Here is a 70,915-nt window from a genome sequence, read left to right as displayed (position 1 = left end):
GTAATTTGCTTGCTTCCATTTCTTTCATTTGTGACATGTTTCTTTGTCTCCGCATTTTGGCTGCTTCCCTATGTTTGTTTCTATGTATTAGGTAGAGCTGTATGTCTCCTGGAATTGGTAGAGTGGCCTTGTGTAGTAGGTGTCCTGTAGGGCATAGAGACTCAGCCTCCCTAGTCACCTGAGCTGGGCACTCTAGGTGCACCCCTGCATAAGCTATGTGTAAAGTCTTGTTGTAGTTGAGCCTTGATTGCTTTTGGCATCACTGGGACGAATTGACCTCCAGGCCAATTAGCTGTGAGGACCATCTTTGACTACAATGGAAGAGCTGCTGTGCAAGAGACACCCCAATGGAGCAGGACTTACTTCAGTGGGGCTTTGGTGCTCACTGAGTCTGCCTCTTGAGTGTGTGGCTTGTGGATGTGTAGAGTTATAATCTGGTGTGGTCTGAAGCTGTCCACCTGGTGCATTGGCTCTGGGGCCTCCCAAGAGGTGCAAAGTTGGACACTGCCTGAGGCCACCCAGCAGGAGCTACAGAGAGATCTGCAGATGGCTGCAGCTAATATTGAGCTTGGAAGTACCCAGGCAAGGCCAAGCTGTGAAGCAAGACAGGCTGGTGCTTGGGCCTCTTATAGATAGGCTTGGGGCATGCTGATGCCAGCTGCTGTTTATTTGAGAGATTTTAGGAAAGTCTGAAGCCTAAGCCAGGATAGGCCATTCATATGGAAAAGCTGCTGCAAACAGGTTGGGTGGGGCTGCAAATTAAATGGGGTGGGGGTCTCAGGGAATCATCAAGGGGGAGCAAACAGTGTGAGCCATGCTGATTATAAATTAAGATATGGCACCTGCCAGTCAGCTCTGTGATGGGGGAGGTCCCAACATTGAACAATGATTTCTGTGAGCACCGGTCTGGGAGAAAGCTGCCCCTGAGCTCTTGCTCCTATGCTAGATAATCCAGTTTCTCCCTGTATGTCACTGGATCTTCCCAAAGCCTCTGCCTGGTGCTAGCGCTCAGAGGAAGCAGGATCCTGTAAGTTCATGTGCCAGCCCTTTAAGAGGAACTGCCTGGGACTCCACCAGCCTCTGAGCCACTCAGCCACAATCCCCGCTGGTTTTTACAGCCCAAAGTTATGGGGACTTCTCTTTCCAGTTATGGAACCCTGGGCTAGGGGGTCTGGTGTGGGGCTGGGATGTTTTGCTTCTCACAGAAGGCCTCTTCAGCCAAGATGTCCTTCCCAATTAAAAAATATGCCACACGTCGGTGTCAGGCCAGCCTGTTCTGTGTCTCTGCACCTCCTACTAGTCTCAATGTACTTTCTTACTTCTCTGGTTGTAGGACTTCCATACGGCCAGATTTCAGGTGGTCCTGAATGATGGTTGTTCTGTATTTTAGTTGTAATATTGATGTGGTTGTGGGAGGCGATGTGTACTGGCGTTCATCTGTGTCGCCATCTTGGTTCTCCCAGGCAGAGAACATTTTAACTCACCACCACTGGGAATACTGGTAGCTCTGAGAAAGACTGATTGTTGTGGCAGGGAAAATAAAAAGTAAACTTTTGATAAATGCCAGGCTTTGTGTCCAGATTAAACACTAAATTGCCAACATCTATGTGCTCACCCACTTCCTAAGGGACTCATTATGTAACTTCTGGATCACCATCTGTAGTGGGAATGGGAATATACACTTTTCCAAATAGAGAAGGGCCTCTGTTCTGTGACGCCTGAATCCCAGGTGAAAGGAAACTGGCAAAAAACATAAAAAGGGAGAGGTAGATGAAAGAGCATATTACTGAATATGTGTCCTCTTTTCCAAGGTAGTACAGTACTTATGAGGCAACCTGAGCCACTATTAAAGCATTTTCGGCCTCCCTAAAACATTCTGGATATTCAGATAGTTTAAATGACAAATATGCCTGTATTTTGAATTAGATTATAACCTTGTGGTTTTTTTTTCTTCATTTTTTCATATCACCACCAAATATCTAAGATTTTAAGAGAGAGAGAGAGATTAAATCAATGGACAAGTAAAAAGTATGCCCTAGATTAGTATGCCTTACTCCAAAATCTCTTGCCTCTTCATCCTTTTAAGGGAACATTCTCTCATTAACTTATTCAACAAATCAGCTTGAGGTTTTTATGATCTCTTAGACGCTGTGGTAAGTACTGGGGAAACAGGTGTCTAAGATGAAGCCTGAGCCCTCAAGAAATGAGCATACCAGGGGCAGGAAAGGGCGCGTACAACACCAGGTCGTGATTAATGCTACAGAGAAAAATAAGGCAGACAAAGGTGACAGAGAGAGCCAGGTGAGCTATTTAGAAAGGGCAGTGCAAGAGAGCCTCTAAGACATGCCATCCTTGACATCGGTCTTGGCAATGAGTTCATGGATTTGACACCAAAACTAGAGGCCATGAATGCAAAAATAAGCAAGTGGGGCTACATTAAACAGAAAGGCTCTGTACAGCAAAGGAAACCACTGACACAATGAAAAGGCAACCTATGGAATGGTAGAAATATAAATATAAATAAATACACACACACACACACACACACACAATGGAATACTATTTGTTCACAAAAAGGAAATCCTGCCATTTGTGACAACATGGGTAGACCTTGAGGGCATTTTGCTAAATGAAATAAACTAGACAAAGATAAATACTATATGATCTCAGTTTTATGTAGAATCTATAATAATAAAAGGGTAATATGCTAATTAGACCAGACATCATTCCGGACGTCCTTCTGGATGAATCCGGGGCTGTAGGGAAGCCTGGGTCCCAGGTGCCAGAGGGAAGCCGGTGCCAGCAGCTTCCCCTCGTCAGGGGGAAGGAAGACCTACTCTTGCACAAATTTCGTGCATCGGGCCTCTAGTCTTAAAAGAAAAAACAACCCAAACCAAACAACAACAAAGGACCCAAACAAAACAAAACCAAAAAAACCCCACTGAACTGCCAGGGGTGAGGGGAGTGTAGAGGGTGGGCAAAATAGTTGAAGGCCCAAGCTTCCAGTTGTAAGTCCTGGGGATACTATTTACAAAGAAATAAATAAGAAGTAAAGATGTGCTATTTGAGCAGCAGAAACCTGATAGAACCTGGTGCAGATCTGGAGGAAGGACAGAACCTGGTGCAGATCGGGAGGGATGTTCCTGGCCTCAGGGACACACCTGGTGTAATCAGGAAGGTCGAGAAAGCACAGTGCTGAAGCGGAGTGATCAGAGAGCCGTGGCAGGGGCTGAGCTTGGTGGTGGAGGGGGGCCACCTGTAGGGCCTTAGTGGTCTTTGGTGAGGACCTTGGATTTTGTTTCATGTCTGATGGGAAAGTTTTGGAGAAATTTGAGGAGGGAGGAGATGTGGTCCTGTTTATGTTTGAGAAGATCACTTTGGTTGCTGTGTAGACACTAGACCAGGGGTGGGCAAACTTTTTGACTCGAGGGCCACAATGGGTTCTTAAACTGGCCGGAACAAAAGCATGGATGGAGTGTTTGTGTGAACTAATATAAATTCAAAGTAAACATCATTACATAAAAGGGTATGGTCTTTTTTTTTTTTTTTAGTTTTATTCATTTCAAACGGGCCGTAGTTTGCCCACGGCTGCACTAGACTGTGGAGAAGCAGGGACACCATGAAGTAGGTGTGCAGAGTCTAGACAAGAGAAGATGGTAGCTCCAATGGGACTGGAAGCTGTGATGATGGTAGATATGGCTCGATTTGGGATGGAAGCTGTGACGGTGGGAATGGCTGTATTTGGGATGGGAACTGTGACGATGGAGGGAATGGCTGGATTTGGTTTGGAAGCCGTGATGATGATGATGGGAATGGATAGATTTGGGATGGAAGCTATGACAATGAAGGGAATGGCTGGATTTGGAAGATACTTGATTATTGAGTCCATGATGCATTGTGAAGTGGCTTAAATGGTGGCCCCTAAAAAGGATATGTCTACATCCTCACCCTGGGAAGCCGTGCCCATGACCAGATTTGGAAAAGGGTCTTTGCAGATGGAGTTGGTTAAGGATCCGTAGATGAGATCATTCTAGATTGCCCGGGTGCATCCTAAATCCAGGGACGTGTCCCCTGAAGGAAGAGAAGACACAGACAGAGAGAAGAGGAGAAGGTTGTTAAGAGGGTGGGAGGAGGCAGACACTGGCGTTCTGCAGCCGAAGCCAAGGCCGGCGGGGCTCAGCCGGAGCTGGGAGAGACGAGGAAGGTTCTCCCCTTGGCCCACGTCTCAGTCTCAGACTCCTGGCCCCAAAGCTGTGAGGCCGTCCTGCTGTTTAGGTCTCTGAGTCTGTGGAAACCCAGCACAGGGCCTCAGGACACAGGCTGTCAGTCAGGTGGACTCGGCCTGTGAGCTGACTTGGAGCTCAGGGAGCGTGCAGGGCTAGGGACAGATCTTTGCTAACAGCCTGGGTGTAATTCCACTGCCAGCCTCCGCGGGATGGGTGCAGGCGGAGAGGAGGGAAGTGGTGCCCATGCCTGGAGCTCCAGTGTGGGTCAGGCAAGAAAAGCTTCTGCAGAAGGAGAAGCATGAGGAGCAGGACCACGGACCAGAGGACATCTCTGACGCTGAGGCAGGCGTCGGAGCGAGTAGCCAGCCTGGGTGACACTGTCCACGGTTGAGTGAGGGGGGCGGGGGGGGGGGGCTTGAGTGCTGTGCTTGCTGAGGCAGAGGTGTTTGTGGTCTCGCCAAGGCTGGTCTCAATGGCAGGCAGAAAAGCGTTTTCAGAGACTTGCCAAGGGCACCTAGCTAAGGGGGTTGCAGTGCTCAAAGAGACAAGCCATTAGCCATCCTAGTCCTTGATCTTGTCGGTTCCCTGGTTTTGTCATGCGGCTTCAAATGGCTACACAATAGAACAATGGAGTTGGGTCAAAAGCTCCTTACCACCCACTTCATTGAGAGAATAGCAACCTCCTAATTACCCCTGTCCTTTGTCAAATGCTTACTTTGTGCTAACCCCTGTGCTAAGTGATATAAAATGTGCTTATGTAATTTTATTATTCCACCAAGTTTGAGAAGTAGCTTTTATTCCCATTTTTCAAAAGAGAAAAAGAGTATAGTCAGAATCTCTATCATCAAACAACTCCTATGTAACGTCTGAGGTACTCTGCATGACGTTTGGTTAGGAAATGGTTACACTATCTTTCGTTGGAGAGAGAGAGAGAGAGAGAGAGAGAGAGAGAGAGAGAGAGTTAGTTCTTTTTTTTTTATTTTTTTTTAAATTAAATCTTTATTGTTCAGATTATTACATTTGTTCCTTCCCCCCCCCCCCATAACTCCCCTCCTCCCAGTTCCCGCCCCACCCTCCGCCCTCACTCCCCACCCACTGTCCTCATCCATAGGTGCACGATTTTTGTCCAGTCTCTTCCCACATCTCCCACACCCCTTTCCCCCCCAAGAATAGTCAGTCCATTCCCTTTCTATGTCCCTGATTCTATTATAATCACCAATTCATTCTGTTCATCAGATTATTTATTCACTTGATTCTTAGATTCACTTGTTGATAGATGCATATTTGTTGTTCATAATTTGTATCTTTACCTTTTTCTTCCTCTTCCTCTTCCTCTTCCTCTTCTTAAAGGATACCTTTCAGCATTTCATATAATCCTGGTTTGGTGGTGATGAACTCCTTTAGCTTTTCCTTATCTGTGAAGCTCTTTATCTGACCTTCAATTCTGAATGATAGCTTTGCTGGATAAAGTAATCTTGGTTGTAGGTTCTTGGTATTCATCACTTTGAATATTTCTTGCCACTCCCTTCTGGCCTGCAAAGTTTCTGTTGAGAAATCAGCTGACAGTCGTATGGGTATTCCCTTGTAGGTAACTGAGTTTCTTTCTCTTGCTGTTTTTAAGATTCTCTCTTTATCTTTTGCTCTTGGCATTTTAATTATGATGTGTCTTGGTGTGGTCCTCTTTGGATTCCTTTTGTTTGGGGTTCTCCGCGCTTCTTGGACCTGTAAGTCCATTTCTTTCACCAGGTGGGGGAAGTTTTCTGTCATTATTTCTTCAAATAGGTTTTCAATATCTTGCTCTCTCTCATCTTCTGGCACCCCTATAATTCTGATGTTGGTACGCTTGAAGCTGTCCCAGAGGCTCCTTACACTATCCTCGCATTTTTGGATTCTTTTTTTCAATTTGCTTTTCCGGTTGGATGTTTTTTGCTTCCTCGCATTTCAAATCATTGACTTGATTCTTGCGCTCCTCTGGTCTGCTGTCAGGCGTCTGTATAATATTCGTTATTTCAGTCCGTGTGTGCTTAATTTCTAGTTGGTTCCCCAATATAAGATCGAGGGTCTTATTAGTTTTCGTGTAGATCTCATTAAGTTTATCGGCAGCTTCTAAACAGTTCTTGAGAGACCTTAAAAGTATGGTTCTGAACTCTATTTCTTCCATTGACAATTTTGTCCTGTTTCTTTGTCTCCGCATTTTGTTATGCTTCCTTGGTGCACCCCCTAGTGGTCTTTGTTCGCAGTCTTATAGATAAATCTTGACTGTTGTAGCTAATTCCAGGGAGGGTTTGACCTCCAGGCCAAGTGGCTATGAGAATCAGCTGTGTCAGCAGTGAGAGAACTTCTGTCCTCTAGGGAGGTGCTAATCTAGCCTTTGCCTGAGGCTATCCGGCAAATGCCTCTGTGCAGGGCTTGGGCGGGGCGGGTCGCACAGGATCAACAGGGTGGGCCGGAGAGAGCAGTTATGGCGGCTCTCAGTCCTGTCCCAAGGGGCTCTGCCTCTCTGAGTCCCAGCACCCGCTGCAAAGCTCGGAGAGAAAGCTGCACTCGCTCTGACCGAAGCCAGACAGTCCCGCTTCTCCGTTTGAGTCTGGGTCCCTAAAGACTCGCCCGGATCTGGAGCTCAGAGTCTGCGACTCCCTCCGGATTGAAAACAACAACCGCGCCCTCCGCCGCCAGCCCGCTCGGCGCACTCCGCACCTCAGAATTTGACTTCAGCACTGCGCCTCCTCTGAGTGTCCGTGAGCGTTTCTCTTTGCTCCTAGTTGTAGGACTTCCACTCAGCCAGCGTTCCTGTGGTTCTGGGTGATGTCCCTTCCGTTTTTGGTTTCACTTTTGAAGTAGTTGTTCAAAGCAGCAAACTCTGGCGTTAACCTATGCCGCCATCTTGGTTCTTCGAGAGAGTTAGTTCTGACTTCTTCCCCCATTTCCATAGGATTTCCGTAACTCCAGAGCACGGGTGTGGACGGTCAAGGTGCACCTGAAATTTGTGCTGCCCTGCTTGGCAGATGGCGCACTGACAAGATGCCAACACCCATGAGGAGAAAACGTTTCGGAGTAATTATTACAGGCCAGACATTTCACATGCGTGGAAGTGACCAGTGCTCGCAGGGCCCCGGGGTGCGGAAGGGACTTTAGCCAAGGACCTGTACCTCATAGGCAAGGCTAAGAGCTGCATCCACGGTGGTCTAGTTCTAAAACCCATGCCCTTGACCACAAACTACTTAAGTGCCCTACACGTCGGGATACTTGTCAGCGGAGAGGGGCACTCTGCTGGACAGGAGGCAGGATGAGTCAGGCCTCACGCCACCTTCCTTGCGCTCTGTGCATGCTCTCCCACGCGGGCTCCATGTTTTAGAAAATGCCTTACCTTTTCCTGCCGTTAAGGTTGTGCTCACCATGGTTCCCTTTGTCCTAGAATTCTATTTACCCTTGAAAACCGAGTGCAAATGCTAACCCCTGCACGCAGGCTTGGACCTCTCAGCGCTGGCTGCCCTCCGACGTCCAGTGCCTCTTACAGGCATTATCCCTAAGTGCCTGCTGCTGGCATGTGTGTTCATGGTGTGTGTGTGTGTGTGTGTGTGTGTGTGTGTGTGTGTGTGTGTGTTTTCTTTAAGTCTCTTGTTGTGGTTTATAATAATACCCATTAGAGGCAAAGGCTACCGTCTCGATCTTTGAATGTTGTCAGTAAGGAGGTTTTCATTGAAACAATACTAGAGTTGTAGACTCTGTGATTTGAAAAGCGATTCTGACTCTTTCATGAGCTGCGAGGAGATGGAGCTGGGCACCTTTCTCATGGGGTAACCACAGGGCCAGCGACTCCCTTGTCATGCGCCCAGAATCCACAAGGATGATGCTAAACGCAGGTCCTGACGGGGGACCCGAGAGCGTGGCTTGCTCCCAAGCTCTGGACACAGACACAGCTTGAGCCATGAGGGATTTCATCCGAAGGCGATGCAGCAAATCACCTTGACAACGGGGTGTGGCATCTACCTGACCAGTGAGAAGTCCCTCCCTCTGCAGGCTGACCAAGCGCCTGGTGCTCCCGGGAGGGTGGCCTGTCCCTGAAGTGGAGAAAGAGCAGGTGTGGCTGATCACCCAGTGGGTGTCCCGTTGCTCCCGGGAGGACTTCGGTAGGGAAACACTTCTCCACGGACTAGCCCCTCCTGGGCCCACTCCATGCTCGTCTTTGGAATAAGAGGAGCATTTCAGCTGGACATTTGTTAAAACACTGGATTAAGGTTGCTAATAAAGTTTGATGAGTGAAAAGGGTTTGCGATGTTAAAGTTTACGCAGTGTTCTGTGATAGATACTAGATGTTGTGTGTTTCTCAGGTTTAACCTTGGAAAGGGCTTACATGAGGCTTTTAAAGTTTCCCCGAAGATTGTGCTGTCTCACTAGATCTTCCTGACCCGCCCTCCTCAGCACCGGCAGGCCTCCCTCCCGCGGTCTCCACGCTGGACGGACCCAGGCATGTGCTGCTCAGCGAGATGAAACGCTCCATCTGAACAACGAACGAAGCCCAGGCCACACTCAGCAGGAATGCTGCCTGTTGCTTCTACTGTAATTCTCTCTAACTTAAATGTTTTCCCCTGGGGGCCATCGAAACCAAAGACGTTCTGGGGACATGATTTTCCCTGGTTCTTAAATCTGAGAGCCTTCGCATGTATATTTTAATATATACGCATGTTTAAGACAGCACTGAAATACCACACAGGCATAGCGTTTAAAGACAGAGAGGATTGCGACATTTCTATCTCAGCCTGTAACCACGAGGGCCTTACTGTAAGATAAAACAGGATTAATGGCAGATGCCTGGATCTGAAGCGCTCTCTCTCTCTCTCTCTCTCTCTCTCTCAGAAAATAGCCTATAGCCTCATAACTAGGTCACTTGGAGCATAAGTAAGAGAACAAATTCTGTAAATTTTTGAAGGGGAAATAATGAAATAATGGTTCGTGAGCAATGGAGTTGGCTCTGGAGGTGCGAACTCAGTGAAGTCAGCCTATATAATAAAGAGGTAATATGCAAATGACCATCACTCCAACACACAAGATGGCCACCCCCATGTGACCACAAGATGGCTTGCAGGGGTAGGGCAGTTGGGGGGGGGGGACCACGCCTGCAGGGGAGGGCAGTTGGGAGGGGGACCAAGCCTGCAGGGGAGGGCAGTTGCGGGGGGACCAGGCCTGCAGGGAAGGCTAGTTGGGGGGGGGACCAGGCCTGCAGGGGAGGGCAGTTGGGGGGGACCAGGCCTGCAGGGGAGGGCAGTTGGGGGAGGGACCAGGCCTGCAGGGGAGGGCAGTTGGGGGAGGGACCAGGCCTGCAGGGGAGGGCAGTAGGGTGCAATTGGGCTGGCAGGGGAGCAGTTAGGTGTTGATCAGGCTGGCAGGGGAGTGGTTAGGAGGTGATCAGGCTGGCAGGTAGAAGCAATTAGGGGCAATCAGGCAGGCAGGCAGGTGAGCGGTTGGGAGCCAGCAGTCCTGGATTGTGAGAGGGATGTCCGACTGCTGGTTTAGGCCCGATTCCTGTCTAAACCGGCAGTCAGACATCCCCCGAGGGGTTCCAGATTGGAGAGGGTGCAGGCTGGGCTGAGGGACACCCCCCTCCCCAGTGCACAAATTTTATGCACCGGGCCTCTAGTCCTAAATAATAGCAGCTAACACTGTGGAGTATTTATTAAGTATCAGGCACTGCACAAAGACTTTATGCAAAATAATGCAAATCCTATGAGCAGGTACTGGTCATTCCCAGTTTGTGATGGGGAGAGAGAGACAGAGAGAAGCAACAACCTGCTCAGATGTCACAGCAAATAAACGACAGCCGAGATCTGAACCCAGATGATAGGACATCATACCCTTTATGACTGTGCATGAAAAGGTAGAGGATGCCTGACAGCCTCCTTCCAGAGCAGATATGAAGACAGAAAGAACAGTGCATATGAAGGCAACTCAAACACTGGATTCAAACCATTCAAGTACTGCAGGCAATACAGGGGTAGACATGCATAGAAGCTGAAAAGTCTCAGTGAACGCTGAAGATGAGAGCAAAGTTTGATCACTGCGTTACAAAATAATGCATATTTTTAAATCCTCATCCAAGGATTAAAGATGTTAGTTGATGAAAGAGAGAGAGAGAGAGAGAGAGAGAGAGAGAGAGAGAGAGAGAGACCAGTGGCATCCCGTACATGCCCCGACCTGAGATCGAACCCACAACCTGGGTATGTGCCCTGATTGGGAATCAAAGCCACAACCTTTTGGTGCTCAGGATGATGCTCCAATCAACTCAGCCACCCGGCCAGGGCTAGATATATTTTTAAAATTAAGCTGATGTACATAATTTTAATATAAGTGTGTGCATAAGTCCTGGAAGCTGATAAATCCACCAAGTTCACAGTGTACTTTTATATACTTACGTTCGACAATATTAGCTGGTTCATAAAATGAAGGAAACCATAAAACTTGGATAAAGACACTCTGCTGCAAATGGGAATAGGTCATTTTGGTGAGGATGGTTGGTCTGTTTGTGATTTAGGAGCAGGGCTATGGCATAACATGAACAAGAACATGTCCCCCGTTCCTGCCTTCCAGTCACTATCACCAGGAAGCGGACACTGAGTACCGAGCTAGAGGGGACGGTCTGCCTGTGGAGAGTAGAACCTAACGGGTGGGTGGGGCGATCTAAGTGGCAGGCAGCTCCGACGGCCTGGCTGCACACACCGCAGCCCCTTTGGGGTCAACTCGGCGACCATGACCGCCTGGAGCTACCCAGATAGCTCTGGTCACAGCTCTGGCCCTGACTGTTCCTTTCTTTCTTTTTAAAAATATATTTTTATTGATTCAGAGAGGAAAGGAGAGGGAGAGAGATAGAAACATCAATGATGAGAGAGAATCATTGATCGCCGCCTCCTGCAGGCCCCACACTGGGGATGGAGCCACAACCCGGGCCTGTGCCCCAACCAGGAATCGAACCTCAACCTCCTGGTTCACAGGCCGATGCTGAACCACTGAGCCATGCCGCCGGGCTCGGACTGTTTCTTTCACAGGCATATCTGCGGCTGTTTTATCAACACAGCCTCCACTTCCCAGGTGACCGTTGGAACACAGACCCGCCCTGCAAGTGGCTGGAAGGACAGGAGCAGAGGGAGCCAGGAGTTTCATGTGCAGGGCGGCCCCAGGCCAAAAGCTTGGGAAAAGTCCTAGGCATCCTGGGGGCTGTGTTGACTCGGCGTCTGATGACACCGGTGTTGCACCGTTAAACAGGATGGAAACTTCACGTCTCAGTGGGAGGGCGTCCATCGCTTATGACAGCAGCACCGAAGGTGATGGCGCTGCCCGGCCCCCTCTCCAGGCCACCCCCCCCCCCCCAGCTCTGCGGCAGGAGCTGGGGAGTCAGCCGCCCACGACCACCCTCGGCCATTTCTAAGACAGGGTGTCCACAGTGTCCTGACCCGCGAGACAGTCACCGACCATCTGAGCCCAGGCCTGTAGCCAGTCCACCCGGAGCTCTGGGGCCGATGTTACAGCTCCAGACCCTGGAGAACGTGCGCTTCCCTGTCTATTCCACATCGAAGCACCAGCCCCTGCAACGGTGTGGCCCCAGCAACCGATTTTCCGTGGTGGACCCGGCCAAGACCCATCGCTGGAAAAGCTGCCCCGCCCCGGCACTGCTGACCCAGGATCCGCCAGCAAACCGGCACCGCCGCCAGCAAACAGCAGGGGGCGCTGAGACGGGGTGTCTCACCCGCTCTGCGTTCTGGAAGCCCAGGAGCCTTGACTCACAGCCTGTCTCCCCATCTGAGATCAGGGGCGCATGGCATCCTCGGTTCCTAAAGGGTGCCCTGCCCGCCCGTCCCCCTCGGAGCGGCTCCTGCGACAACCTCCCCTCCCCATCACCCCACCCCCCGCCAGGAAGGAAGATCCTGGTCGCGTTTTACAAATGCGGATTTTTTGAGAAAAAGTACTTGGATGGTGTCTGTTTTCCAGATGAACACAGCGCCCAGTGTCCCCAGCGGGCATGGCAGAGCCAGGGACTCGGACCCGGGCATGCTGTGCCCGCCGGCTGCTGGCCCTGGGTCAGCGACTGTGGTGGGACCGACATCTCGTCACCACGTGATGCAGGAGGTCGTCCGCAGGTGCGGATGGATCACCGTTTCCTGCTGGACGGGAGGGGCCCGCTGGGGCCAGAGCCACTACAGAGCTCCTCCCGCCCCACTGGTGTGGCTCAGTGGTTGCCCGTGGACCTAGGAACCAGGAGGTCAAGGTTTGATTCTGGGCAGGGGGCTCCATCCCCAGCAGGAGGCGAGCAGGAGGCAGCTGATCCATGACTCTCTCATCATGGATGTTTCTCTCTCTCCCTCTCCCTTCCTCAGAAATCAGTAAAAGTGCATTAAAAAAGGAGCTCTTCCCCGCGCCGCCATACAAACCGCGGAGACCTTCCCTGCCTTTGTTCACCGCCCCACATTCGGTCACTATGCAGCAAGCAGCATGCAACCATTTCTTCAGGAAACGTCGCTTCTCCGATCACCGCATGCAGTTCTGGCTGCCGCCTGGCTCGCCCACCTCGGCCATGAGCACAGTGCCCCACGCTACCTGCGGGTGATGAGCCCCCTGGAGTGCCACCTGTGGGTAATGAGGCCCCTGCAGTGCCACCTGTGAAAGGGCGAGACCTCAACCTAGAGGCCCTGATGCCCAGCGCTCCCCGCGGTTGGTCCCTGCGTTCTCTGTGGCGGGCTCCCACCCGCCAGTCCCTGCCCGTCTTCTGGCACCGGCGCTGGGTTGGCCGCCCCCGGTCTAGTTTCCTGCCCGGGAAGGCCGAGGGCCGCGGAGAGGGGGCAGGCCTGGGGCTCTGGGGGAGCAGGGGCGGACCGAGCCCCCTCCAGCAGGGGAACGGCGCCCCGGGCTCCTGGGTGCTGGGGAGCGGCCTGCGGCCTTCGGGGAAGGACGCCTATCGAGGGGCGAGGAGGCGGGCTGTCGGAGCCAGGGTTGCGGTGTGGGGCCAGGGAGCTCGGGAGGGAGGGAACAGGACAGTTCGCCGGAAGACTGGTGTGCTGGGCTCCCACCAGTGCTTGGGCTAGGAGGCCCCGCATGGCCCTGCGGATGGGGGGACGGTGGGCACCGCCCAGGCTGCAGCCACCCAGAGCCACCAGCCCATCCCGGGATGGCCTCCTTTCCCACGCGAGCGGAGACCTGCGGATGCGCGGCCCCCGCCCTTCCCTGCATTCTCAATGGAGGGGCGAGGACTGCGCCCTCCATCTTGCCCTGGGTCCTCCATTTCTGGGCAGAGCCATGTGCTCTGCGGGGCTTCTTCCCGGCGCCCAGGCCTCTCCTGGCCATTCCCAGGATTTCTCTGGACTAACCAATGATAATCAAGGGACGTGCACGCCATCAATATGACCACATCCTGTGTAATGAGACACCGACTCATGCCTGGCCAATTGGCAGGGCCCACAGTCCCCTCTCCTGCCCTTGCTCCACCCCCCTATAAAACCCCTCGTCCCATCAGGCTTCGCTCTCTCGGCCACTTGGCTTGCTGTTGTGTCGGTGAGTGTGGTGGACGGGGAGCTCGAGCTAGCTTGAAATAAAGGACTCTTTGCTTTTGCATCGGACTGGCTGGCTCCCTGGTGGGCTCTTGGGAACCTTGAAATCTGGGCATAACAGCCTGCGGGGTATGAGCCTCTGTAGCGCTACCTGCGGGTGATGAGCCCGGTGCAGCACTACCTGTGGGGTATGAACCTCCTGTAGCGCTACCTGCGGGGAATGAGCCCCGCACTACCTACGGGCCAGGCCTCCTTGCGCCCCGCTTTCCCAGAGCTAATGAGCAACACGTGCCAACTCCCCTCTGCCAAAGGGAAGGTCTGCTCCTCAACCTGAAACGGAAGCTGATTCTCTGCATGACCCCTGGCGTTCCCTGGGAGATGAACCCTCACGTTCCCTGGGAGAGGACCCCTGGCGTTCCTGGGAGATGACCCCCCTGGCGTTCCTGGGAGATGACCCCTGGCGTTCCTGGGAGATGACCCCCTGGCGTTCCCTGGGAGATGACTCCTGGCGTTCCCTGGGAGATGACCCCTGGCGTTCCCAGGAGATGACCCCCTGGCATTGCCGGGGAGACGCAGCCTTGGGAACTATTTCTGTAGGCGGGCCCTGGGGGAGGCCCTGGGGAGGCCTCGGTGAACAGCGGCATGCACGCTCCATGCTCACACGGGTCAGCACCTGTGTGTCATCTCCGCCTTGAACCCACCACAGGAACAGGGCACACACCCACTGAGCACCCCTGAGCAGAGAGGACTCTCCCGGGGGGCTCCCCAGGGAGAGTGACCTCTGGTGGTCCCTCGCTCCATCCCCTTGGCGATGATTTCTTGCTGTGCGTGGTTTCCGCTGTCATCCTCCCTCATGAGAACCATAAGCCCAGCATCGCGGCTCAAAGCTGACACCGCCCACATTCGGGTCCCAAGGCCGCCTCCTCCCACCAGGTTCTGCATCTGCTGTTTGATCGCTGTCATTAGCGAGAGGTTAGGCTCATCCACGATCAAGATGACCTGTATTTAATGAAACAAAAGTCACCAAGTAGCGCGGGGGAGTTGTTCTGTGCAGTTGTGATTCTCAAACTCGGTTCTGCTGTGGCATCTCCTAGGACAGTGATGGCGAACCCATGACGCGTGTCAGAGGTGACACGCGAACTCGTTTTTTTGGTTGATTTTTCTTTGTTAAATGGCATTTAAATATATAAAATAAATATCAAAAATATGTCTTTGTTTTACTATGGTTGCAAATATCAAAAAATGTCTATATGTGACATGGCACCAGAGTTAAGTTAGGGTTTTTCAAAATGCTGACACGCCGAGCTCAAAAGGTTCGCCATCACTGCCCTAGGGCCTCTCGCACTCCCCGACACCAGCTGCACCTGAATCAGCTGCGCCAGGGGCCGGGGGCCTGCGCCCTAAAGTCCCCAGGAGAGTCCCCTGTGCAGCTGAGTTTGCGGGTTCACAGGGAGGCTGTAACGTGGTGACGCTTACTAAGACTCTCCATCACGGGACAACTGTCTCTCTCTCTTCTCTGCACTTACCTTCCCGTCCCAGGCTCCAGCGCAAGCTGACCTGATTCCAGGCCCCTGTCATCCCTGTGTCACCCCGTGGGGTGTCATCCAGGCCCCTGCTTCATGCCCTGCAGGGCTGGGAACGTGTATGCATGTAAACTCAGTGAGTCCTCACCACCACCCTACGGTACTGTCCTGACCTCGGCGGCACAGTCAAGGGGATAAGGGGCAGAGTCAGGAATTCTGCTCCGTCCGTTTGCCTCTTAACCCTCGTATTATTCGGCCCCTCGCTGTATTTTTCTGCCTTTAAACAGAATGGTTGTGGCAGGGGCAGCTTTCACACACACACACACACACACACACGCTGACAGGCTGAAAGAACCCGCTGTTCCCCAATCATCCCCGCTCTGCCCAGTCAGTGGTTGATCTAATTCCGTTTTTACTTCTCCAGCCTCGGAACAAACTCCTCCCGGGCGCTTCAGCACCTGACATTAAACCACAGGCTCTGCGCCAGGGACTCCAGCTACCACCATTGGTTAGCGCTGGCAGTGTGCTGGCTGTGAACTCTTGTTAATAGAACCGTCCTGCCTTTCATTCTTCTGAACAAGCAAGGGGTTCTTCCCCCAAACGAACAAGCCGGCAAGCCTCGTTGGCTGCCCCTGCTGCCCTCCATCAGGGAGCCTGGGAGAGCCCCCAGCCCCTCCTCCAGCAGCTGGTCAGGCCCCATGCTAGCTTCCCAACCTTCCTGATTCACCCCTGTCGGCTTCTTTGAACCAGAGCTCAGCTCAGAACCAGCTGCTCATGGGCCCATAGGACCCAGAGGGGGAACCTGCCTTCCCTCCTGAGGTGCCACCGGAGGCGGGGCTCCCCCAGCCCCAGGCTCCCCAGCCTGAGGCTCCAGGCCGGGCACCTGGCAGGCTGCTCTTTCTGCTTGGACTCAGTCCACATGCCTGGCGATGACTTGCAGGCACTGATGGAGGCCCTGCAGCTGCTGACAGCCTGGCAGCTCCTCAGAGAGGAGTGGCAACAGTCCCACTGTGAAGTCAGAGATCACGGTCACAGGTTCCCAGTCTGACCTTGAGCCCTGGGCTGCAGTCTGACCTTGAGCCCTGAGTTCCAGTTTGACCTTGGGCCCTGGGTCCCAGTCTGACCTTGATCCCTGGGTCCCAGTCTGACCTTGATCCCTGGGTCCCAGTCTGATCTTCAGCCTTGGGTCCCAGTCTGACCTTGAGCCTTAGGTCCCAGTCCAACCTTCAGCCGCCCTCGGTTAGGCTGTGACACACTTCCATGAGGACATCTTCTTAAACCTTAGTTTTAAGAACCGTCTCTCTCTCTTCTCCTCACTTACTTTCCCGTCCCAGGCTCCAGTGCAGGCTGACCTGATAGAATGGCTGATTCCAGCCTCCTGTCATCCCTGAGTCACCCCTGTGGGGTGTTGTCCATGCCCCTGAGTCCAGCCCCAGCCTTGCCATCTGCATCCAGGTCTCGCGGACATGCAGCCGCTCTGGTGGTCCCAGCCTCCCGGAATCGCCATGCCCACCTCTCCACGTTTCCCCCTTAGACCCACTGCTGAGACTTGCCCCGGGGCCTCCTCTGCCCCTGCCTCTTCTGCTCACCCCATTGTCCCAAGTGCCAGCGGAGCCTGCGGCTGGGCAGCCCTCTCCCCACGGGTGCTGGGCTTTGTGATGACTTACATGTGCCTGCACCGGGAAGTTTGCTTTCTCAAGGGAGGCCCCAGGGCGGCCAGCGCAGGTTGCTCCTTCATCAGAGATGCCAGGTCCTTTTCGGTGAAACAGGGCACCCTTGTGAGCAGGGGCACAGAGGACCTCACTGGGCACCCCTCCTCCCCGCTGCTCCACCACCTCTGTCCAGCCTCCGCCCAGGCTCTCCCTTCACCCCTCACACCCCTCAGACCCCGCGTCCAGCAGAGTCAGCACCCTCTCTGCAGGCCGGGGCTGCCTCTGAGAGTCACCTGAACCACCTGTAATTCAATCAGAACCTGCCTGGGGCCTGGGGAAATTGGGGAAATTTGGTTTCTGTTTTTTTGTGTGTGAAGGCCAGAAGCCTCTGCCACCAGCTGCACAGTGTCTCGCAGCTACCGAGTTATTCCTGACACAGCCCTTAGCATGCAGAGTCCCAGGAACAGTGTGATTGATGAGTAAGTGGGTGGATGTTCTGATTCACTTTTTCCTACGTGTGCCAGGCCAGCTCAGCCAAGGGTTCGTTCGGGGAGCCTGAGGAGGGGCGATGAAGGATTAAAGAAAAGACAGACAAAGAGAACATAGCTGGGGCTTGGTGGGTCTCCTGTGCCTGGATGAGGCCACAGAGAAGGATCCAGATGGCCAGCTGAGCCTTTATTTTACAGTCAGAGAAAAACAAGGTAGTGGTCAACATAGTTACAATGTTCTTGTGAGTTTCACTTGTTTGGGCAGTACTTGCTGCACCTCCCACAGCCCGTTAGCTACCCAGGAAGGATCTAGGGGGCGCTATAAGGTCAGGCTTAATTATGCTATGAGAGCTCTGCCCTCTAAGCTGGGACTTGTTTGTGGCTCTGCCACAGGTCAATGCAAGGCTTCACCCTATAGCTGCTCCCTACACCGACGGCTGGAGGCTGCGATTCCTGTCGGCCAAACCCCTGGGCTAGAGCATGTAAACAAGTGCATTCCATGTGTGTTCACGCCCAAGCATACAAATGTTAGATCTTGACATTCCTGGTCGCTCTACCTTTTAAAATTCAGATATATTTTCCTCATTTATATATTTTCCTTGTAGGAGGAAATAGAAAATATTTATAACCCAAACAAAGTAACTAAAAGGATCTGTTCTTCCCTGGCCGGTGTGTCTCAATTTTTATTGATTTCAGAGAGTGAGAGTGGCCAAAACATTGGCCTGAGCACCAAAGGGTCATGGGTTCGATTCCAGTCAAGGGCATGTACCTGGGTTGCAGGTTCAACCCCAGCCTCAGTTGGGGCATGTGTGGGAGGCAACCAATTAATATGTCTCTCTCACATCAATGTTTCTCTCTCTCTCTCTCTCTCTCTCTCTCTCTCTCTCTCTCTCCCCTCCCTTCCCTTCCTCCCTTCCACTCTCTCTAAAAATTAATGGAAGCCAAGCCAGCATGACTCAGTGGTTGAGCATTGACCTACGAACCAGGAGGTCATGGTTTGATTCCTGGTCAGGGTACATGCCCAGGTTGTGGGCTTTATCCCCAGCATGGGGCATGCAGGAGGCAGCTGATCAATGATTCTCTCTCATCATTGATGTTTCTCTCTCTCTCTCCCTCTCCCTTCCTCTCTGAAATCAATAAAAATATTTTTAAAAAATCACATATAGGGACAAAAAAAATTTAATGGGAATAATATTCTTGGATAAGGATTAGGGGAAAAAAAGAATCTGTTCTTATACCACCCAGAAAAAGCAGTTAATTTTTTACCATCTTTCCATTTACTATAGGCTTGCATTCTCTCACATACTAAATTGAATCATACCATATTCATTTAGTAATATATTGTATGAAATCTTTGTTTTATTAATAAAAAAAAGTGTAGACAAGTCAGCTAATATTAGGGAGGTTAAAACTTAACTGTGGCCTGGTTGGTGTGGCTCAGTGGTTGAGCATCGACCCATGCACCAAGAGGTCCCAGGTTTGAATCTGATCAGGGCACATGCCCAGGTTGTGGGCTTGATCCCCAGTAGGGTGTGTGCAGGAGGCAGCCAATCATGTTTCTCTCTCTCTCTCTCCCTCTCCTTCCCCTCTCTAAAAAAAATAAAAGCATATTTAAAAATAAACAAGCACAAAAAACTTAACTGTGAAAGTCCCCTAGAAGGACCCTAAGGCCTCTCTGATACTCAGCTACTCTCTCACTCTTGTGTGAAAATCCTTAAATAACACTTGTGTTTGAAAGAATGAACCACAGGAGACTGCGAAAGAGGGAGTCACTCTTCAGTGACTACATATATGGACAAAAAAAAAAAAAAGTTTAGTGGAAATGAACACATTTCCTGAAGGGCTTCAGGTTAAATTCACCATTCTTTTAAACCCATGCTTGCTGTTTTTACAGCAGAAAATCATAATCGCTCATTTTTTTAAAATATATTTTATTGATTTTTTACAGAGAGGAAAGGAGAGAGATAGAGAGTTAGAAACATCGATGAGAGAGATACATCGATCAGCTGCCTCCTGCACATCTACTGGGGATGTGCCCACAACCCAGGTACATGGCCTCGACCGGAATCAAGCCTGGGACCTTTCAGTCCGCAGGCCGACGCTCTATCCACTGAGCCAAACCGGATTCGGCCATAATCGCTCATTTTTATCACCCACTTTTTGTTAGGCGAGGGGCTAAACAGTTCACATGAATTTTTTAAATTCATTTTGCTCACAATAGAACCATTAACTTTCCATAGTTCTTGCCATCCCAAGGCTATAGGTCAGCTCGGATGCTAGCAATCCCTGTGTAATGCAGTCTTCGCCACAACTGTTCTCCCAGAAACCTGTGCTGACCATCCCTGCTCCTTATCAAGGCCCTCTGCAATCTCACTGGCCGTGTGTGTGTGTATGTGTGTGTACGTGTGTGTATGTATGTATGTGTGTGTGTGTGTGTATAAAATATATGTTTTTATTGATTTCAGAGAAAAAGGGAGAGGGAGAGAGAGACAGAAACATCAATGATGAGAGAGAATCATTGACTGGATGACTCCTGAATGTCCCCTACTGGGAAGTGAGCCCAAAACCCAGGCATGTGCCCTTGACTGGAATTGAACCTGGGACCCTTCAGTCTGCGGACTGATGCTCTATCCAGTGAGCCAAACCAGCCAGGGCACATGCGTGGTTTAAAACTCCCATCTGCCTTCTGGGGGGAAGGTGACCATTCATCCATGTCCAGCTGACACCGGTTTTCTCGGCCTCCTGATTTCCTGAAGGTTTGCAGTGGCGGCTCTGTTAAGTGAATTCTCAGGCTGCACGTTACATAAGCGGGTGCTGAGCTGGCCAGAATCGGGAGGGTCCACCTGAATAGCAGACAATTCAGCTGAGCCCCTTAATGTGCTGAAACTAACTGGGGGACACATTGTGTGCGGAACACGCGATCTCTTTCCAGTCCGCTGCGGAGATAACCTGTGTCTCACTGTGGCTCCCCACCCTCTGTGCGCCCTGCCCACAGCCTGGCAGTGAGTCAGGGCTGATCTCTGTGAGAGGAATGGTGATCCCTTCCCCAAGCTCTCTCCCACTGGGCCCAATCAGCAGGCAGCAGCACGCCCAGGAGTTATTCTCCTGGCCTTTGTACAAACTGCTTTCAGAGCCATGATTGCCATTAGGCTTGCATTGTGAACGGCCACCTGCAGACGGCTCGCTGCTATTGGGCACATTGTACATTGTGTCCTTTGAGATGGTTATGCAAAAACTAAGGTGCTTAAATTCCTCTGAGTCCAGAGTGAGGGAAATGTCCGCTTCCGTCCTTTTTTAGGTCACGAGGACTGCAATGGTCCGCGATGCTTCTTCTTGGGCCCTGGCTTCCTCATCAGGGAGCTGGTGGCTGGGTCACCCACCCGGCGGTAGCGTCCTGGAACCAGGTTTGCTGGTACAACGCCTGCCCACGGCCTCATTATCAGTCTCACGCCCCCGTGCTGTCTCCTCCTCCTGGTCTTGTCCCGCTAGTTTACAGCCCCTTGCTTTGTAATAAAGACAGCATGGGCTTAAGAGTCTGACTGCCCGGAATTTTGAGAAGCAAACTCACAGTTTATAATGGTGTGATCTTGAGGGAGTTTTGTAATAGTCTCTCTGCCTCCCCTTTTCATTTGCATAGAAAGGACGATGAACAGTCATTGTGAAAATGAAATAAAATAATGCCTATACAGCGCGGTTCATTATTGCAGTCTTTTCCTTTTGGAAGAAATTGTGGTGAAAGATACGTAACATTTGCCATCTTAACCACGTTTGAGTGTACAGCTCAGCGGTAAGTACGTTCCCATGGCTGTCAGAAGTCTTCTCATCTTGCACATCTGGAACTCCACACCTGGAAATAACAAGGCCCCGTGCCCTGCTCCCTGCCCCCCAGCCACCGGCTCTCTGCCTCTGTGACCCTGATGCCGCCAGACGCCGCAGGTAAACGGAGCCTCGCTGTGCTGTCTTTTTGTGGCCGGTGGATGTCACTGACACACCGTCCTTGGGCTCATCTATGTTGCAGCCTGTGTGAGCATGTCCTTCCTCGTGAAGGCTGAGTGAAATGGTACGTGCGGGCACATTTGCTCACCCACTCATGATGGACACGTGAGTTATTTCCAACTTCTGGCCTCACAGAGGAAGACATAGAAGCAACTTTGGGGTCACAGGACTTGGTGGAGAATTCGATGGGACGTCAAAAGTCTAATCAATAGGAGAAACTGATCAATGGGACTTCACTGCAATAAAAAACTGTGTCCTGTGAGGCACTGTTAAGAGGGTACATAACAAGGTAACAGACCAAAGGAAATATGTGCAAACCAGTGATTTGGCAAAGGACTGGTGTCTCGCCTATGAAAGGAGCCCGTAAAACTCAACAGCTAATAAGCCAAACAGCTCAATTAGAATACGGACAAGGCATACACTAGACACCCAGAATGGCAAGCAAGTACCCAGATGATGTTCCGCAGCATTGCTGTCAGGCAGATGAAGATTCAGTGAGGTATACTACACACTCACAACCGCCAAAAGAAAAAGAAAAAAAAAAGACAGACAGCGTCAGATGCTGGCAAGGATGTGGAGAGACCGAATTTCATACAGTGCTGGTGGGAATGTAACATGGTGCAAGCCACTCTGGAAAGCGATCTGGCAATTTCTTCAAAACCTAAACTTACAAACCATAAATTCAACTAGCACACCTCTTGGCATTTCCCGGGGAAGTGAAAACGTATATCTACACAGAAAATCTGGACACGACTCTCCATAGCAGCTTTACTTGTAACAGCCCCACCCGGGAAACACCCGCATGCCCACAGCAGTGACCCGGTGCAAGGAGCTGTGATTCACCCCCAGCCACAAACAGGAGCCGGGACATACCCGACGGCGGGCGCGGATCTGAAGGGCACTGTGATGAGTGGGAAAGTCAGCATCCACAGGCTGTGCCCTGTCCGGCCGTGTACATAACCTCCGTCAGAAGCAGAACTGAGCTGGAGGACAGATTGGTGACTGGGAGGGGTGGGAGGTGGTGGGAGGGCTGGGGGCAGGAGGGAGGTCTCCCTGGCCAGATTCTGGTGGTGGTTCCGGGGTCTTCACTTGGGATAAATGACACAGGCTCCTCTCTCCCCCAACACACACACACACACACACACACACACACACACACACACACACACACATGGCCTGTGCAGAACTCTCCCGGATTTAAGTAAGATGGAATCAGAGGGAGAAACCAGGTGAGGGATGCACAGGACCTCTGTGTTATTATAATGATTTTTTTAAAACAACAGAAACGACGTGGCCACATTATTTCATAAGAGGAGAAAGCAAATGAGGGACCTCAGCTCTGCCCATCCACGCCCTGGGGAGGGGAGGGTGCTGCAGAGCGGAGCGGTCTCCCTCCCTCCCTGGGTGGGAGGCGACAGCGCACAGCCAGGCGCAGCCCCACCTCCCCGCCAGGAGCGCGGATTGGAGCGCGGAGCCGGCGGTGCGCTCAGGAGGACGGAGCCGCACTTGCACTTGAGAACCGCCGGTCGGTCGGTGCGCGCCTCTTGCCGGGGCTGCCCTCTCCGCACCTGCCTGCCGGCGCCCGGGGGGGAGCCAGGCTGTCCGGGCACCGGGCTGGGCCGGCGCGATGCAGTCGCTCAACATCACCCCCGAGCAGTTCTCCCGGCTGCTGCGGGACCACAACCTGACCCGCCGGCAGTTCATCGCGCGGTACGGGCTGCGGCCGCTGGTCTCGGTGCCCGAGCTGCCGGCGCGCGCCCAGCTGGCCCTCGTGCTGGCCGGCGCGCTCATCTTCGCGCTGGCGCTCTTCGGCAACACGCTGGTGGTCTACGTGGTGGCCCGCAGCAAGGCCATGCGCACCGTCACCAACATCTTCATCTGCTCCCTGGCGCTCAGCGACCTGCTCATCGCCTTCTTCTGCATCCCGGTCACGACGCTGCAGAACGTCTCGGACACCTGGCTGGGGGGTGAGTCCGCCGCCCGTCCGTCCGTCCTTCCAGGGGACCCTCCCCGCCCCACGCAGTCGGCTCCTCTGACCTCCTGACTGTCTCTCTAGCAGAGGGTCCGGCCTTAGAACTTCCTCGCTTGTGCTCACTTGCAGAAAAGTTTTTTGCCTCTTGGGATCTATCCCGAGTTTTTCTTTCCTTGTGGCTTAGCGACAGGGTCAGGGACCAGCTTGGGGGTGGGGCGCTTCCCACTCTGCAGCCAGTTCAGCTTCTTTTGATAATTACCAAGATTTTTTCCTAATCCTACATAATAAAAGCCTAATATGCTAAGTGCCCACCCTTCCACCATTGGAACAGTCCCTATGACGCGCACTGACCACCTGGGGGCAGAGGCTCTGTCCAGTAGGTTAGCTTGCTGCTGGGATCCAGCTGATCAGGACTGAGGGAGATGGGCCAGACACGCCCTCGAGCCCTCCCGCGGTCCCTCCCTGGCCCCGATCATGCACAGTGGGGTCCCTCGGCCTGGCCTGCGCCCTCTCACAATCCGGGGATGTCAGAGAGCCAGTTTTGGCCCCAACCCACAGACCAGGCTGAGGGACCCCATCTGTGCATGAATCTGTGCACCAGGCCTCTAGTTTTTAATAAAAGATAATCACCAAGTTTTTTTCCCCTTAATATTTAATAAAAGATAATTACAAAGGTTTTGTTTTTTCTAATTTTTAATAAAAGATAAAAAATGTTTCAAATACTAAAAGCCCCAACATCCCCACATCCCCAACCCTGGCTACTCCCCAAGGTGCCAGTGTGGCTTCCAGACCTGTGGACTTAAACCTTTACAAAGACTAATATAATCCATTTGCAGAGAAGGGTGCCTTGGACCCGTCATTTATAAAAGGATTATCAGGGCCAGGCGGGGGGGGGGGGGGGAGGGGGGAACACGGAACCTCTGCCCTCCCGAGAGAGGAGACAGTTCCTCTCCCTCCTTAGTGGGGAGTGGAAACCGCAGAGCCTGGGGGGTCCCTGAGTCCAGGGCAGTGTGTGGAGGTTGGGAGAGTAGACACTGCGCTTCCAGAACAATCCAGTCCTTCCAGAGACAGCTGGAGAGTGTGTCCTCGTCACCCACAAGCAGCCGCAGGTCCCTGGGTGGGCCTGGGAAGGAGGCATTGCCCTGGGTGGGTGCACTCAGACCCTCAATCCAGAATCCACAAAAAGTGGTGGAGACAGGGGGAGGCTGTGAGAGAAGTTGACCTTCTGCCCTCAGGCCCGGCCATTTCCCGCCTCTTGCTAATTCCTTTTAATCTCCTGCAGGGCATTCCTTGCATCACACAATCACCAAGTTGAGATCTTCAGTTTCTCTCCCTGGCATTGCTTTCCCCCCACTCATTCCCGTCTCCTGTAGAATGTAAATATTTCCCCACATGTATCAGCCCCTTATGTTAAATGGCAACCTTGCAAGGTCAGACAGTTAAGTTTATCTTTTCTATTATTTAAGCTAAAAAACAAAGTTTTTTTACAGAATAAGAGACTATCTAAAAATAACAGAGTTGACTTATGGGGACAACACTCCAGTCCGGAGCAGCGACTGGCAAGGGGATTGCAGTGCCGGGGCGGGAAGTGGATTTACGGGTTAGAGACTTCCTCAGTCACTCGGAATTACTCGGTGGAGTATGTTAAAGTTGCCCAGTGCAACTACCTCCATAAAGTGTATGTGGAATCTTTTGATCATCCTATGTAATAAGAGAGGAATATGCTAATTAGCTGTTACACCCTGAGGCCTAACGACCAAGCTTCACAACCAGATCACTCATCAGCAGAAGGGTGGGCCAGGGAGCTACAGGAGGGGGCAGGGCAGCAGGGTATGGGGGGGTGGGGGGCGGGGGGAGCTACAGGAGGGGGCAGGGCAGCAGGGTATGGGGGGGTGGGGGGCGGGGGGAGCTACAGGAGGGGGCAGGGCAGCAGGGTATGGAGGTGGGGTGGGGGGCGGGGGGAGCTACAGGAGGGGGCAGGGCAGCAGGGTATGGGGGGGTGGGGGGCGGGGGGAGCTACAGGAGGGGGCAGGGCAGCAGGGTATGGGGGGGTGGGGGGCGGGGGGAGCTACAGGAGGGGGCAGGGCAGCAGGGTATGGGGGGTGGGGTGGGGGGCGGGGGGAGCTACAGGAGGGGGCAGGGCAGCAGGGTATTGGGGGTGGGGTGGGGGGCGGGGGGAGCTACAGGAGGGCTGCAGCAACCTACTGGCGCACGGATTCATGTGCAGGGCTACTAGTCTTTTTTTAAAAATATATATTTTATTGATTTTTTTACAGAGAGGAAGTGAGAGGGATAAAGAGCCAGAAACATCGATGAGAGAGGAACATCGATCAGCTGCCTCCTGCACATCTCCCTTACTGGGGATATGCCCGCAACCCAGGTACATGCCCTTGACCGGAACCAAACCTGGGACCTGTGAGTCCGCAGGCCGACGCTCTATCCACTGAGCCACACCGGTCAGGGCAGGGCTACTAGTCTCATATAATTTATTGTCCTTAGAAATAGGCACAGGCGCTTTTGTTTCTAAATGTTTGTGAAGACAGACTCAGGAAGCAAATGTATTGCTGGGAGGTGGGAGCTCCATGTTTAAAGGACAGCATCGCTGAGCAAAGTGGACCTAGATTGCTCCTGTGGCTCTAAGCCATGCCGATTCTTCGAGTCCGGACCTCGGTGTCTCCATGAAGCATGAGGGTTCCGGACGCTGGGAAGCAGGAGGAGGCAGCCCTCAGAGCCGAGCCGGCTGGAGAGCGAGGCCAGGGAAGGATGCACCTGCCTCTTCCCACCTGAGGACGCGGGTGGCCCCGCACGGGCTTCCTTCGCGCGTCCTGTTTCTTCGCTTCCCGAGTCATGGAGGGAGGGCGTGTCCTTTAGCTGCTAAAAGCTGAGAAGGGGCAATACGTTGCGGATCATTTCACAGGGTGAGTGAGAGGATAACGTGTGCAGGTAAAAGTGCTTTGAAAAACACTAACCATGGCATGAAGACGCAAAGCAGTAATCCTGTTCAGGCGTGTTTGGCTGGAGGTGGCCTGTGCTTGTCTGGGGCCAGATTTATAGAGTGACTATTCCTGTAACCTGAGTGAGCGACACAGAGAAGGACGCTCAGGGAGAGCGGAGGGCTTGCAGGGCTGCTGGGGAGGCCCGGGTGGGCGCTTTGCCCAGTATTGTCAGCTCTCCTTTTATTGCTGTTATTGCTTTTTGCCGGGAGCCGGTCCATCCCTGCTGTTTCAAGGGACCTGGCATATATGGCATACGGTTCTTAATATGTTTGCTCACCTTCTTGGCGCTGTGTTTTAACCAAGGTCACCTCTCCGAGAAAGGTTGAATCCCCAGGTAGGGATTTTCCCCTGAAGTTAGGGAGGGAAGAAAACCCCTCAACTAAGTGCCAGGTGGGTAATTAATCCCTTTAACTATGAACAATCATGCTTAAACTACATAATCTTTTCTCCCTGGAATGGAGATAAGAAACGCCCTAACCTTTGTAATAGAGATTGATAGGATTGAATCAACTGGTATAAATACAGTTGTAACAAGACAGAAACACTCAGAACTCAGAACACAGAACTCATGAGACAGAATTCAGAACACAGAACTCAGGAGACAGGGCTTGGAAGACAGGACCAAGAGAGACAGAGCCTAGGCACAGAACCTACACAGAACATTCTCTAGAGACAGAAGAACTTCGCTGGAGAGAGCATGCCGGAGGATCCTGGAGAGGGACTGGCCTCGGAGCCTAGAGAGACAGGACCAAGAGAGACAGAGCCTAGGCACAGAACCTACACAGAACATTCTCTAGAGACAGAAGAACTTCGCTGGCGAGAGCATGCTGGAGGATCCTGGACAGGGACTGAGATCTCAGACTGAACCTGGCTGGAGAACCTACAGAACCTGGCAATAAAACCAGGCAAGAGAACCCAACCATGCTGATCAACTGAACACTGCCTCCGAGTCTCTCCCTCTTTGCCGACTCTGTCCTGGAGATCCTAAGCAGAACCTCTCTGGAGATCCAGACCAGAACGTGGCTGGAGATCCTGGCTGGAGATCCTGGCTAGGCTGCTGATCAACTGAACGCTGTCTCCATATCATTCCTTCTTCGCCGACTCCGTCCACGCCTTTGGGGACCCCTGGACCCGCTGGGGTTGGACCCCGGCAGCTTTTGTCATTTTATTACGGCAGATCTTGATGCTGTTGGCATTTACTTCACATTCCAAAGGTAAAATGCACTTGGGGAAAGAGCCTTTCTGTGGGTTGGGCCCCAAATAATTCACAGACTTCCAGGTGGGACGAGTCCCAAAGCCTCTCCAAACGCTCTGACCGTGGCGGGTGGGGATGACCGACCGGGTGTTGGTCTGTTTCTGCCACTCACGCCCCTGGCTGGGGACCAACAGCACCTCCGGGTAGAGCTGCATTTTGACCAGATTCCCGGGTGAGGGCCACGGCTCGCAGGCCTGGCTGCGCAGAGATGCTCCCGAAAGCCTATGGAATTGATCTCTGAGCCCCAGTTGGTGGCTCCGTTGGTTGGAGCATCGCTCTGTACACCAAAAGGTCACGGGGTCAATTTCGTCCCGGGCATACCTAGGTTTCGGGTTTGATCCTGGTCCCGGTGCATACGGGAGGCCGCCAGCTGGTGTTTCTCTCTCACATAGATGTCTCTCTCTCTCTGCCCGCCTCCTCTCCCTCTCCCTCCCTCTGTCTCCAAAACCAATAAAAACATCCGCTGAGGACTGAACACCCAGCCGGTGTGGCTCCAGGCCAGTCGCTAGTCCAGACGTGGTCCCTCTGCGCCGGGAGCCAGCCCGCCCTGAGCCCGCCCTGAGCCCTCCCGCGCAGCTCTGCCCAGGTCCTCACGGAAAGCCCTCGTGCTGCTGCTGCATGTCGCGGGGGGAGATTTCCACGGTGGGAACCGATGCCAGGAGGGAGGCCTTTAAAACAACCCCACACGGGTGGCGTCCAGCACACCACAGAGCTGAGACATGGGCTTCCCTGGGTGCACGATAGCACGTGGGAGACAAGGGGATCCTAAACACTGTGTTTCATTGAGTGACACTCACCAGAAGGTGATCAGGGATGCTGGCCTCCCAGCCTGCCCAGCAGGAGGCAAGCTGCCCGCCAACCCCCTTATGCACCTGCATTAGCGTCCCAGCATCAGCCACTGAGGAGGGTGTGCTGGGGGGTGTGGGTGCTGAGGAGGGTGTGCTGGGGGTGTGGGTGCTGAGGAGGGTGTGCTGGGGGTGTGGGTGCTGAGGAGGGTGTGCTGGGGTGTGTGGGTGCTGAGGAGGGTGACCTGTGGGGTGTGGGTGCTGAGGAGGGTGTGCTGGGGGTGTGGGTGCTGAGGAGGGTGTGTTGGGGGTGTGGGTGCTGAGGAGGGTGACCTGTGGGGTGTGGGTGCTGAGGAGGGTGACCTGTGGGGAATGGGTGCTGAGGAGGGTGACCTGTGGGGTGTGGGTGCTGAGGAGGGTGTGCTGGGGGTGTGAGTGATGAGGAGGGTGTGCTGGGGGGTGTGGGTGCTGAGGAGGGTGACCTGTGGGGAATGGGTGCTGAGAAGGGTGACCTGTGGGGTGTGGGTGCTGAGGAGGGTGACCTGTGGGAGGTGGGTGCTGAGGAGGGTGACCTGTGGGAGGTGGGTGCTGAGGAGGGTGACCTGTGGGGAATGGGTGCTGAGGAGGGTGACCTGTGGGGTGTGGGTGCTGAGGAGGGTGTGCTGGGGGTGTGGGTGATGAGGAGGGTGTGCTGGGGGGTGTGGGTGCTGAGGAGGGTGACCTGTGGGGTGTGGGTGCTGAGGAGGGTGACCTGTGGGGTGTGGGTGCTGAGGAGGGTGACCTGTGGGGTGTGGGTGCTGAGGAGGGTGTGCTGTGGATGAGCCAGGCCTCACTCAGAGCAGGAGGGGACGGGGGTTCTAAGAAAAGATGGAGGAAGCATGAGTGTCTGCTGACATCAGGCCTCTGGATGCTCAGTGGGGACACACAGTGGGGACACTCAGTGGGGAGAGCGCAGTGGGGGCACTCAGTGGGGATGCACAGTGGGGAGAGCACAGTGTGGACGTGGAGTGGGGAGAGCGCAGTGGGGGCGCTCAGTGGGGACGCTCAGTGGGGAGAGCACAGTGTGGATGCGAGTGGGGACGTGCAGTGGGGAGAGTGCAGTGTGGATGCGCAGTGGGGAGAGTGCAGTGGGGAGAGTGCAGTGTGGACGTGCAGTGGGGACACGCAGTGGGGAGAGTGCAGTGTGGACGCGCAGTGGGGAGAGCGCAGTGGGGTCGCACAGTGGGAGTGTTGGGAAGTGGGGGCCTCGGGTCAGGGTGGGGATGTTCAGGTCCTGGTTCTCCAGGGCCCAGGGAGGGGCTAGGAGACGGGGACTTGTGGTGACTGAGGTTTGGGAGCTTAAGGTGTGGGAGGACTCCTTCTGAAGAGCTGCCAGGAGCGGGAAGTCAGCTCTAACCCAGTCTCCTCCTGGCTCTCAGCATCAGGAAGGTGAGGCGGGGAGTGCCTGGGGCCAGGGACAGAGTGGGCCAAGCCTTTGTCCTGCAGTGGGTGCAGCCCCAGGGAGACAGGACAGGCCCCAGCACACAGAGCTGTGGCTCCCCCTGCGGGCCTGGGGTGCAGTGAGGAGGTGGCTCCCCCTTTGGGCCTGCGGTCAGTGAGAAGGACTGTCTAATGGTGGCTGGGAAATTGACTGAAAGCAATTCCAGGAAAGGACTTCAAACACCCCAGGTAGCGGCAGCGCCCTGGGGACCGCACACCCAGTGCATTTGCTGCAGGTGCACACGGCTGCTTGGGAGAGAGAGTGTCAGACTCAGTGCTCTGAGCAGCTGGTGGGGACTTCCTCCTCCAGCAGCGGGTCTCAGCCTCGGCAACGCTGGGCATCGCCTGGGAGCTCACACACAGCGCCTGTTCCTGCCCTGAGATTCCCATTGACCCGCTGAGTGTGACACCCGCCACCGGATTTCCAGAAGTTCCCAACAGAACTTCAGTGGCTGGGCCTTGACCTGTGAACCAGGAGGTCACGGCTCCATTCCCAGTCGGGGCACACACCCAGGTTGCGGGCTCGATCCCCAGTGTGGGGCGAGCAGGAGGCAGCCGATCGATGATTCTCTCTCATCACTGATGTTTCAGCCTCTCTCTCCCTCTCCCTTCCTCTCTGAATTCAATAAAAATTAAAAAAAAAAAAAACAAAAAGAAAAGATTCTAACTTGCAGCCACGGTTGAGAACCACTGATGATCTGTAAGCGCTGACAGGCCTGGCTGTGAGGAAGGCAGAGAGGAAAAGGGGATGCAAAGCGCTCGAATAGCGCAGGGCCCGCCTCACAGACAGTGGTGTCCAGCTGTTGCCGCTTTGAAAGGGGCAGTTGGAGGCCGATGCCGGGACCACGTGGACCTTGCAGCGGCCACTGTGCGGGAGCAGCTACATTTTACTAAAGCCCCCGACCTTGCTGGGCTCCTGCCAGAGGGACGTGCAGAGAAGTTAACACTGATGAAAATGTGGAGAAAGGAGACACGTGGAGAAACATGAAAAGAATGGTTCTTTGTTTAAAATATATTTTTATTGATTTCAGAGAGGAAGGGAGAGGGAGAGAGAGAGAGAAGCATCAATGATGAGAGAGAATCACGGATCGGCTGCCTCCTGCACAACCCACACTGGGGATTGAGCCCTCAAACCCGGGCATGTGCCCTGACCAGGAATCGAACCGTGACCTCCTGCTTCATAGGTCAACGCTGAACCACTGAGCCACGCCGGCCGGGCGAGAAGAACGGTTCTAAGTTAGCACAGCCCACAGCAAGGTTTCCCCAGCGCCCGGAGCCCAGGCGGTGGGGCAGGAGCAGGCGAGGCCCCAGCTCCACCACAGGCTCCCTTCTCCCTTCGACTAGATGGGCTCGCTGCACCCGTCGGGCATGGCGTGCTGGCTTTGTGTACGCTGTCCTCTCTCTGTCCACACAGTGGCTTTCCCCCGTGGCCACCGCAACAGCTGCCTTGTGTTTGGGGGCGATGCTACATGAACATGAGGCTCTTCTGCCCTAAACAAATATCCCTGGATTTGCGGAAGTGAAACGTGTCCCTGAAGACACTGCGCTTAGGGAGAGGCACGGGGCAGCGCTGCCTCCCGCTCCGCACTGCAAGGCGCTAGCAGACACTGCTCCTTCAGTGCACGCGGTGTTACGTTCAGTTCCGGTTCTGCCCTGAGTGCTTAGCCTGGGCCCGTCTACGTTCTTTCTTCTCTTACCTGTCATCCGCCGAGCTAGCACGTTAGTCTGGCCATTGGGTATCTTCACTGCCACATCTCTGGCTGATCTGAAATGCAGGGCGTTACCCACGGCGGCCTCTGGGTCTGGGTAAACCACTGTTTGAAATAGTGATTGTATCAGTAGCCTTCCCTTTAAAAAACTGTAAATGGCCCTAGCCGGTTTGGCTCGGTGGATAGAACATCAGCTTGCGGACTGCAGGGTCCCAGGTTTGATTCCGGACAAGGGCATGTACCTTGGTTGTGGGCACATCCCCAGTAGGGGGGTGTGCAGGAGGCAGCTGATCGATGTTTCTTTCTCATTGATATTTCTAACTATCTCTCTCCTTTCCTCTCTGTAAAAAAAATCAATAAAATATATTAAAAAAAATAAATAGCCGAAACCGGTTTGGCTCAGAGGATGGAGCGAGAGGTCCCAGGTTCGATTCTGGTTAGGGGCATGTACCTGGGTTGCGGGCGCATCCCCAGTGGGGGATGTGCAGGAGGCGGCTGATCAATGTTTCTCTCTCATCGATGTTTCTAACTCTCTATTTCTCTCCCTTCCTCTCTGTAGAAAATCAATAAAATAGGTTTAATAAATAAATAAATGAATAAAAATAAAAAACTGTAAATGTCCATTTATGCTTTTTTAATTTATTGGGGTGACATTGGTTAATAGGATCATATGGTTCCAAGTGCACATTTCTATGGTACATGATCTGTATACATCATTGTGTGGCCACCACCCAAAGACAAACCATCTTCCGTCACCATATGTCTCAGCCCCTATACTATCTAACCACTCCCCTTCCCTCTGGTAACCACCCTATTGTTGTCTGTGTCTATGAGTTTCCATGTTATATCCCACATATGAGTGAAGTCATATGGTTCTTAGCTTTTGCTGACTGACTAATTTCACTTAGCATACTATTCTCAAGGTCCATCCATGTGGTCACAAATGGCAGTATTTCATCTTTTCTTATGGCCGAGTAATATATATGTACCACATCTTCTTTATCCAGTCCTCTATCAAAGGACACTTGGGTTATCTCCATGTCTTGGCCACCATTAATAATGCTGCAGTGGCCCTAGCTGGTTTGGCTCAGTGGATAGAGTGTTGGCCTGGGGACTGAAGGGTCCCGAGTTCAATTCCAGTTGCCGGCTTGATCCCAAAAGGGGGTGGGCATCTCTCATCATTGAGGTTTCTATCTCTCTCTCCCTCTCCCTTCCTCTCTGAAATAAATAAAAATATATTTTTAAAAAATATGCCGCAGTGAACATCGGGGTGCATATATCTTTGTGAATAAATGTTTTTGAATTTTTTGACCCAGAAGAGAGATTGCTGGGTCATATGGTAACTCTATTCTTAATTTCATGAGGAACCAGCATACTGTTTTCCACGGTGGTTGTACCAGTTGACATTCCCACCAGCAGTGAATGAGGGTTCCTTTCCTCCACACCCTCTCCAGCTCTTGTTAGTGCTTGTCTTGTTGGTGATGGCCCCTCTAACAGGTGTGAGGTGGTAGCTCACTGTAGTTTCGGTTTGCATTTCCCTAATTGCCAGTGAGGTTGAACACCTTTTCCTGTATCTGTTGGCTGTTTGTATGTCTCCTTGGGAGGGGTGTTTGTTCAGGTTCTTTCCCCGTTTTTTAATTGGATTGCGTGTTTGTTTGGTATTGAGCTGGGTGAGTTCTTTATACATTTTGGATATTAACCCCTTGTCAGAGCTGCTGTCTGCAAACACCCTCTCCCATTCAGGTTGGTTGCCTTTTTGTTTTGGTGTCAGTTTTTTTTGCCGTGCAGAAGCTTTTTAGTTTGATTCACATATTTTTGCCTTTACTTCCCTTGCCTTTGGGGTCAAATTTATAAAATGTTCTCTATGACCAAGGTCCATAAGTTTAATACCTATGTTTTCTTCTATGTAATTTATAGTTTTGGATCTTATATTTAAGTCGTCTTGGATCCATTTTGAATTAATTTTTGTACCCGTGGACACACTGTAATCTAGTTTCATTCTTTCGCACGTGGCTTTCCAATTTCCCCAGCACCATTTATTGAAAAGGCTTTCTGTTCTCCATTATGTGTTTCTGGCTCCTTTGTCAAGAAAGGTTTGCCCATATACATGTGGTTTTATTTCTGAGCTCATTTCTGTTCCATTGGTCTGTGTGTCTGTTTCTCTGGCAATACCATGCTGTTTTGGTTATCGTAGCTGTGTAGTATAATTTGAAGCCAGGTAGTATGATACCTCTGGCTTAATTTCTTTTCTCAGGATTGCTTAGGCTATTCAGGGTATTTTTTTGTGTGGTTCCATAAAAATCTGATGACTTTTATTCTATTATTTCAAAGAATGACATTGGGATTTTGATGGGGATTGCATTAAATCTGTATATTGCTTTGGGTAATATGGTCATTTTAACTATGTTGATTATTCTAATCCATGAACATGGACTGTCTTTCCATTTTGTTGTGTCTTTTTCAATCCCTTTAAATAAAGCATTTTAATAATGTTTTGTAGTTTTCAGAATATAGGTCCTTCACTCCTTTGTTAAGTTTATTCCTAAGTATTTTATTATTTTTGTTGCTATTGCAAAAAAAATTTTTTTTTCTCATTTCTTTTTTGTGTGAAACTTTATTGTTAGTATAAAGGAAGGCAGTGGATTTTTGTACATTGATTTTGTATCCTGCAACTTTACTGTATTTGTTTATTGTTTCTAATAGTTTTTTGGTGGAACCTTTAGGGTTTTCTATAGACAGGATCATGTCATCTGCAGAGTGACACTTTTACTCCTTCCTTCCTTCCGATTTTGCTGCCTTTTATTTCTTTCTCTTGCCTAATTGCTCTGGCTAAGACTTCCAGAACTATGTTGAATAAAAGTGATGAGAATGGACAGCCTTATTTTGTTCCTGATTTTAGAGGAAAAGCTTTTAGTTTTTCATCATTGAGTATGATATTGACTGAGGGTTTGTCATATGTAGCCTTTATTATGTTGATGTACTTTCCTTCTATACCCATTTTATTGAGTGTTTTAATCACAAATGGATGTTGTATCTTATCGAATGCCTTTTCTCCATCTATTGATAAGATCATATGCTCACTATCCTTTGTTTTATTAATGTGTATTACATTGATTTGCATAGGTTGAACCATCTTTGTGCCCCTAGAATGAACCCTAGTTGGTCATAGTGTATTATTTTTTTTAATGTATTGTTGTATTCGATTGGCTAGTACTTTGTTTAGGATTTTTGCATTCATATTCATTAGAGGTATTGGTCTGTAGTTTTCTAGTGCTATGGTGCCAGGGCTAGATGGGCCTCATTAAATGTGTTAAGAAGTATTGCCTCTTCTGCAATATTTTGGAAGAGTTTGAGAAGGGTAGGTATCAAATCTTCTTTGAATGTTTGGTAGAATTCACTGGTGAAGCCATCTGGTCCTAGGCTTTTATTTTGGGGGGAGGATTTTGATGTTTGTTTCAATTTCTTAAGTATTTATCCGTCTATTGAGATTTTCCATTTCTTCATGATTACGTCTAGGAAGGTTATATATTTCTAGGAACTTACCCATTTCTTCCAGGTATTGAATTTGGTGGCAGGTAGTGTTTCATAATACTCTAGGCCAGTGGTGGGCTAACTCATTAGTCAACAGAGCCAAATATCAACAGTACAACGATTGAAATTTCTTTTGAGAGCCCAATTTTTTAAACTTAAACTATATAGGTAGGTACATTGTTATTAACTTCATTAGGGTACTCCTAAGGCTTAGGAAGAGCCACACTCAAGGGGCCAAAGAGCCGCATGGGGCTCGTGAGCCGCAGTTTGCCGACCACGGCTCTAGTATGATCCTTTGTATATCTGTGATGTCTTGGTGACTTCTCTTTCATTTCTGATTTTGTTCATCCAGGTCTTTTCTCTTTTTTTCTTAGTGAGTCTAACCAGGGGTTTGTCAATTTTATTAATCTTTTCAAAGAACCAGATCTTTGTTGTATTAATTTTTATATAGTATTTTTGTTCTCTATTTCATTCTATTCTGCTCTAATTTTTATTATTTCCTCAAATCCCAGGAACCTAATATTACATCTTAAAGAGCTAGGAAAGAAGAACAAAATCAACTCACATTGTTATCTTTTACTCAACCTTGGAACAAATTCTTCAGAGTGGGTATCATCATTAGATGCTTTCATGCAATTATAGCTCATTATGCCATTTTCTAAATTAACCTAAGAAAGATTTTCATCTTCCCTGCATGTGAGTACTCTGTTCGTTTCACTCTGTCCTTTTCACTTGAATCCTTTTGAGAGTCACTGTTACACTGGAGTGAAAACAAATACTGGCCCAATTGTTTTCTATTTCCAAGCCTTATTTTCAGAAATAATGAGCTCTTATTCCTATTTAAATTATTGAGGCCTGCACTGTGTGTGATGGGAGGTGAAGGCGGTGTGAGTATAGGTCAGTGGACACCATTCATGCCCAGAAGAGCGTTTACCTTCTGGAAATAAAACTGCATAAGCAAGTTAAGGCAGGAGAGTGATAAAGATTAAACCAAAGCATTTGCTTCTAATCCGATCCAGTAGGCAAAGGGGAACCATTGCAGTTTTCAAGTAGAAATGGAAGCAACGATGGAGGCAAACTGAAACCGTCAGATTTGGACTGTGCTGTCAGAAGGAGCATTGACCAGCCTACTCTGCACTTTAGGCAACGTACCTGCTAGAGAAAAAGTAACAAACAAAAAGGATGTCAAGTAAGTTCACTTCGTTCTGAGAACCGCTGAGAAGGGAATGTACTAGAAGGATGTTGGCGGCACACAAGATCGGTGTGAAGCTGGAGGAGCAAGCAGGGGCCAAGGGTGCTCAGAGGTCGGCAGCAGCGTCTAAGCTGTGCTCCGTGGTCGCTCATGACCTGGTGGGCACTGGACCGCCTACCTTCAACCCTCTTCATCTTCACTGGCTCTTTCAACCCTGGGAGGACCTATGTCTGCCTGTCCCCCAGGAGGGGCGCCTACCTCACCTGCCCACAGGGCGCAGAGTTCATGCACCAGAGGAAATTGTGTTGAGGTTGAGAAATGCAGGTAGATGGACAACGAAAATACAAGAACTAGCCTTTCTAGGCAGGCTCCGAGAAGCACACTGACTTACAACCTGACGGCCCCAGAGGGAAAAAAGGGAAGGGCATCCCAAGAAACAGTGCCCTACACCAGGAATTCTAGGATTATCCCAGTTTATTTTTATTATTATTTTTTAATCCTCACCTGAGGATATGTTGTTATTGATTTTTAGAGAGAGAGAGAGGAAGGAGGAGGGAGGGAGGGAGGGAGGGAGGGAGAGAGAGAGAAACATCAATGGGTTGCCTCCCATATGTTCCCTGATCCCTGAACTGGGATTGAACCCAAAACCTGGACATGTGCCCTGACCGGGAATTGAACCCCCAACCTCTTGGTGTACAGGACTACACTCCACCAGTGGAGCCACTTGGCCAGCACTTCTCACAGGCTGCCATTTATGGGAAGAAATGTCACAAAGGACACATTCTTGCAAAACAACTTAGACCTGCACGAGTCCACTGGGAAGGCTAAGGTGTAGAGGGAGCACACTGAAGAGCCACCAGAAACAGGAGCTAAACGTGAAGGGAGGGTCGGGGTTGACATGTCCTAAAGGGCAGAGACAAAACCAACCTTGAAAAATGATCCCCGAGTTAAAAAGGGCAAGCAGAGCAGGTTAGAATAGGAGCAAAGATCAAGATAAATGAGGAGGGAACGGAAGAGCACCTACCTGCGTTTTAGAAGAACTCGGACCTTCAGCCGAGATCAGTTCCATGCAGGACATGGACGGATTCGGGGATGTGACCAAGTTTGGATGTGACCAGTGTTGGCGACTTCTGAGCAAGTTGCTTGGAGAAACGTGAGAAGTAGTGCGTTGGACGAGTGCTGTCTGGATTCATAACGGGGGCAAGATGACAGAGAGTAGAACGAGGGCTTGGTGCAGACCTGTCCCGCGGACTATGGAACAGGTGGCGTGTGAGCAAATGGGCGAGAGCTGCACTGAGACAGGGCGTCGTGACCTGGGCCCGGCTCCATGGGGTCACACACAGCTGCGTGCCCTCAGGAAGGCACCTCTCCTCTGCGCTGTGGCACCGTCACTGGGAAATAAGCTCATAGAACGAGGTGTCCTGCGCCGGGCAGGTGAGCCACAAGCAACCTGCCAGCCTCCACTGTGCCACCCTGAGCTCAGCGCTTTAGCCTGGCTGCCTGATGATAACAAAAAGCTGGCATTTATTCAAGCACATACCTGGTACTGGGTGCTCATCCCACTGTGTGAAGTGCTCACACGTACTCACGGGACGGGTGGGTCTTATCCGTCCCTTTTCACAGAGGGGGGCATTGGGCTTTGGAGCACCTACCACCGAGATCGGATGAATCAGATGACACCAGGCAGTCAGGGGACCAATGTCCCACGCGATTACGATGGACAAGATGGATAGCGCTACAAGGAGACGCCACTGCGACAGTCATTCTCATTTGTTGGGGTAGTTATGCCTGAGCTGTGTGATGATGGTTCCGTGTCCACTGCGCGGAACGTTTCTTCTGATGCTCATTTAACCTTGGACTGTCCACCTGAAGAAAATAACAACACAACTTGGTTGAAAGAATACAAGAAATTCTCACCAAAATTCCAAAGAGAGGATGAATGTGCAGGTAAAGAATGTATTCGCATGCTCATTTACACAAGTATCACATACGAAACAGGATTTGAAGTAAAGCCACTTCATTCACAGTAGGAGCAGTGTTCAAACCACAAAATGTATTAATATCGAAAGGAAATTCCTGCATTTAGCATCTAAACCAGCGGTTCTCAACCTGTGGGTCGCGACCCCTTTGGGGGTCGAATGACCCTTTCACAGGGGTCTCCTAAGACCATCGGAAAACACATATATAATTACATATTGTTTTTGTGATTCATCACTATGCTTTAATTATGTTCAATTTGTAACAATGAAAATCCATCCTGCATATCAGATATTTACATTACGATTCATAACAGTAGCAACGTTACAGTTATGAAGTAGCAACGAAAATAATGTTATGGTTGGGGGTCACCACAACATGAGGAACTGTATTAAAGGGTCGCGGCATTGGGAAGGTTGAGAACCACTGATCTAAACGATGGCGCCAGGCAAGAGAGGCCTTGACTCTGGGCAGGGTTAGGATTTGGGGAACTGGACCAGGGTTGGAGCTTCAGAGAAGGGCAGTATTGGGAGCAACACCTAAATCCATTTTCCCTGAGTCACAGGAATCTCAGAGCCACAGAAACTATTACATGGCCCCCTTCGTTTCAAGTGTGATTCCAAGTTCAATGTAAAGCCACCATTTGGAAACTCTAGCACAAAAGGTGTGAACTTTAAAGGCACAGTCACTGAAGAGGGTGTTTAGACTCAGGAAGACAGGGCAGTCGTAAGGTTTCTGTGTTAGCCCCCCCCCCCCCCCCCCCCCCCGTGCACGGGGTCCCCCTGGACCATTGAGGAGCGGCTGGGGCCGCTGGGAAAACTCGTAGGGAAATGGTGGCTGGTGTGTCTGAAACTCCCTGAGAGCTGCAGGAGAAGGGGCGGGATCACGGGAAGGCGGCGTTTCCCAGGTGGAAGGGAGGCCCCTGTGTGGCTAAGAGCCTCCTGTGGCTCGCTCAGGGCGGGCTCACTGAGAGCCCCCGTGTGTACCGCACGGGCCTGGGCTTAAGACAGAGAAAGTGAAAGCCGCTGAGGGAGGAACTGGGTGACCAGACCGAGTCTCGAGTCTCGGGCAGGAGGTCAGAGGAGCAGAGCAGAGGAATGGGGTGTGGGCGTCTTTGGGGAGAGTTGGTCCTGTGTGTGACTGGCAGGCCCCCGAGGGAAGGACCAAAGGTTGTGGGGCCCAGAAGGCTGCCCCCACACCCCCCTCTTCTCCTGCAGGGAGGGCCAGGCCGCCTGCTGCTGCCCGTCTCAAAGGCCCTGTCACCGCTCCGTTCCTGGGTCCCCCAGCCTGGGAGTTCAGAAGCCCCTCAGGGAGCCACCTGCCCGCGGGCACCCTCTGGGCCACGGCGCTCTGTGGTGTAGCTGCAGACAGAGCCTTTGACGGAGGCTCCGCATGAACGGATCCCCACGCAGACCCAGCGTTCCCCCTCTGAGGTGTCCCTTGTCTCCCTCCCCAGCGTTCCCCCTCTGAGGTGTCCCTTGTCTCCCTCCCCAGCGTTCCCCCTCTGAGGTGTCCCTTGTCTCCCGGCCGCAGGTGCCTTCGTCTGCAAGATGGTGCCCTTCGCCCAGTGCACGGCCGTGGTGACGGAGATCCTCACCCTGACCTGCATCGCCGTGGAGCGGCACCAAGGCCTGGTGCACCCGCTCCGAGCCAAGTGCCGCTACACCAACCGCAGGGCCTTCACCACGCTGGGTGAGGGGGTGAGGGGGTGAGGGGGTGAGGGGGTGAGGGGGTGAGGGGGTGAGGGCGTGGGGTGAGGGGGTGAGGGCATGGGGGTGAGGGGGTGAGGGCATGGGCGCAAAGGGAAGGTGATCTGGCTTCAGTCCTCTCTGTCTCCCCACCTTCCCCCCTGCCCTTCGGGCTCACCCCACCCTCCCCCTCTCCCTTCCCCCCTTCTCTTCCCCCTTCTTCCTCCTGCTCTCTTCTGGCCCAACCCCCTCCCCCCTCCCCTTGGGCCCACGCCACCCTCCCCCATGTCCTCTGGGCCCACTCACCCTCACCTCTCCCCTCCAGGTCAACCTCTCCTCCTCCTCCCCTCCCCCTCCCCCTCCCCCTTGGGCCCACCCATCCTCCCCATCCCCCTCTCCCTCCCCCTCCCCTCCGGGCCCATCCCAGCACCATGCCTCTCATTCCAGATGTGCCCCTTCGGTTTAGGGCTCAACCTTCCCAGCGGGCTGGTGTGACCTAAGCCAGCCCATGGTGGCAGGGCTGCGGGAACAGTCCTTATGACTTCCCGACCCCAGAGGTGGCTACGATGCCCAGTACGCACAGGGGCAGGAAAAGTGTGTTTAGAAAAGCGGAGAACAGGGGTGCTGCCCAGAAGGCTGGGCCGCGGGGACACTGGTGCGGGTGCTGCTGGCCCTGACAGACACAGCCACTGGGCAGTTGGCTTCCTGCGTCCATCCACGAGGCTGTCGAGCGGGCCCTGGAGGGAAACATCCTGTCCCGGAGCCGCAGTCACAGGGGGGACTCTCCCCATCATTGCATCCAGCCGTTTACAGCCCAGACCCCTCGCAGCGTGGAGTGCATTAGGCGAAACAAGCTCCGCTCTCCCAGAGCAGCTACTAGCAAAGTGACCACCCAGAGAGCGATATGCCGGATGGGAGAGCGGGGCCAGCCTTTCTCGCGCTCTCCGGGGGGCCCAGGGCTTCCGAAAGCCACTCATTTCAAGGAGACAAACCAGGCGGGACAAAATTGCTCGTTTTAGTTCATCCCAAATGTATGTCACATCCTTCCTACAAAGAACTCAAAGGCCTCTTGGCTTTTAGTAATTGGCAGCCGTTCACCATCAGGACATCTAGAGGCAGCGGGTGGTGTGGATGGAGGGCCCGGAGCGCCGCACTTGACGGAGTTATTAAAAAGGAAAGGCGCAGAGCGGGCTCGCCATCTGAAAGCACAAGTTGGTAACAGGCAGTCCAGGCGGGTCCTGCTCAGAGCGCCCAGGACCCTCTCCCACCTCCGGCCATGGCTGTGCACCTGCCCCAGCAGCAGATGCCAGACTTCCCTGCTCAGAGCTCACAGACCCCTCCGCAGTGTTCCCCTGGCCTTAGGTGTCTGCCCCTGAGCCCGCCCTGCACCCGGGATTGGCACTGAGCTAGGCCAATTAGACTCAACTCCGCCCAAACACTACTGGTGGCTGGAGAAATGACTGGACACAAGGTAACATAATACAGTGAAGAGTGGGGTAGAATAGATGTACCTGGCCATGTGCAGAGATAGATAGATAGATAGATAGATAGATAGATAGATAGATAGATGATAGATAGATAGATGATAGATGATAGATAGATAGATAGATGATAAATGATAGATAGATAGATGATAGATAGATGATAGATAGATAGATAGATAGATAGATAAATAGATAATAGGTAGAGAGACAGATAGATGATAGAGAAATGAGGGATGAAAGAGAGGGAGGGGAAGGTGGGGGGGAGAGAGAGAGAGAGAGAGAGAGAGAGAGAGAGAGAACTGTCTTGAATCATACAGGCTCTATGGGCAGTGTGCCAGGTGGTGTGTGTCCTTATAAAAAACCCGATGTGGCTTAAGTGAGTCTCAGTTCCTTGGTTCCTTGAACCCAAGACAACCCACGGTGTCCCTACTGGTCCTGCTCATATGGAAAGAGCAGAGGCGTGGGAGCAGGAAGTTTTCCCTGAAGTAGATGTTGGGCTCTTGGTTCCGGCCCGTCCCAGGCTCTGAAGATTCTCTTGCTCCTTTCGAAGCAAGTCTCCCAACAGCCTCCCGGTTTCTGCTGTTGTGTTTGTTACGTAAAGAGGAAAAGAGTGCCCATCTGAGGGCGGTGAAGGTAAACGGACTTTCCTCTTCGAGAAGAAATTGTAGAGGGTGATCTGTGTCATGCTTCAGTTTTTCATTCATCCAACCAGCACCTATTTGGCTGGGAGAATCCAGGTGGCCTGTTCTGGCTGGACAGGGCAGTGGCCCGGGAAGCTCTGTTAGAGGAGGTAGCTCTGAGTCAGGTCCTGGAGCAGGAGTGCACAGAGAGCGTGCGAGCAGGTGCCGATCCGGGAGGCCAGCAGGGAGGCGCGGAGCAGCACGGTGCCTTCCGGTGCAGGGACGGAAGCCAGCTCTGTAGCCCAGGAGGGGACTCGGTGCGCAGAACATGGACTGACATGTAGGAGGGAAGCAGGAGGTGGGTGAGATGACAAAGGCCCTTGTCAAGGAGTCGGGTCTTATTTGGAGGCAATGGGACAGTTACTGACGTTCAAACATGGGAAATGTGTTTTAGGGAGACTCTTCCACCAGCACTTTTGAGGGGGGCTGAGAGGGTGGAGGTGAGAACACGCAAGGAGACCATTGCACGGCTCCTGGGGAGGTGACGGGGTGCACGGGGCCTTGGAGTGTGTATGCTTAGAGGATTGGGCACGACGTGTTTTGCTTGGCTGAGTCGTATTCTGATGACTGTGCCCTGTTACAGGTGTGGTCTGGCTGGTGGCGGTCATCGTGGGAGCCCCCATGTGGCACGTGCAGCGGCTCGAGGTGGGTTCAGGGCGCGGGCTGATATTGATACTAGGAGAATGTCCCGCCCTCTTGATTGAAATCCTTTTCCTTCCTGCAAGAGATTTCAGCGAATCTGCGTGATCTCAATGATTTCACTCGCGGTTTTCCAACCGGACTCAGATAACACGTGTTCAGATTTCCCCGCTGTTTTATCTCGCACTTCCTTGACCTTCCGTGGGTCAGACGGGCCAGGGTCAGGGTCTGCATCTTCCTGCAGCTGGACGCGGCTCGCCGAGGGTCCTGCGTGGCCAGTCAGGTCGTGAGCGTCCGGGGGTCACTCCAAATATTTTTATTTTAAAGTCACATAAAAAAATTGTGATCGATTATCTACTTATTAGTTGATTCTCTGTCCTAAGTCCTTCCTCACCTGTCTTCTATTCAGTGACAAATTGCAGTTTGAATTGGAAACGTGGGGGGATTGTCTTATCCAGCCTCTTGGTCAGCTGGGCCCCGCCTTGCCTGGGGAGTCACAGAGGGGGCGGGGCCCCGCTGGTTTCTAGTGGCCCCGCCCATTGGGGGCGTGTCCAGCACAGACACTGGTCTTCAAACCCAGGTCAGGTAGCGCAGCGCACAGGACTCCCTGAGACAATGTTTAAACTGTGCGTCCTTCTGTGCTTTTGAAATCAACACAGCATGCGACGTCCACCAGCAAGGGTGTCAGATGTGCCTCAGACAAGGGTCCACTTAAAACCTGGCGTTATTTATTTATTTTTATTTTTTAAATTTTATTTTAAAAATATCTAGTTGGTATGCAATCTTATACCAACTAGATTGGGTATATTAGTCTCAGGTGTACAATATAGGGATTTTTAGGCCCTAGAATGTGATCACCCCCTGACTCTGGTGTCATCTTCATCCTGTGCACTCCTCACAATGTTGTTGACTCTGTTCCCCTTCCCCTGCTCACCCTACTCTCCCCTCCCGTCTGGTAACCACCCTGTGGTCTCTGTTCCTATGAGACTGGTTATGTTTTGTTTTGTTTTTAAATCCCGCATATACATGAACTCACATGGTTTTTGTCTTTGCCTAGTACTATTTCCCTTAGCATGATTCCTCGATATCCATCCATGTTGTCACAGATGGCAAGATTTCATTCTTTTTGTGGCTGAGTAGTACTCCATTGTACACATATACCTCATCTTCTTTTTAAAAAATATGTCTTTATTGATTTCACAGAGGAAGGGAGAGGGAGAGAGAGATAGAAACCTCAATGATCAGAGAGAATCATTGATCGGCTGCCTACTGCATGCTCTCTACTGGAGATGGAGCCCACAACCTGGGCATGTGCCCTGACTGGGAATCGAGCCGTGACCTCCTGGCTCATAAGTCAATGCTCAACCACCTAGCCACGCTGGCCAGGCCACCTCAACTTCTTTATCTACTCATTTATTGATGGGCACCTATGCTGCTTCCCTACCTTGGCTATTGTAGAGAATGCCGCAGTGAATGTAGGGCTGCAGATAAATCAGTGTTCTCATTGTTTGTTTGTGTGTGTGTGTGTGTGTGTGTGTGTGTGTGTGTGTGTGTGTTTTAAAATATATTTTATTGATTTTTTACAGAGAGGAAGGGAGAGAGATAGAGAGCTAGAAACATCGATGAAAGAGAAACATTGATCAGCTGCCTCCTGCACATCTCCCACTGGGGATGTGCCCGCAACACAGGTACATGCCCTTGACCGGAATTGAACCTGGGACCCCTCAGTCCGCAGGCTGACGCTCTATCCACCGAGCCAAACCGGTTTCGGCAATGTTTGTTTTTTTGAGTAAATATCAAAAATGCAATTGCTCGGTCATAGGGTAATTCTATTTTAGTAGCTTGAGGAATCGCCATCCTGCTTCCCACGGTGGCTGCACCCGTCAGCACTCCCCCCAGCAGTGCACAAGGGCTCCCTTCGCTCCACATCCTCCCTAGCACATGTGTCTGTGGACTTCCTGATGGTAGCCACTCTGCCAGGCGTGAGGTGGCATCTCACTGTGGGTTTGACTTGCCTTTCCCTGCTGATTCGTGCTGTTAAGCCTCTTTCCCTAGGTCTGCTGGCATCTGTATGTCCTCTTTGGATAAATGCCTTTTCACGTCCTCTGGCCAATTCTCGATCGGATTGTTATTTTTTGTGTGTGTGATTGAGTTGTGTGAGTTTACTCTCTGTTTTGTAGACCAACCCCTTATCGGACATACCATTTGTGAATAAGCTCTCCCAGTCGGTTGGTGGTCTTGTCCCTTCGTTGGTGGTCTCCTTCGCTGAGCAAAAGCTTTCAGTCTGGTGCAGTTCCGATTGATTGTTTTTATTCTGTTCTCTTGCTTGAGGGGATGTGTCCAAACAGATATCACGCAGATGGACGTCCGATAGTTACTTGCTGTGCTTTCTTCTCGGAGATTTATGCTTTCAGGCCTTAGGCCTTGCACGGAACCTGTAGCCCGTTGGGAGTTTATTTTGTAGATGAGGTGAGAGAATGGCCCGTTTCGCTTTTCTGCACGTCTCTGTCCGGGAGCATGCGGCTTGATTCTCGACCTAAGTGGATGCTGAGTGAGAGACGCTCCAACACGCGGGCAGGAGGCCAGCTCCTTCCATTCCCTGCTACCTGGTGGGACGCAGGACGGAGCCTGGCGCTGGCCTGGCGCTCCCCCGGTCACCTCACCGCCAGGACAGTGCTAGTTTGTCGCTAACGTGTCCAGCTCGGTGTCACGACCCCATCAGCCCGAATCCTCCTGGGTTGGCAACGTCTCCCTCCCCGGTGGGAGCTGCTGTGGGTCCAGCACCCGGCCCGCTGGAGAGGGGATGCCCATCCCCTACTTCTCTGCCTCCTCACCTGTCCCTCTCTCCTGGGGTTGCGGAGCAGAGTGGGGACAGGAGAGGAGGTGCCCCTGAGTGTGACTGTGGCCTGTGACTGAGCCTTTACCTCACGGATGTCTCCACGAGAAAACTGCCCAGGTTCCGGCTGCTGCTCCTGCTCCGGTGGCTGCTCCGGAAGCGTGGGCTCCGGCACTCTGTGACCCGCCCCCTCTCCGAGGCCTGTTCTCCCACAGGAAACCCACACGGAGGGGCCCCGTTCAGAAACGGCCTCACTCATTCCCACTGTGGGGTCCATTTCCTGCCCACAGAACTCTAGGAGATTTGTCTGCTTTTAAAATGCAATTATTTTATCCCTAGCCAGTCGGCTCAGTGGATAGAGCGTTGGCCTGCAGACCAAAGGGATCTGGGGTTGATTCTGGTCAAGGGCATGTACTTGGTTGCAGGCTCCTGGTCGGGGTGCGTGCAGGAGACCAACAATGTGTTTCTCTCACATGGATATTTCTCTCTGTCTTCCCTTCTCTCTTCCACTCTCCCTAAACATCAATGGGAAAATGTCCTTGGGTGAGGATTAACAAAAATAAATACAATTACTGTAGTACATGCTCCAAATAGATTTTAAATCTATAGAACTAATTTAGTTTGTAGAAAATACACATAATCTAAGTGACAAACCCAGTGCTTGCTGCCGGGTAGAGCAGCCAAATCAAATTTGCTTTCTGTCAGGAAAAAGTATGAGTTCATTCTTCAAAGCAAATAACTGTATTTATATGCATCCCGCAGCCTCCTTCTCGCGCCTACATTCTATCAGAGCCAGTGTGTGCGAGCCTGACTGAGGCTGGCACTGCCACCTGGTGCCGTAAAGCACCACCGACCCCTCGGTTTCTTCTTGCAGGCTCCCTCCCAGGGCTGACATATAGGACAACGAGAGTCCTGGTGCACAAAATCTGTGCACTCGGGTGGGGGGGCGGTCCCTCAGCCCAACCTGCGCCCTCTCGCAGTCCAGGAGACCTCAGGGGATGTCCGACTGCCGGCTTAGTTGGGGAGTGGGCCTAAGCCGGTAGTCAGACATCCTCAGTGCTGCCCTGGTGGTGGAAGAGGCTCCCGCCACCGCCACTGCATTCGTCAGCCGTGAGCCTGGCTTCTGGCTGAGTGGCACTGGCTGAGTGGCGCTCCCCCTGTGGGCGTGCACTGACCACCAGGAGGCAGCTCCCGCATTGAGTGTCTGCCCCTGGTGGTCAGTGCTCGTCATAGCAACTGGTCGTTCCACCAGAGCGCACCTGTCCCTGTCGGCCAGCCACCTGTGCTGCGCTAGGACATGCCAGCGAGCAGTCGCCGTGGTTGGCCCTGCTGGTGCCCTCTGCATGGAGTCAGGTGGATTTCATTTTGATGTCCTGTTCCCGGGGAGTCTGGATCTTTAACTTACTCTTCACTGAGTGTTTTCATTTCAGTTAGTTGTGTCTGTAAATAATGTCTAGATCAGAGCGTGAAGTTTATCTTTGGTGAATATACAACCCCCCCCGCCCCCACCACCCCCTTCAATTGGCACTGAAGAGTGGAGATAAAATCTGTTGGGGATGGAGGCGGAAGGACGGCTAAGACTTAAGTATCTTCCATCTGAGAAGTGCCAGAGTGGGTAAAATGACAGTCGCTTTGATAAATTCCCTAACGTTTATTCCTATTATCCAGAAAAATGATGTTTGAATACATGCTAAATGTTTACGTTGTCTCTTATTAGCATTGCTCTTTTTCTTAATATTGTTACTAGCAATACATCTGAACTGATGAGATGAGTCTGTCAGAAATGGTATTAATACACAGACATTGACTTTCTATAAAATACACCCCTCAAAGGCTTATCAGGGAGTCTGAATATTTTTATATCAGCAATATTTTTATATCAGTTTGGATCCCACTTTCTCATTCACCTCAGAATCTCTTGTTTTATTAAATTTATTGGGGTGACATTGTAACTGGTATTTTCATTCATATGTCGGTCATTGAAGTATTCTTGTACCCCATTGAAAACTTATGACCAGAGTGTGAAGAGTGGAGAGAGATAGAAAGCCAACAGGCTTTGGACCTCAATTCCACTTAAAATAGAAAAGAAAGTATTAAATCTCCGAAGAATTTAAGCAGCAACGTGGGGAAAACCCCCACAGTTCAGAACAAAAGGACAAATTGTATGTCGTTTGAGGCATGTCCCCATGGTAACCACATCAGGGTCTGCATCCCCGTGGTCCTTGGCTGCTGGCTCTCCTCACCCAGCCCTTTTCATCCCAAAGATCAAGTACGACTTCCTCTACGAAAAGCAGCACGTCTGCTGCTTGGAGGAGTGGAGCAGCCCCGTGCACCAGAAGGTCTACACCACCTTCATCCTCGTCATCCTCTTCCTCCTGCCGCTGCTGGTGATGCTCAGCCTGTACAGTAAGATCGGTTACGAACTCTGGATCCACAGGAGAGTGGGGGACAGCTCGGTGCTTCGAACCATCCATGGAAACGAGATGTCAAAAATCGCCAGGTCGGTTTAATGAAAGATTCTCCTCAGTTTCGTATCTATATGATTTGTTGGCTGCCTCCTGCATGGATCGAGCCCGCAACCCCGGCGTGTGCCCTGACCGGGAATCGAACTGTGACCTCCTGGTTCCTAGGTGGACGTTCAAGCACTGAGCCAGGCTCAAATGTTTTTAATTAGTTGTGCTGGACGGGACGGTTACCGGGGACCTCAGAGTTCTGGAGTGCGTTTGTTAGTGCCATTTGTCCTTCGCGTGTAGGGATGAGCTCTCTGTACGCTTTTGAGGGTCCATGTGTGGCAGGAAGAAAGAGCAAGCTCACCAGCCCCCACATGCACCCTCTCAGATGGAAGCTTCCTCGGGGTTTAGACAGTGTCTGTTCCGTCGATATGTCAGCAGGACGAGGTGGGAGAGCTGTGGACTCCCCTCCCTGCCACTCACAGCCCCGCGATGCCCAGAAGTCTCCTTCCTCCGGCCCCGCCTTCCTCACTGGTCCCAGGGAGCACGGAGTCCGTCCCTCCTGCCTCCCACCCAGGCACGACGCTAAAATATGTGAGATGATACTTAGGAAAATCCTTGAGAAGCCAGAACGTGCTATTTTCTTTAGTTATTGATATCTTTTATCTTTACCAAAGGGCATTGCTTTTTGATTGCATTCATTAGCGGAAAATTTAAAATGCAACTTATGGCTCATTTTACAATCGACACGGAATGTCCATTAAAAACAAAAATAAAACAAAACCTGGTAAGAAGTCCAGTGGTTTGAGGAGACTTTTGCATTTCTTCACATGCGCAGCGCCCCCTGGTGCCCAGTTTGTAGGAAGACATCCTCCCTCAGTGCAGGAGATGCTCAGCAGCTTGGAACGTCCCTGGACTCAGCTCCCCTCCCTCCTGGGAAGAAAGGGCTGCCACGTGGAAATGAGAAATAATGACTATGGACTTGTATAGATTTAAAGCACCAGGCGGATGAGCCGATTGCTTGCACCTGCTTATCACCTTTACGGGAGTAATGGAGAAAACTAGTTTGAAATCCTGGTTAATGATATCCCTTAAAGATATAATAAAGGTTTACATTTTAATTATATCTTGGGGCTGCCCATATTTCATAAATATTGGTATTTTCCTATCACAGGGGCGAGTGGCCTTCCATGTAAAAGAATAAGAGCTTAGGCACAGAAGTCAGGCTGCCTAAATTTAAACACGAGGAGCCCTGATTCCTTTAAACCCCTTACTGGCCAGCCTGACCTTGCAGGTTACTTGACCTTCTCGGGGCCCCGTTTCTGCATCCGTCAAAGGCTTGCTGGGAAGACCAATGACATCACCCGTGCCCAGCAACCCGCGGGAGGCCGGCCCCCTCTGCGCACACGTCCGAGGGTGTTTATAATGCGAGAGGTGTGGGGGTAGGGTGATGGCGACGGGAAGGTGATGGGCAGCCCACACTGAACTGATCGTTAACTCTGTTTTAACGTCGGTGGAACGATGGTTAGCGGTCCGGGCTCCGGCTTGATTGACTAGCTTTGCCATCGAGCCGACACGCTTGCCCGGGAGAGGTTAACCGACACTGTGTCCCCGTGGGCCCAGGAAGAAGAAGCGGGCTGTGGCCATGATGGTGACCGTGGTGGCCCTCTTTGCCGCGTGCTGGGCTCCTTTCCACGTCTTGCACATGCTGGTGGAATACAGTGAGTGTGGGCCTCCCCTGACGGGCCCTGCTGCGTCTCCCGCCGGAATGCACAACGCACCTGGGAATGTGTCGCTGTGCGCGGGGCCCATCAAGTACCGAATGTTGAATGGGTTTCTTTCGTGTTTGCAAGGCCACTAGACCCGTGGTCGGCAAACTGCGGCTCTCGAGCCACATGCGGCTCTTTGGCCCCTTCAGTGTGGCTCTTCCACAAAATACCACGTGTGGGCGCGCATGTACAGTGTGATTGAAACTTTGTGGCCCATGCGCAGGAGTCGATTTTCGGCCTGGGTGAGTCTATTTTGAAGAAGTACTGTTGCTATTTGGCTCTGTTGACTAATGAGTTTGCCGACCACTGGGCTAGACCATTCCATGGCAGAGAATTCTGTCTGACCGTGACCACATCTTTAATAATTACAGACGAGCCAGGGACACTCTGACACCCTCCCTCCATGCTGTGCCTTCTGCGCCCCCGAGTCACACAGGTGTCGGGAGTGGAGGCAGCCTCTGTCCCCAGCGAGAGCCCTGCCCCGAGCCCCATGAACTCAGTAACCTGTGCATTCCCGCCCTTCGGAAGTCTCCCCACGGCCTCCGACGTGGCGGGGTCCTCGGATGACCGCGTTTCTGTAGCAGGGAACGTTTGCAGAGCAACCACGACTCCCAGGGTAACTGCAGCTTGCAGTCCGGTTGGATGCATGAGCCCCATGTCTGCTGGGCCCAGCGTGGTGGTCAGCCTGGCTGTTCTGGGAATGAAAGCTCCTCACAGGGCTGTGTTCTGTGACACCCCTGCTCCCCCGAGAGCGGCCTGGAGCAGTTCCCACACCTTCAGCCACTCGCCCAAGTGCGAACCAATGCTCCTTGCTGTCTTAAGTCCTTTCCCCATAAAAATCTGACCTTAGACATGAACCCAAAGGCGGATGAGACGCAGAGGTTTCGTTTTCGGGCCATTAAGACAGATGCGCCTTCTCAATGTGCCTCTCATTCCAGGCAGCTTCGAGGAGGAGCACGACGAGGTCACCATCAAGATGACTTTTGCCGTCGTGCAATTCCTGGGGTTCGCCAACACCATCTGCAACCCCATCGTTTACGCCTTCATGAACGAGAACTTCAAAAAGAACTTCCTGGCCGCCGTGTGCTGCTGCGTGGTGAGGGAAACCCTGTCCCCCGCATGGCGGCGGCGTGGGCCCTCGGGGACGGCCATGACGCAGAAGCGAGCCGCGTGGGGCCGGAGGGAGGACGCCGCGGAGGAGACCAAGGGCGAGGCGTTCAGCCACGGCCACATCGAGGTCAAGCTGTGCGACCTGCCCGAGGAGACACGGCGGCCCCGGTGACCGCCCCCTCGCGTCCTGGGCCGGAGCAGCTGCGTCAGGCCCTGGTGCACGTGGCCACAGCGCCCTCATCATGAATGTCACATCTCCATCGGGAGGGAAGTGACTGTGAGCACAGGCCAGAGACTTCTCTCACTGGTCGAGTGATGAAACGGAGTCACCTTGAGTCATTTCCCCATAAAAATCTGACCTTAACCATGAACGCACAGTTTTGAGAAATGAGTGACCCATCCTGTGGATCATTCGTGTGGATTTAAAGTCTCGTACACGCGTGGCTGGTAGTCTCCCCTCCAGTCAACGTGACGTGGCTTTTCTGTGTTGTTGAAACTGGATGAGAAAATAAAAATGGCATCTTCCTTCTTGAGTAAGAGTCGAGCATGTAATTCCAGGGCCGCTTGAACTTGAAGCTTGGGGACGCTGCTGGCGGCCAGGTCTGCCCAATGGTGATAATGCCGAGGAAGACGGGGAGCAGCAGGCGGCAGGTGAGTGATGCAGAGGCAGGCACCTGGGCTTGAGCTGCTGCTGCTTCTTTTGTTTTAATCCTCACCCAAGGATGTTTTTCCATGATTTTAGAGAGAGTGGAAGAGAGAGGGAAAGACAGCAAGGAACATCGATGTGAGAGAAACACATCGATTGGTTGCCTCCTGCACACGCCCTGACCAGGGCCCGGGCGGGGGGGAGCCTGCAGCCAAGGTACGTACCTTGACGGGAATCGAACCTGGGACCCTGTGGTTCGCAGGCCGATGCTCTATCTGCTGAGCTGGTCTGGCCAGGGCTGGGCTTGAGCTTCTGGTGGTCCCACCAGTCACCACCGCTGTGCCCATGAGCCCGCCCCGTAACCCCCACGCTCACTACTTCCTGTGGGAACAGTGGCTGCGAGCAGATGGCCGTGTTCTGAGCTCTGTCCCAGCCCCTGGCTCTCAGGCCTCCCTCTGCCCCCCTCCCTTTCTGAGGCTGGTCCTTGCCTTCCCGACTGCCACTCACGCCCACATTGTAACGGGTTCTCCACTCGCAAGGAGAAGGAGTCTCTTCTGAGGGTGACATGGTAGGCCAAGCTACCCTGAATGTTTGCATTGTGAGCCCTTTGCTCTTTACCAGCGGGATGAAAGGCTTCTGGCTCCAGGAGGGGCTGTTGGCGCAGGTAGCAGAGGAGAGAATCAACCCCGCGCCCATGGCATTCACGGCGCCCATCATGGCCCCGCGAAAGGGGCAGGCAGGCCCGCAGGGCGCCCCACTCTGGGCCTCACCTATATCTCCCTTCACTTCAACTCCCACTTCTCGGCTCCTCCTCTGCCTCCCAGATGAGCGCTCCCTCCTCACTGAGTCCCAGCCTGCACAGCTGCAGGTTCCCGCGTGGGTTCCCCCCGGGGAGGCCTGGGAACCAGAGAACGCGGCCGCTGGCGTCTTTCTCGAGGCGGACATTTCATTGTCTCTGGCGACATGAGCACGAATGACAGGAAGCAAAGGGGGAAGAGTGTGGTTTCAGGAAGGCATCTGCAGGACACGGGGCGACCAAGTGGCCCAGCTGGCGCAGGGCGGTGCACGGAGGCCGCGATGCTGGGTGGCTGGTGCGTGCTGAAAGGCCTCGTCCTGGCCTCGTGCTGGGCGCGCCCTGCGATGGCTGGGCACCTGCAGCCACGATTATCTCCATCTCACGAAGCCGTCAGGGACGAGCCGGACTCACTGATGTTGGTTATTCTCACTCAATCAGCAAATTCCGGCGCCTTTTCCTAAGCGCGAGGCACACTCCCCCTGGGACTCAGGGAAGAGCACGTGAGGTTAGAGGCCCGTCCTTCCAGGGTGGGCGCTGCCGCCCGGCAGCCAGGCCTGAGCCCTGAGCGATCAGGGAAGGATCTGAGCATTTCCCGCCAGGCTCCTGGCAGCCGGGCCTGAGCCCTGAGCGATCAGGGAAGGACCTGAGCGGTTCCCACCGGGCTCCTGGCAGCCGGGAGAGGGAGACCTTCCTCACGCACATTGTGTTAATGCCGCTTCAGAGACTAAAGCCGCAGCAGCCGCTCCTTCCCATCGGACATGGCTCTTTGCTGTGAACGTTGGGAAGAGGCGGTCCAGTCCATCGCTGAGGAACGCCTACTCTCAGCGGGAGAAGCGAGTCCTGAGGGGGGAGCGGGCTGTGAGGCCACGGGGAGTCCCCACCTTCGCAAAGGGGCCCTGGGACAGCCTCCTCTCTCCCTTCCCTGAGTCTCTCCAGCCCCTTGGTCTCGCACCCTGGGATCTGCTCTTTCCCCCTTTTCTCTCTCTTCATTCTGTCCGGTTTCCCCTCATCGGGTGTGTGATCCGGGAGGGGGGCTTGGGTGGGAGAGGAGGGATAACACCGAGCCTTCCCCTTGCCAGCCTTTGGGCAAAAAGACAAAACCCTGAAAGGACGTGTGTCGCACACCTGCAAGCGCTTTGCTTCATGATGGATCACGGGGCCACACGCGCTCTGTGCCTGCAGAACGCCCCTCCCTTCCCGCCTGTGGGTCAGGACACCAGCCTCAGGCACGCCAGGCCGCCTCTGGCTATTCTAAGTCCCAAACAACTTTAAAAAGAAGGGCCAAGTCGCAGGGCTATGTGCCTTATTTAAAGACTTATCATAAATGACAAGGATCAAGAGAGCGTGGCACTGGCCTGAGGATAGATGTAAATGCGCAAGAATAGAGACGCCAGAAGTAGAAACACACGTATATGGTCAAGGTGTCAACACGATTCAGTGGGAAAGGCAACTCTTTCAACCAAATGGCTCTGGGACAACGGGAGGTCCCAATACCCAAACCAGACCCTTTATCCCTCTACTGCTTTTTTAAAAATATATTTTTATTGATTCCAGAGAGGAAGGGAGAGGGAGAGAGAGAGAAACATCAATGATGAGAGAGGATCATCAATTGACTGCCTCCTGCTTACCCCCAACCGGGGATCAAGCCCGCAACCCGGGCATGTGCCCTGATGGGGAAGTGAACCGTGACCTCCTGGTTCATAGGTGGACGCTCAGCCACTGAGCCACGCCGGCCGGGCTGCCCTTCTGCTGCTTGTAGAAGTCACTCCCCCTGGGTTTCTGGAGTGAGCCCATGCCACCTGCAGCAAGGAACTACTAGCCGCCAAAATGTAGCCCCTGTGGCTACTGGGTGCCAGGGGAGACCACGTGCCACACCAACCAGTGACCATGTAGCCAAACTGCCTGGCCTGAGCGGGGCACTGTCCCATCCCCCGAGTCACAGGCTGAGAGGTCCCAGACGCAGTTCATAATCAAATGGACCAGCTAGTGCAGGTCCAGAGGGCACAGGTGAGTGCACGGACAGGTGTCACCTTCCCCCCTGTCACTCATCACCCTCGCAGGGTCTCCTTTCTGGCTCGTGCCCACGCCTCATGTGGTGGGTCATCAGTTGCTGGGAGAGGTGCGCTCCGTCTCCTGCTGTGCTCCACATGTGTCCGCTTCCTCCACGAGCGCCGGCTTCCTCCAGCCGCCAGCCAGCCTGCTGATGGGCTGCGGCTACGCTACAGGTGCCGCGCACAGGACGCGTGTCTTTCTTGGTGAGCCGCCAGTTTATAATTATGAAATGTCCCTTTCTATCTCTAGTAGCTACAGGGAGGCTTTCAAGGAAAAAAGCATTATCAATAGACCTTCTTTAAATATATTTAATAATAATATTAAATATATTTAATAAAGTTAAAAATGATGTGCACCCCTGTTCATTAATAAAAACAATAACTCAAAAATAGAAAAACAAACAAACCCGAGTGCCCAGCCACAGGAATGGCCAAATCATTTACGTTATGTCCATATGATCTTTATTTTCAAAGGGTGTTTGTTGCCATGCGTGGCAGGCGAAGTGATGCTGACAAAATCCACTTAAAGGAACTAAGAAAGAACAAAGCCCCAAATTAGCAGAAGGAAGGAAATAATAAAGATCAAAACACAAATAAATGAAACAGACAAAAAGACAATAGAAAAGATTCCTGAAGCTCAGAGCTGGCACTTTGAAAAGATAAACAAAATTGATGAGACTTTAGCTAGACTCAATAAGAAAAAAAGAGAGAGGAGCAAATAAATAAAATCAGAAATGAAAGAGAAGTTACAACTTATCCCAAGAAATACAAAGGATTATATGAGACACGTATGAACAATTAAATGGCAACAAATTGAAAAATCTGGAAGAAATGAATAAATTCCTAGAAACACACAATTTTCCATGACTGAATCATGATAGAATAGAAAATCTAAACAGACTGATCACTAGTAAGGAGATTGGATCAGTCATCAGAAACCTCTCAACAGACTCAAGTCTAGGACTAGAGGAATTCACAGGTGAATTCCACCAAACTTCCACAGAGGATTTAACACCTATCCTTCTCAAATTTTCCCCCAAATGGAAAAAGAGGAAAGACTTCCAGACATATTTTATGAGGCCAGTATTACCCTGATACAAAAACCAGACAAAGACACTGAAAAAGGAATTATAGGCCTACATCCCTGATGATCATGGATGCCAAAATCCCCAACAAGACATTAGCAAACTGAATTCCACATGCATTGCAAGGATCACACACCATGATCTAGAGCAGCCGTGGGCAAACTATGGCCCGTGGACCGGATCCGGCCCGTTTGAAATGAATAAAACTATTGAAAAAAAAGACCGTACCCTTTTATGTAATGATGTTTACTTTGAATTTATATTAGTTCACACAAACACTCCATCCATGCTTTTGTTCCGGCCCTCCGGTCCAGTTTAAGAACCCATTGTGGCCCTCGAATCAAAAAGTTTGCCCACCCCTGATCTAGAGGGACTTACTGCTGGAATGCAAGGCTGGTTTAATATCCGCAGGTCAGTCAACCTGATACAGCACGTTAACAAAAATCATAGAATCATCTCAACCCATAAAGAAAAAGCATCTGACAAAATTCAACATCCATTTACAATAAAAACTCTTAACAAAGTGTGTATAGAGGGAATATACCTCAACATAATAACAGCCATATGTGACAAACCCTCAGCTAACATCATACTCAGCAGTGAAAAGCTGCAAACTTTCCCCTTAAGATGAGAAGCAAGACAAGGATGCCTGCTCTTACCACTTTCATTCAGTATAATATTGAAAATCCTAACCAGAGCAATTAGACAGGAAAAAGAAACAAAGGCATCCAAATTAAAATGTAAAAAGTAAAATTGTCACCATTTGCAGACATGATTTTATATGTAGAAAACCCTAAAGATACCATCAAAAATTATTAGGACTAATGAATGAATTAAGCAAAGTTGCAGGGTATAAAATTATTATACAGAAAATGTTGGATTTTTATATGCTGACAATAAACTAGAAAAAAAAGAGAATTTAAGAAAAAAAATCCCATTTACAATTGTATCGAAAAGAGTAATACCAAGGAATAAATTTAACCATGGAGGTGAAAGACCTGTACTCTGAAAATTATAAGTCATTGATGAAAGAATTTGAAGAAGACGCAAATAAATGGAAAGATAGTCCATGTCCACTAATTGGAAGAATTAATATTGTTAAAATGCCCATATTTCCCAAAGCAATCTACAGATTCAATGGCACCCCTATCAAAATTCTAATGGCACTTTTTTTTTTTTTTTTTACAGAATTAGGACACACATTCCTAAAAATTGTATGGAACAAAAAAGATCCCGAATAGCCAAAGCAACCTTGAGAAAGAACAAAGGTGGCCACAGCATGCTTCCTGACTTCAAACTGTATTATTACCAGACAACAGTAATCAAAACAGCCACCTACCCCCCTGGGCAACCCTGGCCATCTTACTGTGCAATCAGCTGAATTCCTTTTACAATGAGATTGGGGTGATGCACGTTTAAAAAAAAAGTTAATTAACTAATTAACTAATTTTTTAATCCTCACCTGAGGATATGTTTTTATTGATGTTAGAGAGGGAGGAAGGGAGAGAGAGAGAAAAGAAAACATGGATGTGTGAGAGAGAAACATTGATCGAACCTTTTGGTGTATGAGACTATACTCCGGTCAATGAGCTACTCAGTCAGGGAGGGAGCCATGCACATTTTGACCCCATCTCTCTACCCATCCATCCAGTATAAATTTGTCAAATGTCTTCTATATGCTAAATTTGCACCTGCCAAAGTGTTAGCTCTAGACACTGTCCAGGCCAGTCCAGAGAATGGGATGTAGCTTTGAACAAAGCTAATGGATGATGTTGGAAACAAGTACATACTCATGACTTTGGTAATCGTCATTTCTAAAGCCTCAAGACCATGATAAAGCTAGAATGTATAAAATGTGCAAAAACTAAAATATCAATGCCTGTAAAATAATTTATACTTTAAAATGCAGCCTTTCCTTGCCTCAGTGGATAGAGCGTAGGCCTGCGGACTGAAGGGCCCTGGGTTCGATTCCGGTTAAGGGCATGTACCTTGGTTGCGGGCACATCCCCAGTGGGAAGTGTGCAGGAGGCAGCTGATCGATGTTTCTCTCTCATCGATGTTTCTAACTATCCCTCTCCCTTCCTCTCTGTTAAAAATCAATAAAATATATTTTAAAAAATAAAATAAAATGCAGCCTTATTATGTTCAAACGCTGAGACATTGCAATAAGAATTATCTTGTGACCTGCCGTGGTTTTGTCCATCGCTGTCGCACAAAAGTGTCTCCCCGGTGGAGGTCTGCGTTGGTCTTGCTTTTCTGCATCTGGGTGTTTGTAATAAAAGTAGGGACGGTAGAGGAATGGTGTTGTGAGAGATCCCTTTGGTCTCTCACCTTAACATTTCAACAAGTTGAACGCATGACTCCACAAAGAATTCCCTGCTCAACACACAATATGCCTGAAAGATCCACGTGCTGAGACATCCTAAGGAAAATGCCAAGTTGATGGGATAAACTGCAGGATACTATTTTGAAGGTTCTGTGAGAGAGCGGGAAACTTATGAGATGCACTTCATTAGAGGGTGGCTTTTGTGAGACTAACACGGCTGCACTGGAGAGAACCAAGATAGTGGCGTAGGTAAACACTGGTGCTCGCTGCCTCCCACAACCGCATCAAAATTACAACTAAAACACAGAACAGCCATCGTTCAGAACCACCTGAAAGCTGGCTGAATGGAAGTCGTACAACTAGAGAAGTAAAGAAGAAAGTGCATTGAGACTGGGAGGAGGGGCAGAGGTGTGGAAAGAGCTGGTCTGACACCCACGTGTGCCTTTTTTTTTTTTTAAATCAGGAGGGATATCTCAGCTTCGGAGGCCTCCTGTGAGGAGCAAGGGGTCCCAGCCCCACACCAGCCCCCCATCCCAGAATTCCAGAGCTGGGAAGAGAAGTCCCCCATAACTTCAGGCTGTAAAAACCAGTGGGGATTATGGCTGAGTGACAAGGAGGCTGCTGGAGACCCAAGTGTTCCTCTTAAAAGGCCAGCACATGAACTTACATGGCTTCACTCCTTCTGAGCTCCAAAATTGGGGCAACAACTCAGGGGGGAGCCAGGGACATGCATGGAAGAACTGGATTGTCTGGCATTGGAGCAAGAACTCAGGGGCAGCTTTGTCCCAGACTGGGGTGCTCACATGGGTCATTGTTCCTGCGCTGAGCTGACAGGCAGGTGTAATGTCTGAATGTTTATCAGCTTGGTTCACACTGTTCATTCCCCTCTGGTGATTCCCTGAGATCCCACCCCATCCAGTTTGTGGCCCCACCCAAGCTGTTTGCAAGCAGCTTTTCCATATGAATGGCCTGTTCTTGCTCAGGTTCAGACTTTGCTAAAATCTCTCAAACAAGTAGCAGTTGGTATCAGCGTGCCCCAAACTTATCGATAAAAGACCCTAGACCCAGCACTAGCACCACCCTGCCTTGCTTCACAGCTGGGCCCTGCCTGGGCAGTTCCTAGCCCAACACAAGTAGCAGCCATCTGCAGATCTCTCTGTAGCTCCTGCCAGGTGGGCCCAGGCAGTGGCCAACTTTGCACTTCCTGGGAGCCCCAGAGCCAGTGCATCTGGTGGACAGCTTCAGACCATACCAGATTACAACTCTACACATCCACAAGTGACACACTCAAGGGGCAGACTCAATGAGCACCAAAGCCCCATTGAAACAAGTCCTGCTCCATAAGGTGTCTCCTGCATAGCAGCTCCCCCACTGTAGTCACAACTGGTCCTCACAGCCAATTGGCCTGGAGATGAATTTGTCCCAGTGAAACCAACAGCAATCAAGGCTCAACTACAAGACTGTGCACACAGCCCACACAGGGGTGCACCTAGAGTGCTCAGCTCATGTGACTGGGGAGGCTGAGCCACTGGGCCCTACAGAACACCTATTACACAAGGCCATTCTACCAATTCCAGGAGACAACACCTCTACCTAATATATAGAAACAAACACAGGGAAGCAGCCAAAATGCAGAGACAAAGAAACATGTCACAAATGAAAGAACAAGAGAAATCTCCAGAAAAAGACCTAAATAAAATGGAAGCAAACAAACTACTAGACACAGAGTTCAAAACAATGGTTATAAGGATGTTCAAGGATCTTAACGAGAGCTTCAAGAGACTTAGTGAGACTTTCAAATACATGAACAAGGGTTGTCAGAAGTGAAACATACACTAACTGAAATACAGAATAATTTACAGGGATTCAACAGTGGAGTAGAGGATTCCAAGAATCAAATCACCTTTCCCTCCTGGGTCCCTGCACACCGCCTATCCCTCTCACACCTTGACCCTCTGCACACCTCTTCTCCCTATCACCCCCTGAAACTCTGCACACCTCCTCTCCCTCTCATCCCCTGACCCTCTGCACACCTCCTCTCCCTCTCATCCCCTGACCCTCTGCACACCTCCTCTCCCTCTCACCCCCTGACCCTCTGCACACCTCCTCTCCCTCTCACCCCCTGACCCTCTGCACACCTCCTCTCCCTCTCACCCCCTGACCCTCTGCACACCTCCTCTCCCTCTCACCCCCTGACCCTCTGCACACCTCCTCTCCCTCTCACCCCCTGGGTGAAGGAGGGAGGATGCTACTTTCTATGGGGTCTGGCCTTATAGTAGCAAGAATTCTCCTCTGAGAATGGAATTTCATTGAGGCTTTCAAAATTCGGTAGGAGAAATGTTAGCTCCTAAGATTGTCCAGAAACTGATTAAAGCTTTGTGTTTCCATGGTTACACGGAACAACCTTCCGCTTAGCGAGTCCTCCATCAACACATGCCCACATCACAAAGAGTCAGGCTAAGAAATGGGGCTGAATCACTTCCAAGATGTCCCTATTTGCTGGGGGGAGAAAGCAAGTAAAAGCACACATTTTAACGATTCCTGCCTCACCCTCTGATGTGAGGGGCAAAATGCGATTGTCTGCCGTTGTCCCTGAAGAGCTTGGCCCCCACTGGTCTCTCCCGGGACTTCGGGCACTTGTGGCTGGTAGCTTGTCCCTGGCACTTAGTCCCGCTCTGCGCTCTGTTGTCTTAGCCCTTGTTGCTTTCATGCCTTTGTGCACCTCGCATACACATGCACATTTCTGAAAAAGTGAGGAGTGGCGCGCTTTGCCCACCCTGGGTCCCAGCATCTGCATACCCATAACTAGATGCATATGTGGGGCGTCTTTTTCAACCGGTCGGCAAATTTGCGGTCAGTCCCCAGTAACCCCATCCGTGGTGGGAAAAGAAGCGCACGCTTCTGCATCATGTGGCTCTGGCCTCCCGTCTCGCCCAATGAGGCTTCCTGGCTTGTTCTGAGGCCCCTCGATGTAGGGTTGGGGCTTTATTTTATTTGTTCTAATATTTTCTGTACGTGAGCGCCCCGCCCTCACCAGCCCCTGCACCAGGGCAGGGCTGTGGTGGGTGCTATAGTTCTTTGGCTCCAATCTGGGCACCCTATGCCTACAGGCTGTTCTGTAGACATCAGTGTTCATCTGCCCTGGTGACAGCAGTAACCAGGAGGCGTCTGTGGTTGGCTGTCTTATTTAATTCCCCTACTGAGAACATTCATCCTTTTCATGGCAAAGTATTCCTCTGGGAACGCACTCCTTCTCCAAGGTAGCCGAGGTCGTCTGACTGGTATTGTCTGGACTTCCAGCTCCAGGGATGTTCCGTGATTAGTGTAAGCTGCAGCGATTGGCTTAGGCATAGGCACATGACCCAGTTCTGGCCAATGAGAGCCAGGGCCCAGGGCATCTTTGCCAACTTGGGAAGAGAGAGCTTTGACTTTCTTGCTGGGCTCAGGAGGAGCGCCCAGGCGGTCGCCTGCACATCATGCGCCACCGTGACTTAAGAATGAGCCTCCTCTGAAGAGTGAGGCTCCAAGCGGAGGAGAAACCAGCCCTGGATGGAGCTTTCCTGGGAGGCTGCGCGGAGGAAAATGGTCTGGGATGCTCAAATAGGCATGGCTTTCAGTTCAATCTTGCTCAAGCCACCATATGTTCTCTCTCTTTCTATTCCTTTCAACTGAAAAAACATAAGCCATTGAACAAACAAAGCTGCTTTAGACATGTGTGTGCAGGTTTTTATGTGAACATAAGTTTGCAAAAACCATGGAATGACTGTGTTACTGACTGCTTGGTGTTCAGAATGAAAGTGGATCCTACTACAGCTGCCTCTCTCTGGGTCTGCCCAGTCATGCATTCACTCCATGTGCCCAGGGCCTGTTCTGTATCAGCGGTCCTGCTAGATTCTGAGGACAGTGGCCAGAATTAAAGGGGTTCATGATGGGTGGAGCTTAATGTCTACTGGGGAAGCCAGACATTAGTAAAGAGAGACACACGTCGAAATCAAGATGGGAGGAATGAGAGAGACTGCAGAGATGTGAGCGGTTAGGATGGGAGTTTGCTGCTCTGTGGCCTGGGAGAGGGTGACTCGGGGGGACCCCAGTTCCCTGGGTAACACAAGGGTAGATGCAGGTATCGGTACCGGGACCGAAGGCGCTGGAGGAGAGGATGGGATTCTTCTCTTAGACATGTTGAATTGTCTTGTTTTTGAAACTTTGGAGAGCTCTCAAATATCCAGTTGGATAGATTAGTTACAGTAGTCAATACTTTCTCCACTAAACAGCTTAGGACATGGCTATTGAGTGATTTCATGCTCCATGTTCTGTGAGTGGCATTCATATCTTATCTTGCCAACGAATCTGTAGGCTCCTTCAAGGGAGGTGTCTCTATCCCCACACACTGATGGTGCGTAAAGCGCCGTGCCTTGCATTCGCAGTGGTAAAGTATTTATTTCGAATCAATTCACGTTTCCTTATTTAATCCCCATTATTCTCCCTCTGTATTCAGAGACAACTGAGCCACACGGCCCAGCAGAAGCCCAGCAGTTCCAGAACATGTGCAACACTCATTTGAGATAGGCTGCGCAGAACAGGTTGCAAGGACAGAAGCCAGGAGGTGGAACCACTGCTTCCCAGGGCTATATAATAAGGTCTCTTGTCGAACACTTCCTGTCTCCGGATTACGAAATTCCTGACATTTCCGGGGGGAGGTCTCAGGTGTTCTTTCCGTTGCTGAAGCTGTGTGCTCACCTGGGATGGGAGCTGGGTCGGAAGGCGGACGAAAGGTCTGAGTCGGCTTGGCTCGTGGGCAGAACTGGGGGTGGGAGCCCCGTGGACTCACTGGTGATCCCAGGACCCTACCAGCCGCCACCCTTACCAGCAGGACCCAGGGCAGCACCCTCCCTCGTTTTATTCATTTCCAGCGGTTATGGCGTTTTGTTATAATGTATTTTAGTCTCCATAACGTGAGCCACTTAAAAATGTAAGCAAACTTTGAAAGCAGTCTTCTCTAGATGAGCGCTTCTGTCTCCAATGAAACCTTTGTGAATGAGCCCTTTGTTCCTCGCAGCTTTTACGTCTATTTTAGAGACTTCATTATACTCTCTTCATCACAGACTTTCTGTCTACTCAATAGCTAGTGCCGCCTACTCTGTTTTCTGAGGTACAGTTTCCTCTCTCCATCTGCATCGGACATTTCTGAAATGAAAAGTGTTTTTATTGTCCACGTGTTTGAAAAGAATAGCTACATTTAAAATGCCTGTGACCATGATGATATAATGCTACCGGAACAAATATTTACGTGAAGCCAAAAGGAAAAGAAACAAGTTATATGACAAAGGGTGAACACTATAATAAAAAACTATAACCCCCATTCAAATCAGTGGGGGAAAACAGCCAATTTAGATCTCTGAAGGAAGGGTGATTTTCATCATTTTTTCTTTTGACTCTAATCCATTTGTATTATGGTGCAAAGTAAGGGACTCCTTTTGAAAAAGTATAGTTTTATTGATTCCAGAGAGGAAGGGAGAGGGAGAGGGAGAGAAACATCAATGATGAGAGAAAATCATTGATCGGCTGCCTCCTGCATGACTCACACTGGGGATCGAGCCCTCAACCTGGGCATGTGCCCAGACTGGGAATTGAACTGTGACCTCCTGGTTCATAGGTCGACACTCACCCACTGAGCCACGCCGGTGGGGCTAAGAGACTTAGACCTGAAAAACAGCCCTCTGCATGGGGAGGCCCAGGTCAGCTGCCGGGGCCTTTCTTCATTCCACCTGAATACCTAGTCCACGCCCATTGCCCATTCTTTCTCTAAAAATAGCCTGGCTCTAACTTAGTCCACCCCCCACCAAGTTTATTGGAATGAAATCTCCTGGGAGTTCTCTCTTTTCATTATAAACTTTTACTGGAGTGTCCCAGACGCAGAGAACCACACAGGTCACTTTATACCGCTGCCAATGTTGGCGTTATTATGAACTACCCACATAGTTCCTTAACAAATGAAATCCCAGCCTAGCCCATTGGAAATCACTGGCAAATATATTTAAGTTACCTCAGATTTCCAGAGAGACAGTGGCTATAGGAGCCTTGGACAGTTAGAAAGTATCTCACAGGCTACGGTTTGGGGAGCCATGGGTCTGTGGCTCCCCCCCTCCCCCCCCCCCAGGTGGAGGGGAATCGCAGTGAGGTCGTGGAGGTGAAGTGGGGTCTGTCCAGCATGGACGCCTGGGCCCCGTCCACAGGCCCGATGCTCTGAGGGGCCCACAGGTGAGTTTTGGGGTGGGAGGCTGTTGAGCATTTTACAACTGAAATGCCATGTATTTAGCTTAATGTGGCCTAGAAAAAACATAATGGTTATATCCTTATGGATATGCTTGCCTAGAACAATGCTGAAGTGAAAATATTCAGTAGATTCCAGAAACCATTGAACAAGTAAGAGGCCTGACTATGGTGTAAGGACTGGGGCTTGGGGTCCCCGCTGCCCTGGGGAAGCTGAACTCCCGGGATGAGAACAGAGGGGCCTGGAGTGGCCGGGAGGACTTCAAGGCTGACGCCCTGGCATCAGGCTCCACCGGCCTCTGAGAGACACTCCCATCCCCCTCCCTGCCCATCTCCCTTCCTGCCTCCTTATGATGGTTTAAGAGCAGAGCTGAGTCTTGGGGGGGGGCGGGGGGGGCTGCCTCAGGACCAGGAGCGCGGACCCTGCCCCTTCGTCCATGCATGTCTCTGTCCTCCACCTGTGGGGTGAGGTTTGGGCTGAAGGCTGCACAGACTGGTCAGTTTAGCACAAGGTGGGTGAGCAGGTCGGGGGGACCTCCACATTCCTGCAGGGGCTTGAGGCGCAGGCTCTGGGCTGGGTTTGCAGGAATTCTCCCCAGGGGGGCGATTTCTGAGACCAGAGGCAGCCGCTTCCGCAGCCACAGTCTGGAAGGTGCTGGAGCCCCATCCCTCCTGGATTTGAGGTGATCCTCCACACTTACTATCTTCCCTACTTCGTACGCCTCCCTTTTCACATTTCCAAGTGAAGTGCACGGTGGTCAGGGAACACTCCAGAGCTGCCCTTCCCATGTGAAGGCGGCCCCACCTTCCGCGATGCACGCGGAAAGCACATTGTCTGTGCTTCTGAAGTTACCCGTCCCCCTCCCTGAATCTGAGCCCCATGGCCCAGCGCCTGCCATCCTTCACACGCTCTGAAGGTGGCGCCATGGCCGCGTGTGGTGGGTCGGCCGCAGGGGCATTGGGTCTTAGAGGATGACAGCACCTGGGACTGGCTCAGGGGTCAGAGCTAAGGGTTTCCCAGTTTGGTCTGCGGTTCCACGTTGGCCAGCATCTCACTGTCTGGAAAGTAAAGGTAGAACAGGCTGGGAGGTCCCGATCCACAGGAGGGGAGGGGGCGGGGGGGGGCTGTCACAGAGAAGGCACTGTGGAGTCCAGTGGGGGTGCTGCGGGGGTGCTGTGGGCAGCCCTCTGCTCAGGGCCTGCTCTGCTCCCTTCAGGGCTCACGGGGCGGCTGCAGAAGGTGCCACCCGCTCCAGCGACCACCACAGCCTCGGGAAGGGCCAGGGAGGTGCCCCGGAAGGAAGGCCTGGCCGTGAAGGGGGGGTTTCCACTTCCATGACATCAAACCGCCCGCCTCTTCCTCGTGTGCAGAACCCCCGTGCTCCGTGCAGCCTGACAGCGCTGAGCGGTGCACACACAGCCACCGCCATCGCGACAGCTCTGGGGGGACGGAGGCCCCCCACCCCCCGCAGCGCCAGTCTGGGCCAAGGACTCCCCTGACCTCCCCGGTGAGGAGCCGCTGGGGCACAGCCCTCACTTGGCACGTTTCCCCCACGATTCTCACTTGTGTGTGCCCCGACCGATGTACAACTCAGAATAGAGGCAAAACTACGTGTACGTGTCGCCCAGTTGGCAGTTGACCTGCGGGAATGCTGCCCCCTGCCCGGTCTGGCCTGTCCTCACAGCGTTATTCACTGCCTTCTAGCATGTTCTAGGCGTCTAGCCTGTGCTTGTGTGGCGCATTGCAGACTAAATGAGAAACAGTATGAGAGTCAGGACCGCCATGCGCCCTGCAGGCGGCTGTTGAAAATAACCCTGGAACACAGCCTTGCTCCAGGCCCCCCGGTCTCCCCACAGAGCGCCCCGGTGCGGGCCGCCAGGCGGGCAACGAAACGGCCACGGCCTGTCTCGCTTTTGGAGGATGTGACTCAGACTCGGGGCTTATTATTATTATTATTATTATTATTATTATTATTTTTTTAACGTGGTCCTGCCCTCTGCTGTGCAGCTTAGGGAAGGCCTGGGTACATGTGCATAGGAGCCCGGAACCTTATGGAAGGAAGGACAGAGAGTAGCTGGCTCGGGTTCAGGGAGGGCGTGGAAGGCAAGGGAAGGGGCACGTGCAGAGTTCCGGCAGGAGAAAGCTGTGCCCGTGGGCGATGGGAGCCATTCGGTGCGTCCCGGCGATCCAGTCTGTGTGGGAGGCGGCTGGGGCGGGGCATGGTGTCCGATGAAGCCAGGGGCACATGGGGCTCTGCCAGGAGGGTCTTTCGTCCCAAGTTAAGATGCTGGATCTTTGGGAGGACCGCAGAGAACTAGAGAACGATGGAGACAATGCCGGCCGGGACAGATTCAGGTCCGTGTGAAGGAAACGGCCTGCTCGCCACGTGGACAGTGGCTGGGGGCTGCTGAGACGGTGAGCTGACCAGGTCTGAGGGGTCGCCGTGAGCCGGGTGGGCGGGCACGGCGCTGCCCTCGGGGAAGGAGCGTGAGGCAGAGACACAGACGGACTCAGAGGCCCCGGGAAGAAAAGCAGCCGCCGCCATCGGGAAGTAACGGGCGAAGGAGCGGAGAAGTTCCAGGCTCTGACCTGCTCGGGCGTGTGACGGGGACATCGCTTCGGAGATGTCTCTTGTTCTTTCGTGTGTGACACGTTTCTTTGCCTCTGCATGTTGGCTGCCTCCCGGTGTTTGTTCCTACGTATTGGGTACATAGTGAGGGTTGTCCCCCCTTCTTACCCCCGCCCCACTGGATCGCGTGCGATTCCACAAGGTGCAAGGATTTGGGGGTGGTCAGTTAGGATCTCCGGGACCCAGGCACCAGGACTTCCCCTCTGGAGGTCACGGTTAGAGGGGGACGACCCTCACCGGAGCGGGGATGGAAACAGACACACCGTGGGCGTCACCTCTGCAAACCTCTGCAGCGAGGCGCTGTGATGAACTAGAGACAGAGGCGCGGGGAGGTGGGTTACTCAGCCACGTCCCGGAAACAGCCACCTTTCCTCCACTTGACCTTCTATTCAGGCCGCAGCCTTGGTCTCCGCCCTCTGCTGGGCCAGGAGCCCTGGCTGAAGGGAACTGAGAGTCAGAGGCAGGAGACATGACCCCTCAGCCCCTTGGCACTTAGTCCCCTGTGGGGCCCACCCTTTGAAGTCACCGCGAGTGGCAGCCGAAGCTTTCAGTGCTGAAATGTCAAGAATTATTCGTCATCACACAGGTGTCCTGGGGGTGAGGGGGGCTGTGGGGCGCTTTAGCCTAAGCCTGAGCTTTAAGTGTCGCGTGTGGTGGAAACACAGGGCAGCGAGCGAGATTGCCCGTGACTTGGAAAGCCAGACCAGACAGCCCCGGAGGGGGAAGGGCCTTTTAATGATTTTCATGTAATTTTTCCTGGTTCCATTACACGAAGAGGCCGAAGTGATGCTGCTCGGAACCACTGAAAGGAAACGGTGACCTCAGAGAGACCATTTTTCACTGTGTAACAAGAATAAAATAGCCCCGGCTGAGTGGCTCCGTGGGTTGCACTATCATACTGTTCACCAAACGGTTGCAGGTTCGATTCCCAGCCAGGGCCCTACCCGGGTGGCAGGTTCAATCCCTGGTTGGTGTGGGTACGGGAGGCAACAGATGGATGTTTCTCTCTCACAGCGATGTTTTTCTCTCTCCCTCTCGGTCTCTCTCCCTCCCTCTCTAAAATTAATAAACATATCTTCAGGTGAGGATAAAAAGGAATAAAAGAAACCACATGTGATTGTTATTAAATACCTTTAAGGGTAAAAAACTTGCATGGCTTTTATAGACACTTGGTATTGCAAAATGCCTATTTCCAATCACGTCACAGCTGGCCCAGCCCGTTCACAAACATGGGTTTCTTTGATCAGCACAATAACCCTCTGTGGAAAGTAGGGAGAGGAATCTGAGAATTTGTAATGTCACGTTCACCCACGGAAGGCCACACGGCCAGCAAGAAGTAAACCCAGACCGGAACCCGGGATTCTTTCTTCGGGCCAGCGACCTTGGGCATAAGGTCACACTCCCTGTGTAATCAGTTAGCCTTGTCCCTGCCCCCAGGCGCCCGGGGCGGAGGCTGCCATGGGGCCCTCCGCGGAGCTCCTTCTAGGGGGCGCGGGCCCCGGCAGATGCTGTTTGTGGGTCCCTGGCTATGTGGACACTCCTCAGGGAGCAGTGGCGGGCCGGGCGAGGGCAGGTTTCATCGAGGACTTTAGAACGCTGGGCGGAGACCAGGTGCTCACGCGTTCGTCGCTGTGTGAGCCGCTCAGAAGGGCCCTGGTGGTTCCAGGCACCGGCTCCGGTTCCGATCCTGGAAACGTCTTCTCGTGTTCTTGATCGACAAATGCGTGGTTTCTGGCTCATTCCACGTCTCTCACCACAAGGGCGCGGCAGCAACGCTGCTGTGGCTCACGGGGACCTGGATCTCTCGAACCGGTGTCTATGGCGAGAAACCGCTCCTGCCTCTGCTGTGCCAATGCCGCCCGCTGATGGCTGGTGACGCCGTCGCCCCGACTGTGTGTGGCCCACAGGCTGCTTCCAGGGACCCTGAAAGGCTGTCCCTGTGCGGAGCTCGCCAACGGAGCACGTCTTCCCGTCTAGGCAGGAGCATGAGGAGTCGTCGGCGTCATGCTGATGTGGCCTTTACCACCCAGAGGGCGCAGCTCACATCTGGAGCCCGTCTTCCACGCAGGCCGCGCCTTGCCCTCCTCGGGCCATAACTGCTGTATTCCCACACTGTTCCCTTTCAGTGTCACCTGCGCTTCGCCCCCCACACGCTGTCACTGTGAGAAGGTGACAAGAGGCCAGTGAGTGGATGAGAAGGGCGTGCCCATCGGGCGAGGATCACGCTTACCTGGCAGGACCGAGGGCAGACCCAGCGCCGGGCGTCGGAGCTCCCAGCACAGACGAGGGACCGCAGGGAGTGGGGGCCCTGGGCACTGACTCACCGTCTGGGCTCCCTCAGCAGGTAGGTGCCCTGCTCTGGGGCTGCAGAGGGAAGCGTGGCCGCCCTGGGGACCAGCACTGGAGGGGCACAAGCTGAAGGATGCCTCCTGCCACCCCCACTACCCCGGTTGGACCCAGACACGTGAGGCCCATGCCGCGGTCACACGTGCAGTGTGAGCCCAAGGCCAGCAGCAGGCAGAGTCCTGCACTCACCTGTGTCTGCCCTGAGTGAGCCTCACGTCCAGTCCCTATGTCGCCTCTGCGCTGGGGCCCAGTTTCACGTGATCCCATAGAAGGCAGTGGTCAGAGGAGGGGTCCACCCGCAGGAGCTGCCCAGTGCCCCGTGGGGAGATGCAGAGACCAGACCCCGCAGGTCCCCACAGCCTTGGAGCCCCTGCCCGATGGCCCCGTGGCCCCCGCTGCCCCAGGCGCTAGAAGGGCCCCCTGGAGAGGCATGGCCCCCAAACTCCAGGGCCCCCACAGTAGCCTGGAAGGATCTAAACTATTAAAAATAAAATATTCATAGAGTCCAACATTTTAATATGTAAATACAGGGTGTGACAAGAATAGGTTTATAGCTGAGACTACTCGAAAATTCATTCTTGTATTATTATTATTTATTAATTGCTGTATTTTTTTCCATATGAACAACTGTAAGCCTACATTTGCCCCACCCTGTATAAATTGTATACAAATATAAATGACAGTAAGTGTAAAGAATAAAAAAAATATTTTTCGTAAATGGTTTCAGTTAATTTTCTTCTAAATATTTGCAACCATGAGAATTAAAATGCAAAATAAAATGAATGACTGTCACATTTTCAAATCAAAATGACTTCAATCGGGCTGAATTTTTTATTTGGTTGTTTGAAAATACGATTCAATTTTCTTATAGGTAATAAATTACAATTCTAGAGTTTGGTGTTCAGCGAGTTGGCAATGTATAACACCAATATTGAATTTTACGCATGGATAGGAATTGTCTAATGTTGTGGTGTGTCACTCACCAGTCATGGGCCGTGACTGAAAACACCAGGCTGATTTGTAAATATCTCCAGAAGCACAAACGTGAGCACAGAGACATGGTCCTGCCAGGAGCACACCTCACTGTGCAGAGCGGCGGACACCTGGTAGGGGGAAAAGAAGTTGTGGTCATCGTCGTCGTCATCATCATCATCATCATCATCATCATCGACGTAGTAATGGTTACTACGTCATCATCATCATCATCATCATCATCGACGTAGTAATGGTTACTAGCAGTATTTGCAGTGTTAATAAGGCTTATTTTATGAGTTATTATTATTACAGTAGCATTCATGCTGTTTTTTAAAATGTTGTGACTCTGGTATTCCTTCGCTCTGTGTGTAATACTTGGGTCTAATTTAAATAAACGGAGCCTATTCGATTCCTCCCAGGTTTTCACTAAATTAAGTTCCTAACAGTCCAATGACGAGGTGAGAGAGTTGGCTGCTGTTGTCTCGGCAGGCGTCCCATGTACCTGAAGAGATCGTTGTTAGGATCTAACCGGGCCTGTTTTGCAAAACGTTGTCTTTAACTCCAATGCGTTTTAAGCCCCATTGCCCTCCCAACCTGAACGCTGAACGTTGGCTTTGAACTCCAGGGAGATAATGTAACTGCAAAGCGGACATTCATGCAGGGCCTGGTACCCACTGCAACTGGCTCAGGGCAAACACGGCCGGGAGTGTCAAGCGTGGAACCTGAAGAAGCGACCTTTGCACTCAGCTGTCCTGGGTTAAAGTCCCTTCGTTGCTATTTGCCCTGTTAACTTTGTCCACTGGCTTACCAAACAGAAATG

At 51.9% G+C, this 70,915-nt stretch overlaps 1 protein-coding gene across 1 annotated transcript; it reads left to right on the top strand.

Annotated features, from left to right (window-relative positions):
• Positions 1-22,951: 22,951 nt before the first annotated feature.
• On the top strand, positions 22,952-51,503 carry QRFPR (pyroglutamylated RFamide peptide receptor). The gene is made up of 6 exons (XM_059695120.1): positions 22,952-23,385; positions 39,848-40,006; positions 42,750-42,811; positions 47,906-48,141; positions 49,715-49,812; positions 50,799-51,503. Exons 1-6 carry the CDS (start codon positions 23,046-23,048, stop codon positions 51,140-51,142), a joined length of 1,239 nt encoding a protein of 412 aa, XP_059551103.1. The 5' UTR covers positions 22,952-23,045; the 3' UTR covers positions 51,143-51,503.
• The last annotated feature ends 19,412 nt before the right edge of the window (positions 51,504-70,915 follow it).

This window comes from Myotis daubentonii, chromosome 5, assembly GCF_963259705.1.
Source record: "Myotis daubentonii chromosome 5, mMyoDau2.1, whole genome shotgun sequence".
Taxonomy (NCBI): Eukaryota; Metazoa; Chordata; class Mammalia; order Chiroptera; family Vespertilionidae; genus Myotis; species Myotis daubentonii.
The sequence above is the reverse complement of the archived record's forward strand: the minus strand, read 5'-3'. Positions and strand labels throughout refer to the sequence as shown.

Coding starts and splice junctions, on each gene's coding strand:
- QRFPR (XM_059695120.1), top strand. CDS start 23,046: ATGCAGTCGCTCAACATCACCCCCGAGCAGTTCTCCCGGCTGCTGCGG. Junction 23,386..39,847: donor CTCGGACACCTGGCTGGGGG/GTGAGTCCGCCG, acceptor TCCCGGCCGCAG/GTGCCTTCGTCTGCAAGATG. Junction 42,812..47,905: donor GGCACGTGCAGCGGCTCGAG/GTGGGTTCAGGG, acceptor TTCATCCCAAAG/ATCAAGTACGACTTCCTCTA.